The sequence below is a fragment of the Aegilops tauschii genome, chromosome 3 (assembly GCF_002575655.3).
Source record: "Aegilops tauschii subsp. strangulata cultivar AL8/78 chromosome 3, Aet v6.0, whole genome shotgun sequence".
In the NCBI taxonomy this organism is placed as follows: Eukaryota; Viridiplantae; Streptophyta; class Magnoliopsida; order Poales; family Poaceae; genus Aegilops; species Aegilops tauschii.
The window spans coordinates 322,888,377-322,950,498 of record NC_053037.3 but is presented as its reverse complement, the minus strand read 5'-3'; the positions used below and the strand labels follow the sequence as shown (position 1 = coordinate 322,950,498).

General features: G+C 50.2%; 1 long non-coding RNA gene across 3 annotated transcripts; it reads left to right on the top strand.

Annotated features, from left to right (window-relative positions):
* Positions 1-2,588: 2,588 nt before the first annotated feature.
* LOC109756389 (uncharacterized) lies at positions 2,589-7,248 on the top strand. Of its 3 annotated transcripts, XR_012204978.1 has the most exons (7): positions 2,589-3,152; positions 3,235-3,770; positions 3,840-4,087; positions 4,753-4,857; positions 5,516-5,597; positions 5,879-5,950; positions 6,615-7,248. It is a non-coding gene; the product is annotated as an uncharacterized lncRNA (long non-coding RNA). The 3 variants fall into 3 exon arrangements; XR_012204980.1 differs by lacking the exon at positions 5,879-5,950 and having other exon boundaries at positions 6,615-6,846; XR_012204979.1 differs by lacking the exon at positions 2,589-3,152 and having other exon boundaries at positions 3,483-3,770; positions 3,846-4,087.
* The last annotated feature ends 54,874 nt before the right edge of the window (positions 7,249-62,122 follow it).

Genomic DNA, 62,122 nt, shown 5'->3' with positions numbered 1-62,122 from the left:
ATCGCCTATTCCTTCTGTCTACTGCTTGCATTAGAGTAGTGTAGCATGTTACTGCTTTCGGTTAATCCTATTCTGCTGCATAGCCTGTCATTGTTGCTACAGTTGTTACCCTTACCTGCAATCCTAAATGCTTAGTATAGGATGCTAGTTTTCCATCAGTGGCCCTACATTCTTGTCCGTCTGCCATGCTGTACTATCACGGTTTTATACATACATACATACATACATACATACATACATACATACATACATACATACATACACTACTGCAGGATGCTGCTAACGCGACACTACGATCAGAGACCCTTTGAGAAACTGTGTGCGATGCCATAATCACAAACGGTGCTGTATGAAAACCGTCAGAAATGTCTAAAACGTTTGCGATGACGGATGCATCAAACACGGTTCAGGTTTTAGTTGCGTGTGCGATGAAGGGCATACGGTTCAGTTCAATGAACTGTTTGCGATGAGGAGGAACAAAAGAAACGGGCAGCCAGATGGAGGCGTGTGCGATACACAGCACACGGTTCACTGGGATGAACTGTTTGTGATTAGGCAACACAAAAGAAACGGTCAGCTAGATCAAAGGGTGTGCGATGTACAGCATACGGTTCACTCGGATAAACTATTTGTGATTAGGCAAGCGAACAGAAACAGTTTAATATAACAAGATGTGTGTGATACGCGGCAAACACGTCTGTAATCAGAAATGTGTGCGAAGACCGATAATAACGTAGACGATTGCTTCTAATAAGACGTATGTGATATGCTTGTCTACACAACATCTATTGGCCATTGTGGGACGGGCGGTCATTCGGATACGCCATAAGGATGCGAAGAGGCATTCCTACAAGCAAGGACTAGTTGTTCCACCAGTAGCTCATGTAAGAAAACTATCAAGTTAAGTGTGCTCAGGCTGGAGCAGCCATCGGATGGGTGACTGGATGGGAAGTTGTGTCGATGTTAAATTAGGTGATGGGATGGGTCATTTCGGTCAAATGACCGAAATGCCCCATCCCCTCAGCTAATTTAACCTCGAGGTCCTTATTTTTTATTTTATTTTTTATTTTTAACACTTGTTAAAGAAGGTCTACCGCAATACTTTTTGACAATGTACGATACGTGGCATACTGTTGATCCATCCGACCTATTTGTGATGGAATAAGCCGTGTGTGTTGTGGGCATACATTTGCTAGTATTCAACCGTTTGGGATTGATGAATTCATCACCGACAGGATCCCTAGTGTGGTCCGTGTTCATCTGATCATCATCTACTTCTTGTGCTAGCTCGATACTAAGTTTCCATTAATTGATGGCGTTTTATGACACACCACCGTTTCCCGCCATTTTCTCACCTGTTTTCCGCCACCCTGCTATATTGCGCACAGGGGCGCGCGACGCACGGAGGCGACAAGCGCAGCCTGTAGCACATCCACCTTTGCCAAGCATGCCAAACCACCAAAGCGCCGTCTCTGCCATCAATCTCGTCGACGAGGAAAACAAGCAGGCGCCACGGCCCGTCGAGGCCGAGGCGCTCCTCGGCAACGCGATGGACGACACTATGATGCGCGTCATCGCCAGGGTTGAGCAGACCTTTGGCGCATGGCGCTTGAGCGCCGCGGATCAAGATAGGCATGTCAGCACCGACAGGCTGCAGCTCGCCGCACAACATGATCGATGGCGCGCCACATAGCAAGCTAGGCGCGTCCGTGCCGATAGGCTGCGGCTCGCCGCACGGCGAGACCGTTGGAGCACCGCAGAGTGAGAGGCGCGGCGCGCCGCACAGCAAGAGAGGATCCATCGGCGCTTGCCTGCTGTCGACATGGCGTCGCAGCTCGGTACATGTCCGGTCAGTACCCCCATTCCTCGCCAGGAGTGGGCAGAGGCCCTCAGCGTCGTACTTGCACCAGATGTCGGCCACGCCGTACTTGCACCGGACGCCCGCCGCGCCGTTCGCATGGGTGCCGCCATTCGCCTTGTCCGCGGCCCGCTGGATGCCAACGCACTGGTCCGTAGGCTCGACCGCCTCCTTGGCCCAGGTGTCCACTTGTGCGCAGTAGAGGAACATGGCCGTCGCATCCTCGAGCTGGTGATCTCCGATGAAATAGCCAACTTGGAGCTTGAGATCGCGCTCCAGATGTACCGCGAGCGTGTCGACCACTTGGACGAACGCCTGCACGAGTTCAGGCAGAGTCAAGAGCTACCCTAGTCAAGGGCTGCTGGTCATGGTCTCATGGACGCGTTTTATTTTGAAAAGTTGTTTCGACGTGGATAGCTTTGTATTCACAGCGATCATAGTATTGCTTTGTTTATTGCTCTGTTTCAATGTGTGTACTTTGTTTTCCATTCTTGTATGTTCTGTTTCAATGTGTATATACGTTTTCCATTCTGTATATGTGAATGATAACAGCTAGATTCAAATTAGTATAAAAAACAGATAGAAAATGGAATTCGTATATAGAGCTGGATCATATACAGATAAAAAACAAATTAGTATATAGGGCTGGACTATTTTACCAGTAACAGAATAATAATATTCTGATACTCTCGCACCTATATAGAGCCACGATGCGATTTTGACGAAGGCCAACCCGGTAGAAACAAGCCCGCCCGTAGGAACCCCACGAAAAAAACATCCTTAACTGGCCACCTCGCCTCCCTCCCGAGCACCGCCCGCCGCCACCCTCCTGCGCGCCCGGCCACGGCCTCCCTCCTGCGCGTCGCCGGCCACCGCCTCCCTCCAGAGCGCCGCCCGCCGCGCCGCCTCCCTCCCCCGCGTCGCCGGCCACCGCCTCCCTCCCCGCACTGACGGCCGCGGCATCCCTCCCCGGCACCGACGGCCGCTGCATCCCTCCCCGCACCAATGACCGCCGCATCCCTCCCCCGCACCGACGGCCGCCGCATCCCTCCCCGCACCGACGGCCGCCGCATCCCTCCCCCGTGCAGATGACCGCTGCAAGCTGCTCCCGCTCATGGCCGCTGCAAGCTCCTCCCGTACGCCAACCTCCACCCCGCCTTCCCCCTCTGTTCTCCCTCACGCTCGGGCGCCAGCCATCCTTCTTCCACGCGCGCGGCACCTCGATCCACCGCCGGCCGACCTCCCTCGTCCCGCTTGCTGGCCGCCGTCCATGTTGTACCATTGTTTCTGGAAGGTCTGAACTTTTTTTTCCAAAGCAAACCAATTTTCTATTGATCTCTGTCTACCTTCCCTAATACCTGATTTTTTTGCCACAGAAAACCAACTTGGACTTCGTTAGACGGCCTTTGCACCATTTTGAGCGCCGACAGCTCCTTCCTTTGCCATTGATACAGCCATCGACATGTACTGGGTGTTCCTTTGCAAGTTCAATTAGTGTCATCGCACAAGTTCAGAAGTTTGATTTTGTGAAGAAGTATGAAAATTTTCAGTGCAAATGTGGAAAACCAGAAAGTTCTAATAATGGTGTACCAAAAGTTCAAGGATAGTAATCCGGGGACGTTGGAGCAACTGCTGATGGAGGCGGAGTCAAAATCTCGTGACTGTCTGCTGCAGATCTTCAGCATGGACTTCGATGAAGACACTCCTCTGATGTTAATGCGCTTCTGCATTTTAATAAAGAAGTTACAAAATTTCAGTTCCTCGGTACTTATAAGATCTTGAGAGGATGACAGAGGATGCCCATGTGTACTGTGTACAAGCCAGCCAGCCATGTATAAGGATCCAATGGAAGACTGGATTTGGTTGTTGTTAATTAGCAGCCACCTAAGCCTAGCAATTGACCGTGGAGCAGGTACTGGATCCCTGACACGATGCAATTACTCATCAGTGTCGACGACTGATTTATTTTGTTTTGTACAAGTTAAAGCATCAGTGGCCATAGGGAAGGAGACCTTCCCAAATCGTGCCCCTGGACAATGCAACAATGAATTGGAGCCGTTTCCGCCTCTCTTCCAGCAGCGCTGATGTCCCCTTCTAGTTCAGCACTGGTTTCCCCGCCTCGTGATACGGTCTGCAGTTGCTTGTGAGTTGTCTGCTAGGTGTTGTTTAAGTGTCACAGACGACGTGTTGTCTCCTGGCATCTGGATAACTGCCGACTGCAAATAAAAGGTTGGAACTTCCTGTCTATTTTGGTTGGTGAATACGTATCAACAAAATTTCTTTTCTACATGGTAGTTCAACTATTTCAAAAAAAAATTCTCTACAGGATAGTTCAGGTGTTGCTAGCAGATAAGTTCAAAGAACAAACCGCCACAAGTACTTAATTTCAAATCATTTTATTTTGTTTAAATACAATCAGCTCTACTACATAAGCTATTCAAGTTCAGAGCTAATGACATCATCAGTTCGGATATGAAACCAAATTTAAAATTAGAACCCCAAAAAGGTTGACTTCTATAAGTCCATGTTCCCAGACCGAGGCCATTCAAAAAATCTGATCATATAAGTCCACTTTCATTTTGCGAGTTCAGAAAGAAAAATTGATGTTGTTTTTGCCATTTTCAAAATTTCTCTTAACCAAAAAGTTCAATATTAAACGTTTTGTGCCTATCCTTACATTAGTTAGTCTTCACCATGTCCAGATAGTTCCTAGGAGAAGTGAAGATAAGGTTTATATTGATGTTTATGATAGTTGAAAGATTAGGTGTAAAAAATATTTTCTTGCAGGCTACTGAATGTTTCAATTCGTTGTGTGTGAATTTTATTGTAGCAAAATATTTTCTCTTCCTCTCTAAATCTCCTTTCTGTCACTAATTTATTCTCTCTGAATGCAGCACGAGGGAGGCTGGAGCGACTGCAGACCGGTGACGAGAACCACTCTTCAGTTCTGCTATTCGTGTATTGGAAGTACGTACCCTCTATCCAGGCAGGAGGTAGAGGTAATTTCTCCCCTAATGCACGTGTCATGCGTGCCTTTTTTTGGCCACACAAAGTCACTAACTGTCCTCGTTAGTAACTGCAAGTTGAACCAGTACGAAGTGGCATTTGCAGAAATATTGTGTTACTACTTTTCTTAGTTGTAATCCCGTGAACCATTTAATTAAATGGATTGCCACTCCCTTTCCTATATAAAGGATATGATTGATGTGATGCAGTAATTCTTTCATTTCCATTACTAGCAAGTAAACAATTACTAGTTCATACTGATGCGTAAATTTATGCATATGGCAATTAAAAAAGAAACCAGTTCATACCTTTTTTTGCGGGTGAGCAACCAGTTCATACCCACTGCGCTAGCCACCTGAAAAAGCACAACTTTATGTATTTTGGAATAGAAATAGTGTCCGTGTTTCTTTTTTATGCATTTCATAGTTCACCAATCTTATCTGATTTCAGTCACTTCCGTTACCATGTTATTTCTAGCATAGCATGTCTAAAATGCAGAAGTAGTGCTAAAAAAATGTCATTGTGTTATGCATATAAAAGCTTTATAAAAAATTCACAAACTGTTGTGTTTTTTGGTAACTCACGGCTGTGTGTAGCTATTGTATGTCTTCGGAATACTTATGCATACTGTTGTTTGGTACATATCTTCAGTACAAGTTTTGGAAGGCCGGGGAGTTCTACCGCTGGCGTACACCAAGTTCAGAGACGTTGCACGGAGTGAGCCGACGCCGCGGTAAAAATGGTTTATTAGCATAGCGGAGAGAATATTTTTATGCTCATTTGTTCATAGTATGAAGCTCGTTTATAGTTTCTTTTCTCATTCTTTTAATTAAGAAAAAAGTTTATTGAGCTTGAAGCATAAACCTCTCGGCAATGTAACATTCTGCTGATATTTAATAATCGGTAAGCTGTTGTAGTGGGACAAGGTCATCATCTTGAGGTCAGTGATACCATGCACGCTGAAACGATGGCCTTACACTAGGCTGTATGTATAACTTGGTCTATGGGATGCAGGCTTGTGCTGCTTGAAACGGATGCGACTAACCTGTAGAAAGCATTACAGGAAGTGATTTAAGAGATGAATGTGTATGTTGCTGCACTACTTTTGCTTGTTGTTTTTATAAAGTTGGTTGCTGTCAAATTTTTGTTGCTTAAAAATGTTGCTATTTGTTTTTACAATGTCCATTTTGAAGTTCAAATTGCTGATGATTTTTATTGTGTTCATGTGGGTGCTTGAACATGATTCAAATGCTTTTGTGAACAATTTATCATGTATGTCTTGCCTGTGTAGCTTGTAAAACATATGCTCTGTATAAAAGAAAAACTCACTAGGTCTACCAGTTCACTGCGTATTTATATTATCAGTTCATAAATAAGCACATAAAGAAGTTTGATTTGTGTTATTGAACCAGTTCAGTTCATCGGTTTTATATTGTATGCCAATTTGCTACATGGGGGATTTTTGCATCAGTTCGACAAAAAAGTGTACAATAGTTCAAACTCTGAGAGCTATTAAGTTTGACTTTTTTAGAATGGGAGTTGTATGTTTACTCTCTACCTGTACAGTGCATTTTGAAGTCCTGGTCGTTGCAGTTATTTTTTGTGTTAAGAAAAATGAATTTATGTATTTTGCTAATCATTCCTCCACTTCCACCAGAAGAAAAGTGATTTAGACTCTTTATTGCAATCAGTTAGTTGACTATCTTAGTTCAACTAATTAACCGACTCGATTCACTTTTCTTGCTTCCAGGGCCAACGACGGTCATCGCTCCTCGACTCTATTCCCGTTCGTCACCCAGCTCACCAGTCCACCTCGGTGCTCCACCACCGGTCCCTCGGAAGAGCTGGCTGCAGGCCATCCGTTGCTCCGCCCCTGGATGCTGTCGTGTGGTGGCCGGCCGTCTCACTCCAATGCACCTCCCTCTCTTTGTGTACTGGTCCCTCTGGCAGCCGTCCAAGTGGAGCGTTGACACCAGTACAAGTAGAATTGTGGGTCGCGGCCACCAACTTCACCAAGCGTTGCACATCCGTCCAAGTCGAGCACACACACCGGGAGAACACCAGCGCCTTTGCTTTGCACATTGCTTGGTCATGCATGATTGCTGATGGATGCAGCAAGCGTTTTATTAGTTTGATCTTCTGCATTTTGTCTCAGTTTTCATGGATGCTAGCGGGCAAGTGACATGATTTTGGTTGCCATTTCTCTCTGTAGCAGATTCCATCCGCACAAAAAATGCTACTGCAGTTTATTCTATGTAAAAAATGAATAAGGTTCAATTCACAAAATGTGGATGTTCGCTTGGGAAATTTTGCAGTACATTTGATTACACCAAGATGTACAGAATGACTAATTCTTTATTGTGTGCCTTCAGCACAATTTAAAATTACTGGTTGACGATATGTCTAATGGATTTTTCTTTGTCTATAGAAAAACTAATATGCGAGGATATCTCATGTTTCTTTGTGAACTTGTAGTGTGTTACTGTACTTGTACCTTAAGAATATACGCTCAAAGAAACCAAAGAAAAAACACAGCACATTTATTGTGGAAAAGGTTTTTATTTTAGTTCAGCTATATAAACCATGTAGGTTCGATGATGAAAGTTCGATTGCTCAACCCAAAACGTTTTCGGACTGTGAAAACTAGCTCAGTACAAATACACAGATATATTAGTACGAGTACTCTGTTTTTCGAACGGAAAAAATACACGGAAATTTTTCTTTTGAAAAAATATCATTCAGTTCAACGATATAACCTATGCAAGTTTGAGGACTATGATGCCGTAAACCGTTATAAAATTATGAGAACCATATAAAAAAGCAGAATAAACTCTAGTTTGTGAAAACATGCTCAGTACAAACCCATACAAACATCAGCTCAAGTACTCTTTTGTCGGAACCATTCAAAATCACTCTATGAAAAATACCTCAGTACAAATATGCACATAGATTAGTACAAATACTCGGTTTTTTCTGACGGGAAACAACACGACGTGTCTCACTGTATTCAAAATTACTCCTCAATGGTTGCGAATTTGAGAAAATGTTCAACATGACCAAGTTTCGCATTTTTGATATCTTTCCAACGGTATATTATTTGCCTCGTTTCGAAAACCTTTTTAAAAAAATCGCGTTTGAAATCAAATTTGACCGTATTCGAATTCATTTTTAAACCGTAAGGAATTAGAAAAACATTTTAATACGAAAAAGTTGCGCATTTTCCATAGCTTTCCAACGCCGTATCATTTGCATCAATCCGACAAACAGTTTGCAAAAAAACGCGAAAATACGTTTCACCCAGAATTTCACCATTTTTCAAATTACTTTTAAATTGTATAGAATTAAAAAAAACATATATATATATATATATATATATATATATATATATATATATATATATATATATGAAGATGCGGATTTTTACCAGCTTTCCAACGCGATCTTATTTGCTCAATTCCGACAAGCCGTTTGAAAATTGAGTCCAAAATATGATTCGCGTTTTCGGTTTTGAAAAAACAGTTTTTTTAAAATTGCTCTTAAACCATGTTGGTTTTGCAAAACGTTCAATATACTTGAAATATCAAGAGCTTTCCAACGAATATTACACGCCCTGTTCCGACAAAAAATTTGCAATTTTTTTTGAACTAAAGAAGACGATTTGTAAAATAGAATTGAAAGCATCAGTTCAACCGCTCGAATACATCAGTACAACCGCCTGAAACCATCAGTTCAAATAGGGTAACAGAATAATATTCTGTTACGCGAAACAGAATAGCCCATATATATAATATCATCACATATACGTGATGATACTTAACTACTAGGTACAATGCATAAAATTGAAAACGAACAATACTAAAACTAATAATCCCTCCTGCGGCTAGTATTTCGGCAGCCCCTCTCCAGCAGCTCCCTGGGGCGCGGCGTCTTCCCAGTGCGGAGGCAGTACTCCGACTCCTCCGCCTCGCAGCGCTTGACGTACCGATCTGCCTCTTGCTGGCGGACGCGCGCGGCCGATCTTGCCATTTCGTTGGGCGCCCACCAGAGCTCCTCGTCGGTGGCACGCTGGAGCTTATCGGCCCACCTCCGCGCAGCGATGAGGCACCCAACGCCCATGACCTTCCTCGCGAAGTACCCGTCTTCGTACACCTCCTCGGTACGATGACGTGCCCGCCCCCAAAGCTCCGCCGCCTCCTTTTTCCAGGCGGCATCACGGGCTTCACAAGCCGCCTGGTACCTAGCTTCCTCCTCCGCCATCTCCTTCTTGAACGCCACTTGCCTGGCTTTCTCAGCCGGCGGCAGCGACTTTCACAGACAAAGATTGTACTGGCCCCATAACCAATCCAAAGTTGGGGGGTCTGGCGCAACCTCGTCAGGCGGCGCGTAGGGGTCCTCGTCGCTGCTAATCGAGTGAGCGTCCTCGAGGGGCGGCGACTCCTCGTTGGCGCGTGGGCAGACCGGCGGCGCATGGTAGAGATTTGAGAGAGAGAGAGAGGGCAAGCGAGGGGAGGATGTAGATGAGAATGCAGGCGGGACGACGTGAGCAAGGTAATATTTATTGGCGGCCGGAATCTAGATTGACGGGGAATGTACACACGCCGGTCGCCGGAATTTACGAGTACTGTAGTTTGAATTACACATCATTCCCGCAGCAAATCCGTGTGTGAACATAATAGCTGACGGTTTCCAATACAGAACCGTGTCTAATTAATGACCCCCGCCAATCACCTACGAAACCTCGAGCCGCGAGATAGAGTGCCAATCGTGTGGGGGCCGGTTGTCTTGCCAGATCTTTACATTTTCTTTTTTAAACACCAGATATTTACATCGTCTGATGATTTTTTAACTCGCACACAAGTACACAAAAATATGATTTTTTAAACCGTTTTGGTTAGGCGTTGCATGTATATGTAGTTCAAATTCGAATTATGGTCATTAAATGGTTAGAAAATCACTTAAATGTCTTTAGAAGGTCAAATGACCCCTGAAATTTACCAATTTTTCACATGACAGTTGTATTAGTGCACGTTAAACGTAGGAAAAAAATTTGAAGGCCGTAAGAGAAAGCTATCTCCTGTTCGTCATCAAACATGCATTGTTACCTCTCGGAACCACGAACCTTCTAGCGAGTTGCTCCGGTTTGTGAGGGGCGTGTGTCCAAACATTCGTCAAACACGCCAATTTCTTTACCACATCATTTTGGTGGCATGACATTACATCAACCAAGGTTTCATGTGTTTCTGGTCATTTTTCTAATTTTTTTGAATTAAAATGCCATGTCACTCCATGCATAAGTATGCATGTGTCCATGTCGTGAGACCAATATGTTTGAAAATTCATTCTAATTTACTGCACATGGAATTAACTCGCACAGAAGTACACATACATGATTTTTCAAACCGTTTTGGTTAGGCGTTGCATGTAGATGTTGTTCAAATTTGAATTACGGTCATTAAATGGTTAGAAAATCACTTAAATACCTTTAAAAGGTCAAATGACCACTAATATTTTCCCAAATTTCACATTACAGTTGTAGTAGTGCACGTTAGACGTTGAAAAAATTTGAAGGCCGTAAGAGGAAGCTATCTCCCGTTCGTCATCAAACATGCATTGTTCCCTCTCGGAACCACGAACCTTCTAGCGACTTGCTCCGGTTTTGTGAGGGGTGTGTGTCCAAACTTTCGTCAAACATGCCAATTTCTTTACCACATCATCTTGGTGGCATGACATTAAATCAAGCAAGGTTTCATGTTTTTCTGATCATTTTTTAATTTTTGGGATTAAAATGCCATGGCATGCACTCCATGCATGTGCCCATGCCTTGACACCAATATGTTTGAAAATTTCTTCGAATTTAATGCACATGGAATTAACTCACACACAAGTACAAAAAATATGTTTTTTCAAACCGTTATGGTTAGGCGTTGCATGTAGATGTAGTTCAAACTTGAATTAAGCTCATTAAATGGTTAGAAAATCACTTAAATGTCTTTAAAAGGTCAATGACCCCTGAAATTTACCAAATTTTCACATGACTGTTGTATTAGTGCACGTTAAAAGTAGGAAAAAATTTGAAGGCCGGAAGAGGAAGCTATCTCCCGTTCGTCATCAAACATGCATTGTTCCATCTCAGAACCACGAACCTTCTAGCGAGTTGCTCCGGTTTGTGAGGGGTGCGTGTCCAAACGTTTGTCAAACATGCCAATTTCTTTACCACATCATCTTGGTGGCATGACATTACATCAACGAAGGTTTCATGTGTTTCTCATCATTTTTCTATTTTTTAAATTAAAATGCCATGTCACTCCATGCATACGTATGCATGTGTCCATGTCGTGAGACCAATATGTTTGAAAAATCCTTCTAATTTACTGCACATGGAATTAACTCGCACACAAGTACACATATATGATTTTTCAAAACGTTTTGGTTAGGCGTTGCATGTAGATGTAGTTCAAATTTGAATTACGGTCATTAAATGGTTAGAAAATCACTTAAATGTCTTTAAAAGGCCAAATGACCCCTAGAATTTTCCAAAATTCACATTACAGTTGTAGTAGTGCATGTTAGACGTAGAAAAAATTTGAAGGCCGTAAGAGGAAGCTATCTCCCGTTCGTCATCAAACATGCATTGTTCCCTCTCGGAACCACGAGCCTTCTCGTGAGTTGCTCCGGTTTGTGGGGGGTGTGTGTCCAAACTTTGGTCAAACATGCCAATTTTTTTACCACATCATCTTGGTGGCATGACATTATATCAACCAAGGTTTCATGTGTTTCTGATTTTTTTTTGATTTTTTGGAATTAAAATGCCATGTCACTCCATGCTTAATTGTGTCATAGCCGTTAGACCAATATGTTTGAAAATTCCTTCCAATTTACTGCACATGAAATTAAATCGCACACAAGTACACGAAATATGAGTTTTCAAACCATTATGGTTAGCTGTTGCATGTACATGTAGTTCAAATTCCAATTACGGTCATTAAATGGCTAGAAAATCACTTAAATGTCTTAGAAGGTCAAATGACCCCTGAAATTTTCCAAAATTTGACATGACAGTTGTATTAGTACTACAAAATTTCTCGTTCATTTAAAACACCATCCGTTTACACTTTATTCCAAATTCGTCTTTCACAGCTAATAAAAAATATCTACAACATCACACACAGTAGTTTTCTAGGAACCGTTTGCGATGAAAATATCTGGGTCTATTTAAGTCTCCCTCCTTAAGCTTCGCCGGCTCGTCTGCTCCAGTGCCGGCAACCCCCGAATTCACGAATCCCGATCCCCATTCCCGTACCCCCTTATTGCAAAGATGAGGCCGTGGAAACGCTTCTTGAAGGCCCGTACGATGGCCGCGTCCCCCCGAGCGCCGCCGCCTGCGCCGAGAGCGCGACCGCCTACACCAAGAGTGCCGCCGCATCCGCATTGAGCGCGGCCGCTTCCGCCGAGAGGGCGTCCGCGGCAGCCGACAGGGCAGCTGCAGCAGCCGAGACGGCTGCAACTGCTGCTGTGACAACGGCTGCAAACGCCGAGAGCGCTCGAGTTGCCGTCCGTGCCGCTGATGTCGCCCTGGCCCGGGTCGAGGCCATCCACGCCAAGATCGAGGATGCACACGCCAAGATATTCCAGGCCACCTCGGACTCCAGCATGCAACCCACGTCTGAAAAGGCGGCGGTGGCCATGGAGCACCTGCTTCCTCATGAGGTCGCCGAGCGTGAGCTGGTGATGCAGGAGGCGGCGGAGATCGAGGAGCGCCGGGAGGAGGAGTTGCGCGTGGCCGAGGTCGAGGTAGAGAAGAGTCTGTCTGTCGAGGAATTGGCGGTGGAGTACTAACGCGAGCTCTGGCGCAGCCACTACTACAAGTACTACAACCTTGAGGGCGTCGCCGAGGACGAGGACGAGGACGAGGATGCGGTCGACTTTAGCAGGGGGACGCGGAGTCCACCAACGGCGGCATGTCGCCAGGACAAGTCATCGACGTCTCATCTCACACCGGCGATGCATAGGCCGGCGCGGCGGCGGATTTTTAATTTTGCGTACTTAGGCTTTGTTTTTAATGTTGGTCTTTTGTTAGAGCAATGTTTAGGTCAACTGGCTCTGTGCAATTACTAAAATTGCTCGATTCAGTAAGTGTGGTCTGTTTGCTGTATGCTCTTTTGTGTGCCCAATTTAGCAAGCGATGTTAAATTATGCAATGACATACCCGGGGAAATTTCCACCAAAATTTGAATTATCAAACTCATCCCATGCGCGTAAAGCAGAACAATCGTTTGTGATGCACATAATCGTTCAAAGTGAATGGTCCGGCGGCACCGCGCGCGTTCAAAGTGAATGTGCCCATGCCTTGAGACCAAAATTTGAATTATCAAACTCATCCCATGCGCGGAAAGCAGAAGAATCATTTGCGATGCACACAATCGTTCAAAGTGAATGGTCCGGCGGCACCGCGCGCAAAGTTTCCCTCCACATTTCCAAAATTTTGGCCTACCGCCAAAATATCTACCCCGCCCCCTTCCCCACCCCCTTTTCTCCCCGACCACAAGTCACATTTCCCTTGTTTCCTCCTTCCTTCCTTCCTTGCTAAGCTATAGCCGCTTCCTTGCTCTCGCCGTCTCGCATCCTACCGCGGGGGTCACCATGGTCTTCTTCAAAGACATCTCCAGCGGTTTCTCCTCCGGCGGCTACTACTTCACCACCTGGGTATGCCTCTCTTCTCTCTCTCGGGCTATGACTTGGAATGAAGGATTTTTACCCGGAGGTCGATTTGAGTCGTTTCTTCCTCTTGTAGCTCCCTAAGACCATCAGTGGCAACGAATGGAGCGGGGTGGCTGAAGATCTATCTGCTCGTTGTCACCATCAATCTCCATGCGTGAAGCTACTTGCGTTTGATTTTGTGGACACTGGGAGGAAGTTTCTGGCATGTGCAGAGCAGGTTAGACCCTCTTCCGTTGTTACAAATCATTTGTTAGATGTGATTCAGACACTGTCACGGTCCCAGTCCATTCATACCACACCTTCAACCAAACGCATCCTAAGACAGTGTCACAGTTTGTACCTAGTATCTTAAATTGTTGCCATCTCATCAGCGGTGCCATTAGAAAATTATTTGGCACCGCTTCAGCAGTTTGTGCAGCCAACTTTGGTCCACACATCTGAGCAGCCAAGCTGTAAAATACTAAATCTTGATGGCACGAAGGAACTGGGCATCGGAGCAACTACGTGCTCCGGAGTCCGGGACCCTGATTTTTTCCGCTGCATCGGCTCGCCAGTTTAGGGCACCGATGCGAGATGTAGCAACAGTTGTCTTTACACCAGTTTTCGCATACATAGTGGACGACCTTAGTGCTATTAGTTCTATGTTACCAAATTTGTGCATGTACACACGTGTTAGTATCAATTTGATGTCATCCAAACACTATCGCTATGCTGTTGCAGTTATATTTACCTTCCTCATAAAATGTTCAATTTGTTATTTATTGTACATGAGTAAGAACTTGTAGCGTCGTTGTAGTTAATTATAGCTTCTGATGTTCCAGAATTTGGTTGTTGTCTCAGTACCAATTATTTCATTTGCACATTTATCTTTTTGAGAAGATATGTCATAATTAACATGTTTCTTCAGTTTTTCAAAATAAGCATTGGTGATTTTCTATGTTGCTATAAACCCATTTCCCCTACAATTGTTACTGATCTAGTTTTAAATATTATAGAATGAACGGAAGTGTTCTTACTTGGAGTGGGTTGATCAAGAGCAGCCATAGTCTTTGAAGATGTGCCTAACGAAGCTCTGGAGCATGTATGAGGAAGTGAACAGAGCTAGGCTTAGAGAAAGTCTTGTCAACGTTGAAGCATATTTCAAGACGCGGGATAAAAAGTTGAAGGTGGAGAATGAGCTTAGATTAAAAAAAAGACTTTGCTAAGATGGTGTTGGCGAAGGAGGAGGCACTTTCCCAGTTGGTCCGTGCAAAATGGGTTCTTACTGAACTGAAAGCAGAGGTGGGTAAGACGAGCCTGGATGATCTCGATTAGGGAAATGAATATATTGTTCTTATGAAGTTGAACTAGCTATGTGTTGTACTGTGCTGTTTTCATGTAGCTACCACTGTGATGTTATAATATATTTATGTGCCTGATATGAAATTGGCAAACAACTGTTCGACATGAAATGTGAATTTGCGTAATACTGGAATTATTAATTGTAAACTAATAAACCTGCTAAATGTGTCATGGACCTTTGCAAACGGTTCTAGCAGTAAAAGTGGTTGCGATGGATAGCCCAATGCCACACAGTTTTCTTCATCAAATCGTGTGTGATATAGTTGATAAAAGCAAACAGTTAACCAAGGAAGACCGTGTGTGATAGTTACACCTTTCACACACGAGCCTACACATAAAACTATGTGGGATTTACGTCCGAACGGAAACGTATTCCCTGGATTGACCGTGTGGGATGTACATAAGAACGGAAACGTATTCCTTGGATTGACTGTGTGTGATATACATACGAACGGAAATGTTTTTCTGGGATTCACCGTGTGGGATGTACATACCTACGGAAATGATTTTCTCGGATTACCGTGTGGGATGTACATACCTACGGAAATGATTTCTGGGATTCACCGTGTGGGATGTACATACCTACGGAAATGATTTCTGGGATTCACCGTGTGGGATGTACATACCTACGGAAATGATTGGGTTTCGATGCCTCGCCCGATCGCACACGGCCTCAGCCTGGGTCCCAGGAGGGCCTATCCCCGACGATTTCTGGGTCGTGTGGGAAGGACACCATATCGCACACACTCACTTGGCGACGGTTCCAAATGCCGTCGCGGAAAGGGGTAAAAAACCGTTTGTTTAGGACCGACGCGCACCAGTGATACTATACAGGTTACATGATGTGACTAAAGTCGGGTCGGCTCGTAGAGTACCCACAAGTGATTTCGATGTGGGGGCTGAAAGGACAGGTGGTTCCACCCCGGTAGTGGTGGGCATGGGTTCCCGACGGCCCCTGACTGTTACTTTGTGGCGGAGCGACAGGGCAGGTGGTGACCACCTAGGAGATAGGTGGGCCTGGCCTTGGTCGGCGTCCACGGTTACTTCAAAATAACACGCTTAACGAGATCTGGATATTTGATCTGAGTCTGGCCACTGGCCTATACGCACTAACCAACTACGTGGGAACAGTTATGGGCACTCGACGTCATGGTATCAGCCGAAGCCTTCTTGACGTCAGCGACTGAGCGGCGCGCGCCGGGTTGGACCGTGTAACGCAACTTCATTTGTAATGTAGGTTGCTAGGTCTGCTCACCGGCCACCCTCGCAACATGCAAGTGTGCAATGGGCGATGGGCCCAGACCCCTGCTCGCTTAGGATTTAGACCGGCGTGCTGACCTCTCTGTTGTGCCTAGGTAGGGCTGCGACGTGTTGATCTTCCGAGGCCGGACATGACCCAGGAAAGTGTGCCCGGCCAGAGGGATCGAGCGTGTTGGGTAATGTGGTGCACCCCTACAGGGAATTTTATCTATTCGAATAGCCGTGTCCCTTGGTAAAAGGATGACCCGGAGTTGTATTCTGACCTTATGACAACTAGAACCGGATACTTAATAAAACACACCCTTTCAAGTGCCAGATACAACCCGGTGGTTGCTCTCTCACAGAGCGACGAGGAGGGGAGCGCCGAGTAGGATTATGCTGTACGATGATACTTGGTGAACTTACGTGCTACTCTCTTCTACATGCTTCAAGATGGAGGTTTCCAGAAGTGTAGTCTTCGATAGGACTAGCTACCCCCCTCTTATTCTAGCATTCTGCAGTTCAGTCCACAAATACTACCCATTTCATTAATACCAACGCATATGTAGTGTAGATCCTTGCTTGCGAGTACTTTGGATGAGTACTCACGGTTGCATTGCTCCCTCTTTCCCCCCTTTCCATTCTTCTCGGACGTCGCAACCAGAAGTTGGAGCCCAAGAGCCAGGCACCACCGACGACTTCTCCTACTACACCGGAGGTGCCTACTACTACGTGCAGTCCGCCGCCGACGACCAGGAGTAGTTTAGTAGGATCCCAGGCAGGAGGCCTGCGCCTCTTTCGATCTGTATCCCAGTTTGTGCTAGCCATCTTATGGAACCTTGTGTAACTTATGTCTGTACTCAGATATTGTTGCTTCCGCTGACTTGTCTATGATCGAGCACTTGTATTCGAGCCCTCTGGCTTGTATTATGATGCTTGTATGACTTATTTTATTTTTAGAGTTGTGTTTTGATATCTTCCCGTGAGTCCCTGATCTTGATCGTACACGTTTGCATGTATGATTAGTGTATGATTGAATCGGGGGCGTCACAAGTTGGTATCAGAGCCGACTGCCTGTAGGAATCCCCCTTCAAAACTCCTTGGCCGAAGTTGAGTCTAGTCAGTGAAAATTGTTTTACTAACATGGCTTTGTGGCTTACGGGCCCACATCGCCATTGGGTGGTATTAGGATCTTTTACTCCTCGTCTATACTCTGGGATTATGATCTCTCTTCTATTCGGGTTAAATGGTTTTGCTAACTCTAATTCTAGGTTCTCGTATATACTTTCTCCCAGAGAGCCCCTTCATTCCAGATGATGGCCTGCTTCACCAGAAGATTCGAAGATACTCTTCGATGTTCTCTCGAGACTTTGTGCCCACCACTTTTGCTATTCCCGAGCACCGATAAATCCTTATGGATAACTGCTTACAGTTGTCATTCATACCTTCATTCCCAGTTGCCCCTGTTATTACTTGATACCCTGAAAAAATTCTCCGATATTCCGAGAATCCTTTGTGCCCACCGCTTTGCAGCTCTTTTCCGCATTAATACCCCTACGGATAATTCCTCGCACATAACGAGTATCCACTCATCACTAGTTCGTGTGTTTCACAAGGATCTTCAAAAATACTATTCGATCTTCCAAAAATCCTCAGCACCTTATTGCTCTTGAAATTCTTGCTTGCTTGCATTATGGTTAATTCCATAAGTATAGCAATCTTATTGGCATCCTTTGTCACTATCATTTTGAGTCCATTGATTCAATAAGTTGCGAATGCTCGCAATCCTCAATCAGGTCCTATGATTCATCCTTCCTTCTCAGACGTCGTTTGAACAGGAGCTGGTTCTCGACCAATCAAATTGCTGTCGATTGTACCCCTAAGGCTATTCAACTTATCCATCCCTAATCATAGCGTTGCTTCTGATCCCTTGACTTGGAATTCATAATTCCTTTGCAATTGAGCTTTGAATTAGTCAGATGTTTCTATCATCTAATCTCCTTGCATTCTTCTTCTTCTCGTTGAGTACTGATGCTTACATTAGATCCCTTGTGGACCCCCAGATCCTTTCTTGGATTTCATCTGACAGTGTTCTTCATATTCAATAACCTTGTTTCCACGGATATATAATGACTTTGGTAAATTGTATCCTCTGCTTTGTCAACCATGCTCTACTTTCGATCCTGTGTTTATTACTCCCGAAGGTTGTGTTATATGTTCCTACGATACCCCGATGGGTTGAACCTATGCCTTCCTTAATATGTTTGAACTCAAAAGTTTTCACGAGTCATACTCTTCTGGTATTTTGCCAGATAAAATTTCAACACTGCAACTTCTTCGAAAATGAGAAGTGAGTGAAAGGTTATGCATTGGAGAAGTGGGAATTGACCTTGAACTTTGTGTTCATGCCCATGGACACGATGTAGATCGTATCATTAAAGCTTCTCTTCAATTAAATATAACCTTGGTATAAGTTTATCTTATATCTAGGATTTGGCCTTTTGCAATCGTGGTCCCAGCCATGTTCTCCTTTTAAATACCATTTCTCGGACAAGTTGAAGTACTTGTCTTCTGCAGATCAGTGCACCTGTCCAACCTTTACTTTGATCTACCATCGAGTATTACACTCTGGTATCTCAAGAATATCATGGAACTGCATAACTTCTTATGGGTTCTTCATCAACTGTTATTTCTCACTGATTCCAATTTTCCTGGGTCTTGGGTTGTCGTCAACCGAGAACACTGATAAGTGAATCAATCCCGCACTCCGATTCATTAACTCTAAGTAATCTTCATTGCTTATGAGTTTTATAATCCTTCAAGTCATTCCTAGCCTGATCGGTTATACCATTATCGTGCAACTTTTTAACTGTGCTACCTGGTCCTTCTTCCCGGAGCACAATTTTCGACGATGAGCTAAGCTTACGTCGAGTTTCCTCATCATATCATTTCGCCTTGAACAACAATCTTGATTTTGAGTATGTGCCGTACCCGTGGTTCCAATAACCTTTCGCTTCATCATTATTTTGACTTGATGTCAACCCCGATCGATTACACCTTCATGAAATCTCTCGACAATTGTGTCGTGACCATCATCAACATTTTGAGCTCTTCGAGGATATCAATCGAATTCATGATGGAAAATACCATCCTTGACCCTCGATGATTTGTGTGATCATCGATAACATTCTTGCCTTCCCCCAACACAAACTTGTTCATGTTTTGTCTTGTACCTTGATTTCCTTGCTATCTGGCTTAGGTTATGTTCTACCTTGTAGTATTATTGTCTTCTGTCTCAAGAATGTTGTGAGGATTTCTCCACCTCTTAAGAATTCTTGGTATAGTGATACTTCTCACAATCACCATTCTTTCTTGGTCCCCGTGTTGATTATAACCGGGATACCAACAAGTGAACGGCGCTATTTGGATTATGCACTTCTAGCAACCCTATTGCTTTGAAGTTAATGATCGATAGTTCATTCTTAGCCTATCGGTTATTGGATGACCATTCTAACAATTGATCAGGCTACCTTTGCCCATATTTCGGGCGTGCCTGTCAACCAATGTTTAATCGAGTATGTTTTCCCAGAGCATACCTCATTATATCATTTGATCTGACAAAAGTTATCTCCTTGTTCACATAATTGTGGAAATCCCATTGAATTGTCGCTGAGTTCATCAGCCACCTCCTCATTCTCTCCTTGATTTAATGATGAACTCTTGTTTCGGAACTCGCTTCCATAATTCAATTCCCGAGAATCTTACAATGTCATCTCGACAATTTGTGTTGCACCTTTCTTCTCAGGCATCCTGAGTCTGAGTTATCCTGACACCAATCAGATCTGAATCTTGGTCAGATATGATGGTTGGAACATATTTCCATGAGATATAACACTCGTCTTTATATGACCTAGTAAGGTGATGTCATGCCTAATACACCTGGCCGGAGGACCTATTGTTATAGTTCTTCCTTTTTAGCAAGGTTAACCATTCATCCATGAGGAAATTGTAAGACTTATTCTATAAGTTTTTCCTGATGAATCCTTTGAGTATCCAAAGTCCGACATTTGCTTGAAGACCATGGCAATGCTATCTCGAAGCATGTATGTGGTACTCCGATCATCAAAAAGAACATGTGAAGCACAATGCTAAATGTTTCTTGATCAACTATCCAAACACCATTGTATGGGTAATGCCATGAAATTCCTCTCCCCTTACCTAACTGGTCTTCTACTTCTATCATGTCATGGATATCATGCTCTGCTTGTCCTTGGGAAGGATATAACCCTGAAATATGTGTTTACACACATTTTCCTATGCATTGTTCTGTTTAATCTGATAAACGTGTTTTCATTTCCACTCTGTTCTTTAACATATCTTGTAATTTACTTAACTGAGCAATGATAATTCCTTGCTTAGGTAAGCACCTCGTTGTACCACTCTATGACTAAGACCCTGTTACTATTGTTGATGACATTCCGGTAACCACCGATGGACAAGAACTTTTCTTATTGGTCCGCCTCGTTCAACGAGCAGGAAAATGGTTCTCTTCGTCCCTCGCCCTTGGTATTGACGTTGTTGGCGACATAACAGACAAACTATTTTCTGACATGCCTTGATATCATGACCGTGCAAGATGTTAGCGTCCTTCCTACCTTTAACCCGCATGATGGGCCCATAACCCACATTTCCACAGGATCAAAACCTGACTCTCCTGTACATCCTTGTTCCCAAGGTTATTCCTCACGCTTGGCTTCGGGTGCAATTCACGAGCCACCTTCCTAGTGATCTATTCCATTATCAGATGCAATACTTAATATTGATGCTCTGAACCCCTTTCATACTCTATTTTTTGACATCGAACGATTGTGTATCCGCTTGGAACTCCTAGTTGTAACTTCTTACCTTGCTCTCGATGCGTTTCATTTGTTCAACTCGAGAGATACTCATTTGTTCGTTCATGAATCACCACCTGAAGTACGATGACGTTACTCCTAATAACATTCTACCATTGATGAGCCGCCCTTTGCCTATTCGTAACTACGATGGAACTCCCGAAGGAAGGATTATGACTTCATCATGATGACCTGGAGCAGAGGAATGCAGACGTCAATGGAAGGGATCAATTTCTTCGAGAAGATCAACCAAGACCCAGAAGGCTCGTTAGAATTTCGTAACCAGAACTTTCCCCCGTACTCCCCCTCTTAAATCTCGGGACGAGATTTCTTGTAGTGGAGGAGAATTGTAGCGCCTGGGTAATTAAGCTACAGTGAACCTCTGCTAATGATGTCACATCACCTCAGTTACTGTAGTTAAACTTGCGTTGATTTGAAACCGATTCAAATTCAAATTTAAAACAAAGGCTAACAACAAAAGTTTTCAAATATTAAAACTAAATTGTTTGGGTTGTGCCAAATATTGCATAGGTAATTATGATGGACAAACCACATTTTTATAAAAGATTTAAATGCACTTAAGTAATTAAAACAGTAGGTAAAACAATTAAATAAATGCCTTTTGATTTTATAAAATACTAAACTATTTTGTTCAGGGGTAAAACTTTTTGTGGCAGTAGTTGGAATTGTAACTCTACTTTAGTTATGGGGTTTTCTTTTGGTAAAACTATAAACTATTAAGAAATAAAAGAAAATTGAAAACAAAAAGTAAAAAATAAAACATAATAAATAAAAGGCCAAAAGGCCCCCCTCCCGTCGGGCCTCGGCCCAGCCACATGCCAGGCCGGCCCATCCCCACTCCCTTAACCCCCTGGTGCCGAAACCCTGGGCACCGACACCCCCACTCCCCCCACTCGCGCCCCCACTCTCCCTCTCCCCCGATCCAATCAGGATCGGCTTGAACACCGCCGTGGCCATGGAGCACCTCGCAGTCATGACCAACCTCGACCCCACGTTGACTTAGAACGTCTAGAAGAACCTAAGATGCTCGCTGCTTCGTTTACAAGGACCAGATCAAGCCCACCCCCGCCGCATCGCTGGATCGTCGTCGTCATCATCCTCGGGCACTGCAGCGCTCGTCTACTATTTGCCTGGCCGGAGCCCCCCCGAGCCCACCTTGTTCATCTATAGGCTCAAAGTGAGCTCCTCCTCCACCCCCAGCTTGCCCCCTTCGAAGTCGTGGCTGTACGCCGCTATTCCACCATGCGCCCGGAGCTCTGCTCCCGCTTGCGCTCGAGCGCACTAAAGAAATAGTAGGAATCCCCAAAATGGCACATTCCTGAAGAGCTATATACTCTTTAGCCCCTGATCTCTGCCCCGTACTTGCGCCAGCACCACACTCACTGCACCCTGGCCTCCTCTCCCTCCTGCGATGCCGTCCTCCGCTAGCCCCGCTGCCGCGTCGCGCCCTCCCCCACTGACGCCCATGCCACGTTTGCCCGCGCTCACTGTACCGTTGCTGCCTGCGTACTGCAGCTGCTGCACTACGGCCCATTGGCGTTCTTCCCAGCCGCGCCGCCCACGCGTTCCCTCCCCCCCGCCGGTTCCCGGCCGCACCTGCCGCGCCGCTGCCGTAGTCGCCCGCCGCCTTGCTGACGGCGCTCTGCCTCCACCCTCGCTCGCGTCCGCCATGGCCGCCGCTCGCTCCAGCGCGCCATCCCCGCTCGCCCCTGTCCGTTGCGCATGAAGCCCGCCTGCCACCGCTGCTTGCCGGCCAAGTGCCGCCGCGGCCGGCGCCCCTCTGCTCGAGCGTGCGTGCAAAATCCCCTGCTGGGGCCTGTGATACGTCTCCAACGTATCTATAATTTATGAAGTATTCATGGCATGTTTACAACAATTTTATATGGTTTTGGTATGAATTGCATGGAACTAACCCGGACTAACGCTGTTTTCAGCAGAACTACCGTGGTATTGTTTTTTGTGCAGAAATGAAAGTTCTCCAAATGTGCTATAACTTTTTGATGATTTTTTTGGAACAAAAGAGACCCCCGAAGCTTCATGGGAGGGCCAGAAGAGCCACGAGTAGGGCACAACCCACCAGAGCGCGCCTTGTGGGACTGGCTTGCCCCGGTGGGTTGTGCTCACCTCGAGGCCCATATTAACGTGAAACCAACGCCAAAAAATCCTATAAATAGAGAAACCATCAGAAGTTAACCTAGATCAGAAGTTCCGCCACTGCAAGGCTCTGTAGCCACCGAAAACCAATCTAGACCCCGTTCCGGCACCCTGCCGGAGGGGGAATCATCTCCGGTGGCCGTCTTCATCATCTCGGCGGCCACCACGATGAGGAGGGAGTAGTCCACCCTCAGGGCTGAGGGTTTGTACCAGTAGCTATGTGTTTAATCTCTCTCTCTCTCTCTCTCTCTCTCGTGTTCTTGAGATGTCACGATCTTGATGTATCGCGGGCTTTGTTACTATAGTCGGATCATATGGTGTTTTCCCCTCTCTATCTTGTTGTGATGAATTGAGTTTTTCCCTTTGAGATCTCGTTGTTATCGGATTGAATACTTTTATGGATTTGAGAACACTTGATATATGGCTTGCAATTGAATACTCGTGGTGACAATGGGGTATCGTATTGATTCACTTGATATATGTTTGGCACTCAGCTCGCGGATTCCCGAGGTGACATTGGGGTAATCTATGCATAGGGGTTGATGCACGTTCTTGTCTTTGTTTCTCAGGTAGAAATCTTGGAGCACTCTTTTGAAGTTCTTTGTGTTGGATTGAGTATTATGAATATGAATATTGCTTTGGTGTTATTTTAGTACGAATTCTAGGATAGATCGAACGAAAAGAATAGCTTTGTGTTATTTTAGTATGGACTCTTGAATAGATCGAACGGAAAGAATAGCTTTGAGGTGGTTTCGTACCCTACAAACAATTTATTCTTATGTTCTCCGCTAGATAGGAACTTTGGTGTTATTCTTCATCGCACTTTGAGGGATGGTTATATGATCCAATTATATTAGCATTGTTGAGAGATTGCACTAGCGAAAGTACGGACCCTAGGCCTCATTTTCAAGCATTGCAATACCGTTTTTGTGCCCGTTTACTATTTGCTACCTTGCTGTTTTTATTTATTCAGATTATAAAAATATATTTCTACCATCCATACTACACTTTTATCACCATCTCTTCGCCGAACTAGTGCACCTATACAATTTGCCATTGTATTGGGTGTGTTGGGGACACAAGAGATTTCTTGTATTTGGTTGCAGGATCGTTTGAGAGAGACCATCTTCATCCTACGCCTCCCACGGATTGATAAACCTTAGGTCATCCACTTGAGGGAAAATTGCTACTGTCCTACAAAACTCTATGCTTCGAGGCCCAACACGTGTCTACAAGAATAAACTTGCGTAATAGACATCAAGCTCTTTTCTGGCGCCGTTGCCGGGGAGGTGAGTGTATGAAGGTATATCTTTAGATCTTGCAATTGAATCTTTTAGTTTCTTGTTTTATCACTAGTTCTGTTTATAAAAGAAAACTACATAAAAATCGAATTGAGGTTGCATCATATTATTGATCATCTTTATAATATCTTTCTTGAAAATGATGGATCGGAAAATTGTGCTCAGTTGTTAGAAGAAGAAGTCAATAAAATTTTTGGCACAAAATATTTGAACGATGAGCATGATTGCAATGTTGTTAGTATGAATTCTTTGAATATCCATGATGCTAATGATATGCAAAGCCATAAGCTTGGGGATGCTTGTCGGTGTCAAAACCGGCGGATGTCGGGTAGGGGGTCCCGAACTGTGCGTCTAAGGTCGATGGTAACAGGAGACAGGGGACACAATGTTTACCCAGGTCCGGGCCCTCTCTATGGCGGTAATACCCTACTTCCTGCTTGATTGATCTTGATGAATATGAGTATTACAAGAGTTGATCTACCATGAGATCGTGATGGCTAAACCCTAGAAGTCTAGCCTGTATGACTATGGTAATGAGTATATCCTTCCGGACTAAGTCCTCCGGTTTATAGACACCGGGAGGATCTAGGGTTATACAAGGTTGGTTACAAAGGAAAGAATCTACATATTCGGTCGCCAAGATTGCCTTCCACGCCAAGGAGAGTCCTATCCGGACACGGGTGCAGTCTTCGGTCTTCGTATCTTCACAGCCCATCAGTCCGGCCCATGGCTAACAGGCCGGACACCCGAGGACCCCCTAATCCAGGACTCCCTCAGTAGCCCCTGAACCTGGCTTCAATGACGAGGAGTCCGGCGCACAGATTTGTCTTCGGCATTGCAAGGCGGGTTTCCTTACTTCCGGATACTTCACAATGGTCTTCGAACAATCGAGTTCGGCTCGGTAGTATGAGCAGCATTTACTTCCATAGAGGGCATAATAATTTATAAGTCCAATCTTCTGGCAACTTTTAGAATATGACATCATGTCGGCCCGGTCATTATTTCGAACCGTTGTTTCGCCCATGTTCCGAAACGCGGTTGTCATTGACACGTCTTATCCCAGCAGAGATCGTGTCCCCTTATTAAGGGATTCTTTTATCGACACAGACATGGGTAACCCAACCGTCCTTAGGGCACAACTCCTTGGTAATAGGCAAAATTTTAAGGCCCGGGAGGAGGCGTTCGATATTCTCAGCCTTTATAAAGGGGCACAGACCCGCCTTTCCTCTCCACGCTTGCTTCTTCCTCGACTCTTACTACCTCGAGTTTCAACACCCAGGTTTCGCCCTCCGTAAGCCTCAGTCATGTCCGGATCCGGCCGTCAAGGCCGGTGGGTGGCTTCTTCTGTCATAGAGGAGGATATCGCGAAGCTTCGGGCGGCAAGATACCTGACCGCAGAAATCCTCCATCGGCTTCCCGCGGAGGGGCAGGTTATCCCTACCCCCAGATCCGGCGAGAGGGTCGTGCTCGTTTCTCACTTCCTCCAAGGGTTAGGGTTCGCCCTCAATCCCTTCGTCGGGGGGCCCATGTTCTATTATGGATTAGATTTTCACGATCTCGCCCCGAACTCTGTTCTTCTCATCTCGGCGTCTATAGTCACGTGTGAAGCCTTCCTCCAAACTCCTCCTCACTTCGGCTTGTGGCTCAAGAACTTCAATGTGAAACCGCAAATGATAGAGGGAGAGCAGGCGGAGTGCGGTGGTGCTTCCGTGAGCAAGCTTACCAGCGCTATCTGGCTAAAAGGATCTTTCAAAGAATCTCCCGACTTATGGCAGCAGGAGTGGTTCTATATCACCGAGCCCCGTGGTTCCAAGTGGGCAGCTGCGCCTGCGTTTTGATCCAGCCCCCCAATTCAGCTTGCATCATGGATTAACAAGGGGTTGGACTGGGGATCAGTTGACGAGGTGCGGACTCTGCAAAGTCGCATCTGAAGCCTTATTGAGAAGGATATCGATATTGTCAATGTTATTCAGGTAATGCTAGTCCGCCGGACCCTGCCGTGCCAGCGACGGCCTCTCCGCCTGTGGGAGTTTAACCCAGAAGGGCCACAGACTCTTCAGCACTTCTTCGGCACTACGCACGAAGGAATGTGGAAATTATTCTTCGGGAAACGAAAACAATGGTCGGACACCACTGAAGATACCGGCCTAGACTGTAACCATCCGGACACCCCGGTAAGTACTCGTCCGCCGAACACCTTATAATCAGATATCCTGTGGTAAGACATTGAGCAAACCATCTTTTTCTAGGGCTGGATAAATAAAGCGGAACGGATTAGGTGTCCGGACCCTCTTCCCGAAGACTCAGCAGACCCTGTGTTAACAAGGATGCTGGCACCGGCCCCGTACCAGGCGCCGACAGGGGAGGGCAAGGTGGAGAGTGAGAAGACCCGGGATGACCTTCGTTCCGGAGGTAAGTTAGATACTGAGCCCGGAGAAATCGACATTTCCTCGCCTGAAGACAAAGGTGAAAAAGAAGCTAGTATTCCTTCTCCATTCAGGAGGAAAAGGGCCGCCTCCGAAGGTTGGGAGGGGCGGTCTCCTAAGAGGGGCAAGATGCCACCGTCGAGCGGCTCGGGATTGGAAGGCGACGCCGTGAAACAGCTCCAACATGAGGAAAAGCCCTCAACCAAACCGTAAGTGAATCCGGGGTGCTTTGATAGCGTCCCGCTCCTTTCCTGTTACCGGAGATACTTAACGTGCCTGTGTATTTTTACAGTGCGGCACAGAGTTTTTCTGGGCAATCCTCTTCTTTGGGAGATCTCCTCCCAGAGATGATGGAAAGCGAGATGCCTCCCCCGACCTCCTCGCCCAATAAGGCGGACGACTCCGAAGTGTCATCTCGGAGGGTTTTTCTTGATCAACAAGCCGTGCAGGGAATGAAAGAGGCAGTACCCGAAGGTGGACCTCCGATCGTCCGGGATTCGGGGGCCAATAACGAAGGCCCCGGATTGTCTGGTTTTCAGCCAGGGATGATTCTGGATACGAGCGAACGAGTTCCTTCAAAGGATGGTCGTGCTCCTAGAGCGGCTTCCGGAGACCCGGCGGCGCCGGATATATTGCGGGATATGCTGCGAAAAGCATCTGTCTTGGGGGAACGGGGTACCTTAATGGGTACGGTGGTTGAGAAGATTCTGTCCGCGAAGAGCGGATTGAATGAGGCCTTCATGAGCCTGCTAAAAGGCTTCGAGGTTTGTGATGTAATGTTTTCAACTATATTTTATTTGCAAAGATGCACCTATGTATAGGTAGTAGCCCCTGAGACTCGGGTTGGCTTCCCATGGGAGGCGAACGGAGGATCAAGAAGAAATATCCAAGGACTAATCTGATTAACTTGAACATAGGTTGCTTCCCCCTGGCTACTTCCCAAACTACGGATATTGCTGAGCTGCAGCGGAAGCTTGATGTGGCAGGGGATGATATTGCGTTAATCAATATGCGTCTTGACGAGTTGCAAGGTATGTATTCAGGGTAGTCCCTTCACATATATTTCTGTGATATAAGCATGACGCTGAAAGTTATATACTGGAATATGCATGGCTGCAGATGGTGCTGCCGCCGTTGAAATTCTTCGGGCGGAGCTGGCCCGGGCCAAGGAGCAGGCCCTGTTTAGTAATGCGGCTGCTGAAAAGGCATCAGCGGAGCTAAAAGCCGAACAAGCTCCTCGGCGCCAAGACGAGGAGAAGATATCCACGATGGCGCTCGAATTAAAAAACGCTGCTAGCCGCTGTGTATTTCTTGAGAAGGAGAATGAAGCCAAGACGGCTGAACTTGACAAGGCCTTACGAGAGGCGAGAGAAGCGCGGTCTGAATCCAGAGCAGCCCGTGAGGAGATCCGGCAAGCTGGGGAGATTGCGACCGGTAAGCCCTTTTTGCTACAGACTAAGTTCGGCGATCCGAACTATGCTCAGCTTAACCAAGTGTGGAGTTCTCCGGACGAGTTTTTAGACTTGCCGAAGAGTTCTTCCGATGTGGCGCAGTTTTACCAAGCGCGAGAGGGGTATGCGACGGAGAAGCTTTTCTGGTCACAATTTGGCGCATCAAAGCGCCCTCTGTTGCTGAATGAACAGATGTCCCAATGGGCCGAGCTTCATAGGATATCCGGCTCTGCCATGAAGAACGTCATAATCCGGTTGTGGCCAACTGAGCCTGTTTCGAATAGCTACTTCGGCTTGGTGCAGCGGCTTGTTGATGCGGTGCCACGTATCGACGCTGTGAAGCGGTCGGTGTGCATTGAGGGTGCACGGATGGCCTTTGCCCGAGTCAAGACATTCTGGGGGAAGATGAAGGACATTGATATTGCGGCGAAGAGTCCACCCAAGGGTGAGGACCGTTACGCACCGGAGCATTACTTTGAAGACGTCTTGGAGGCCGCCCGCTTAATAGAGGGTCAATGCTCGAAAGACATAATGTTCGAGTGAGATGTATGGGAATTGTAGAAGACAATTTTATAGTTAATCTATTTTTATTTTTTGCTCGAAAGCTTGTGTTCCTCCTATGCGGCCGTTTTAATATAATCTAAAAGTTTTCCAGTCGTCGGCTTCAGCCCCCTCGTAGGAGGTACGGGGGTGTTCGGAAAAGCATTTAATCACTCTTGATCCAACGTCTTGGTCCATGAAGGAGGTGATAATGCGGCGAACTAGGCAATTAGACTATAGGGCGTTAACACTTTCACTTAGCCATAGGAGTTTTATAGGGGGACTACGATATAGCCCCTGGTATGTGTACGACTTATTCCAATATGGTGCGTTACATATATGACCTGAAGAAAAAAGAGGTCCTTCGTGTGATACAGAGGGAATCGCGACAGATTCCGATAAGTCATCGAGTGGTTGACCAGCTCTTGCAGCATCATGACAGTCAGTTTTGGCTTTCTCTACTGAGGTGCTTGACCAGATGAACCAGAAGCACAATCACAGTAGTTCTCCCTTACTACCCTAGCCGATAGAGCGGAACGTAAGGTAGCAAGCACAGGAGCCGGGCAACCCAACCATTGACCCAAGACATGATTCGGAGCTGATGCATATAAGGCCAAACTCGCGACGCCGAAGTATGCTGTAAAGCTGTTCGGACTTTGTTGGCAACTCATTTGTTCCCATACCGAGCCCCTGGCAGGTTGAGCTGGGGTATATCTATGAAATAACCATAGGAGGCATATTCATTTGCGAAAATACACGGATGATTAATTCGGATAATGTTTACTGGGACCTGAGCGATATGCCAATGATTACTTGATATATATAAAGGCCACAACCCTGGCTATTTGACATGCCCGGGGTCGAAGGCGGAGGAAAAAGGCATGTTATAGGCTCGAAATAAAGAGTGCGGTCTACAAAAAGTTATTTTGGACCTCCTGTCGCACGTCTGCGCCGCCTATCCTTGGCGAGGGGAATCCTTGACGGAAGTAGCCCCGTAGGTGAGTGTACGGATCCGAACTCCAACAGAGTCAGTTTTAGATGCTTGTCCTTTGCGCCACCTGTTTTTAAGAGATAATGAAGAAAGGGAAAGGAATGTAGATAAAAATGTTACGGGAGTGCTTGCAGGCTTGTCCGTATTGTGCTTCCGCCAATGCCCATGGTATCTTAAGTGCGTAGTGATGTATGCGCGGTACAAATTTTGCGGGTATATGAGGTGGGCGGCAGAAGCCGAACTGTTATTTCCGCTCCAGGATTGATCGATCCTCGGGGGGAAATTTCTTCTGACCCCGGTATTTTTCTAGTGAACCACTCCGTCGTCCCTATCGCCTGACGGCCTCCTCCCCTTGTGTTCGGCGTTGAGCTTGCCGGCCTGCTTGAAGACCCAACAGCTTCTGTTGGTATGATTAGCTGGTTTATCGGGGTGGCCGTGAATCTAGCAGGGTCGGTCCAGTATCCTGTCTAGGTTGGATGGTCCGTCTCGGTTCGCCTTGAATGGCTTTTTCCGTTGACCGGATTTTGGATTGCTGAATCCGGCGTTGACCGTTGTGTCGCGTGATCTTTCATTATCATTGCGTCTGTTGTGTTTGCTTCGTCGTGGCTTGCCATTGCCGTCTCAGATTTCGGAAGTGCCCGAGTCGCTGGCGTTGTTGCTTCTACGAGCGAGCCAGCTGTCTTCTCCCGCGCAAAAGCGAGTCATTAGAGCGGTAAGGGCTGTCATGGATTTAGGTCCTTCTTGACCGAGGTGGCGCGCAAGCCATTCATCCCGGACACTGTGTTTGAAGGCCGCAAGGGCTTCCACGCCCGGACAGTCGACGATTTGGTTCTTTTTAACTAAGAACCTAGTCTAGAGCTTCCTGGCTGACTCTCCGGGCTGCTGGACAATGTGACTGAAGTCATCGGCGTCCGGTAGCCGGACATATGTTCCTTGGAAGTTGTCGCGAAAGGCGTCTTCCAAATCTTCCCAGCTGCCAATAGAATTTTCCGGCAGACTGTTTAACCAGTACCGAGCTGGTCCTTTGAGTTTTAGTGGTAGGTATTTGATGGCATGAAGTTCATCTTCGCGGGCCATGTGGATATGGAGGAGGAAGTCCTCGATCCATACCGCGGGATCCGTTGTTCCGTCGTATGATTCGATATTCATGGGTTTGAACCCGTCTGGGAATTTATGCTCCATTACTTTGTCTGTGAAGCAAAGAGGGTGTGCGGCGCCTCTATGTTGGGCCACACTGCGACGTACCTCCGATGGAGTCCGTTTGCAGTTTTCAGCCCGGGCGTGGCTAGGTTTGTCACGTCCGAATAGGTAGCCGTCGTCGCGTGTCGAGGCATGTCCTCGCGATCCGTAGATCGATCTTGCGTGTCCTGCTCTACTATCCAAGTCCTGTCGAAGGTCATACGTGCCACCCCAAGCTGTTTTATTCTTGCCTTTACGGTGAGGTAGGGCGATCTGGTGTTTGGCTTGAGTTGTCTCTTTATCCGGACCAAATTGTGGTTGGCTTGCCGCATTGTGTGATGGTGGTACGGGCTCCAGTGCCTCGTCATCGAACTGAGGTAGCAATCTACGCTTCGGGTAGCTTTTGGCTGGGCCACTAAGGCCGTATTCTTCGGCGGCCAGGACTTTGGTCCATCTATCATTGAGCATATCTTGGTCCGCTTGAAGCTGCAGCTGCTTCTTTTTCAGGCTCCTTGCAGTGGCTATTAGCCGGTGTTTGAAGCGCTCCTGCTCAAGAGGTTCCTCAGGCACGATGAAATCCTCGTTGCCGAGGCTCTCCTCTTCCTCGGAGAGCGGAAGATAATTATTGTCCTCCGAGTCTCCGTGTATGGCCTGTTCATCAGGGCTAACTTGCTCATTTTCCCGTTCCCCTGTTCGGAGGTTACCTTGACGGGGTCTTCATTGTTTTCGGCATCGTCCGGAGTATTATTTTTTCCGGTGCCCGTACTGCAGTCTTTGGAACGACGTGACTTAGAGCGGCGTCGAGGAAGCTGGCGCTTGGGCTGTCTCTCAGGAGGTTTATCCTCAACTGGATCCTCTTTGTCATCGCTGTTAATTTTTCCAGGCGTGTCCACCATGTATACGTCGTAGGAAGAAGTGGCCGTCCGTCTTCCAGTGAATGGCGGGTTTTGGCCTTGCTCCTTGTCGGCATCGTCGTCCATATTGGCGATGTCTTCGGAGCCATAGTCAAGCATGTAGGTTAAATCCTCGACAGTGGCTATGAAGTGGGTGGCGGGTGGGAAGAAAAATTCTCGATCATCAGCCCCTAGTCCAAACCGGACAGAGTTCGGCTGTGAGTCCCCCGCCAAGGACAGGCTCTTTAATGAGTTTACCATATCGCCCAAAGGCGAGTGCTGGAAGATGTCTGCGGTGCTGAATTCGAAGATCGATGAGCGATCAAGTTCGGCGTCCGCGGGCTCACATGGTTTGGAACTTATAACCATAGACGAGTCCGGAATTCCGGTGACACAGATATTGTCTGAGGTTAAGTCCATGTGCAGCTCCAACGCCGGGGAATCTGTGGCCTCCGTGGTGGGGTCGAGCCTCCACTCCTTGGATGCCGCAGTGTGCTCTGGATCTAAGGCCAGAGTGGTCGCAGGAGCTATCTCCTGGATGCGGTCTGATGACAGATTTAGGTCATGTTCGTCAAGGTGACCAGGGGCGGTCGCCGCGGTCTTGAATCCGGCGAAGATCAAATCTCCATGGATGTCCGCAACGTAATTCAAGCTCCCAAATCTGACCTGATGGCCAGGGGCGTAGCTATCGATCTGCTCCAGGTGGCCAAACGAGTTGGCCCGCGGTGTGAAGCCACCGAACACGAAGATCTGTCCGGGGAGGAAGGTTTCTCCTTGGACAGCGTCATTGTTGACGATTAAAGGGGCCATCGAACCTTTTGAGGACGGCACAGTGGAACTCTCAATGAAAGCACCAATGTCGGTGTCAAAACCGGTGGATCTCGGGTAGGGGGTCCCGAACTGTGCGTCTAAGGTCGATGGTAACAGGAGACAGGGGACACGATGTTTACCCAGGTTCGGGCCCTCTCTATGGAGGTAATACCCTACTTCCTGCTTGATTGATCTTGATGGATATGAGTATTACAAGATTTGATCTACCACGAGATCATGATGGCTATACCCTAGAAGTCTAGCCTGTATGACTATGGTAATGAGTATATCCTTCCGGACTAAGTCCTCCGGTTTATATAGACACTGGGAGGATCTAGGGTTACACAAGGTCGGTTACAAAGGAAAGAATCTACATATTCGGTCGCCAAGCTTGCCTTCCACGCCAAGGAGAGTCCTATCCGGACACGGGTGCAGTCTTCAGTCTTCGTCACAGCCCATCAGTCCGGCCCATGGCTAATAGGCCGGACGCCCGAGGACCCCCTAATCCAGGACTCCCTCAATGTTACGTTTGATGAAGATGATATTTTTAGCCCCCAAGTTTTTATGAGAAAATTTATTATGAAGAAAGCATGCTTCCTATCTATGATGATTATGGTGATGACATGTATGCTATATTGAATAATGATAACCATGAAACTTGTCATCATGATTTTAATTTTCAATCACATGATAGTTATTTTGTTGAGTTTGCCCCACTACTATTGATGAGAATAAATTTGCTTGTGTGGAGAGTAATAAATTTTCTCTGCTTATGGATCATGAAAAGAATGCTTTATGTGATAGTTATATTGTTGAATTCATTCATGATGCCACTGAAAAATATTACGAGGGAGGAGCATATGCTTGTAGGAATTGCAATAATATCAAAATTCCTCTCTTTATGTTGAAAGTTTTGAAGTTGTGCTTGTTTTGCCTTCCTATGCTAGTTGATTCTTGCTCCCATAAATTATTTGCTCACAAAATCCCTATGCATAGGAAGTGGGTTAGTCTTAAATGTCCTAGTCATATGCTTCATGATGCTTTCTTTATGTTTCAATTCTTATCTTTTATGCGAGCATCATTGAAATCATCTTGCCTAGCTAAAAGGCATTAAAGAAAAGCGCTTGTTGGGAGACAACCCAACACTTTTACCTACTGTTTTTTGGTGTGTTTGCATGATTGTGCTACTGTATTGATCATGTTTTATTGCTTTTATTTCAATAAAGTTCCAAGTAAAACCTTGGATCATGTTGGGTGATAGTTGATTTGATCTTTCTGAAGAACAGAAACTTTTGCGCTCACGAAAATAATTATTATTTTTACCATAGGAGTGATTTTGAGTTGATTCTTTTTGAAGAAGATTAATATACAAATTTCTCACGTGGTCCGAATTTTTTCATAATTTTTGGAGTAGCAGAAGTATGGTTTTAGTACAGATTACTACAGACTGTTCTGTTTTTGACAGATTCTGTTTTCAATGCATAGTTTGCTTGTTTTCTAGTTTCCATGGATTATATTGCTCAATATAAATTGTGGAAATGATATGCTACAGTAGGAATTCTGTGATAACAATTATGAGTCTTGTCTTTGACAGTACCAAAACTGAAATGGTTTGCTCTTTATCATACTAGTCTATCTCACAAAGTTCCGTTAAGTTTTGTGTGATTAAAGTTTTCAAGTTTTGGGTGAGATGTCGATATGTGGAGAATAAGGAGTGACCAGAGCCTAAGATTGGGGATGCCCAAGGCACACCAAGTTAATATTCAAGGAAGATCCAGGCAACTAAGCTTGGGGATGCCCGGGAAGGCATCCCCTCTTTCGTCTCCAACATTATCGGTAACCTCACTCGAAGCTATGTTTGCATTCGTCACATGATATGTGTTTTGCTTGGAGCATCAATTTATTTTGTTAGGATTTTCTTGCTGTTATTTAGAATAATGTTTTGCATCTTTTATTTCAATAAAAGTGGCATTGATAGCCTTTACTATGCTTATTTTGCAAGTCTACATGTTGCTGTTTCAAAACAGAAAGTTTAGAAAAGTCAGAATGTGATAAAAATGCTGAAACTTTTTGCAAAATAATCTCTGATAAATTTTCTACGGTGTGGTAATTTTTTTCAGAATTTTTGGAGTTAGGGAAGTATGATAAATATTGCATTCTTTACAAATTGTACCGTTTTGGCAGATTGCTGTTTTGTTTGCATTGTTTGCATATGTTTGCTTGTTTAATGATTCTATTTGAGGATGAGAGTATTAAATATGCAGAGGCATTTAATATGCAATGTTGAATAATAATTTTAGTGATTTTCTACAGTAGAGAATGATAAGTTTTTTGCATTGGTTTATACTAACTTATCTCACGAGTTCTTGTTGAGTTTTGTGTGGGTGAAGTTTTTAAGATTTAGGGAAACCGTGAAATAAAAGGAATTAAGAAGACACAAAAGCTCAAGCTTGGGGATGCCCAAGCCATCCCAAGATAATATTTCAAGAAGTCTCAAGCATCTAAGCTTGGGGATGCCCGGTAGGCATCCCACCTTTCTTCTTCAACAATTATTGGTAAGTATCGATTGAGCCTAAGTTTTTGCTTCTTCACATGAGTTGTGCTATTCTTAGAATGTCGTTCTATTTTTGTTTTACTTGCTGTTTTAATAAAATACTTATATCTGAAAGTTTTTAAATAAAATAGAGTCCTCAAATAGTTGACAGGGAGGCTAGGTAAGCGGCACTCACATCCCGTCAACGAATCTCTTTTCTATGGAATTGCTCTAGTGATTCACTTATATCTTTTTGAGCCTGGTGTGCTTTAGTATTTTTGAAGAAATTCTCTCTTGCTTCACTTAAATTAATTTGAGAGAAAGAAATATTATGCTCTTGATCGTCACTTATATTTGTTTGAGCTTATCAAAAGCAACACATGAAAATTGGTCCCAAAGTGATATATATCCCAGAAGGATATAATAAAAAGTTTCATGAAGATCATTGGACAAAATAAACTTGATTACTCGTAATAGTTCTGAGATATGATGATGTGATATGTGAGTCATGTTGATGAGTAATTATGCCTTAGTAAGAATATTGGTGTTAAGGTTTGTGATTCCCTATGCAAGCACGAAAGTCAATAGTTGTGCAATCAAATTATATCCTACTTGTAGTGCATTATTCATGTTAATTATGCTCAATGTTCGCTTATGAGATTATTCGTTTCTTGGTTGTTCGCTTCTCAATATTTTGCTAGCCTTCATTTTCACTAAGTATGATCACTACTTGTGCATCCAAAATCCTTTAAACCAGTTTTGCCACATGAGTCCACTATATCTACCTATATGCGGTATTATTTTGCCGTTCTAAGCAAATTTGTATGTGCATCTCTAATTTTCAAAATAAATTTCTCTTTTGTGTGCTCGTACCGCTCGCGAAGCGGTGAGCGGTGGCTAATATTTTCCATGCTAGATGTGTTATTCTCATGATGAGTCTTTATTTACTTGTCATTGCACGAGAGTAAGGCAAAGGTATTAAGGATGCCCAGTCCCGAAATGAAAAATGAATTTACTTTATGTTGTCAAATAATAAATTCCTTGGAAAGTGTTGGTATGGAGGGCACCCATGGATACGGTTAGCCATGGAAAGCGAAAGTATGGTGGAAAAAGGAATAAGGTTTATTTTCTGTTTGGGAACCGCTTATGATATATCTAGCACAGAAAGTGTTGGGAGCTCTAAGTCGTTTTCGTTGGTGGGATAAGTATGCCTCTCAAAATGTCTTTTATCTCTCAATTTTCGCTTTGAGGTCTGGTACCTCTACAAATCCCTACTTCCCTCTGCAAAGGGACTTTCTTTTAATTTATGCAATTTTTATTTTTAATTTGAGTCTCCATCTTCTCTTATAAAGCACCAACTAGGAGGCACTATGATCGTACTTGAGCATTGGGTGTAGCTAATATGCGAGTATGTTTCATGAATGGATCAATGATTGAGCATGATGGGCCAGGGATAACTTATTTTAGCGTTGATATTTTGAAAGACATGGTTGCTTGTTGGTATGCTTGAGTATTAAAGTCCTCATGTCAAAACTAGACTATTGCTTTGAACCATATAAAAGTCCAAATATCCATGCTACAGAAGAAAGGAGTTTATGATAGCTAGCATTCCACAACAAAAATTCCATTTTCAATTGCTACTTTATCATGATAAGTTTTATGAGAAAGAGTTGCTGTTATGATGCTTGGAAAAGTGATTGAAATTATCATTGATCAAACTTATGCACTTTGCTAGCATTCACACTTCATAAATTATTTCTTTTATCATTTACCTACTCGGGGACGAGTAGGAATTAAGCTTGGGGATGCTGATACGTCTCCAACGTATCTATAATTTATGAAGTATTCATGCCATGTTTACAACAATTTTATATGGTTTTGAACCCGGACTGACGTTGTTTTCAGCAGAACTACCGTGGTGTTGTTTTTGTGCAGAAATGAAAGTTCTCCAAATGAGCTGAAACTTTTTGACAATTTTTTTTGTAACAAAAGAGACCCCCGAAGCTTCATGGGAGGGCCAGAAGAGCCACGAGGAGGGCACACCCCACCAGGGCGCGCCTGGCTTGTCCCGGTGGGTTGTGCTCACCTCGAGGCCCATATTAGCGTGAAACCAACGCCAAAAAATCCTATAAATAGAGAAACCATCAGAAGTTAACCTAGATCAGAAGTTCCGCCGCCGCAAGGCTCTGTAGCCACCGAAAACCAATCTAGACCCCGTTCCGGCACCCTGTCGGAGGGGGGAATCATCTCCGGTGGCCATCTTCATCATCATCTCTCTCGCTCTCTCTCGTTTTCTTGAGATGTCACGATCTTGATGTATCGCGGGCTTTGTTAATATAGTCGGATCATATCGTGTTTTGCCCTCTCTATCTTGTTGTGATGAATTGAGTTTTTCCCTTTGAGATTTTGTTGTTATCGGATTGAATACTTTTATGGATTTGAGAACACTTGATATATGTCTTGCAATTGAATACTCGTGGTGACAATGGGGTATCTTATTGATTCACTTGATATATGTTTTGGCACTCAACTCGCGGATTCCCGAGGTGACATTGGGGTAATCTATGCATTGGGTCGATGCACGTTCTTGTCTTTATTTCTCCGGTAGAAATCTTGGGGCACTCTTTAAAGTTCTTTGTGTTGGATTGAGTATTATGAATATGAATATTTCTTTGGTGTTATTTTAATACGAACTCTAGGATAGATTGAATGGAAAGAATAGCTTTGTGTTATTTTAGTACGGACTCTTGAATAGATCGAACGGAAAGAATAGCTTTGAGGTGGTTTCGTACCCTACAAACAATTTATTCTTATGGTCTCCGCTTGATAGGAAGTTTGGTGTGATTCTTCATCGCACTTTGAGGGATGGTTATATGATCCAATTATATTAGCATTGTTGAGAGATTGCACTAGCGAAAGTACGGACCCTAGGCCTCATTTTCAAGCATTGCAATACCGTTTTTGTGCCCGTTTACTATTTGCTACCTTGCTGTTTTTATTTATTCAGATTATAAAAATATATTTCTACCATCCATATTACACTTTTATCACCATCTCTTCGCCGAACTAGTGCACCTATACAATTTGCCATTGTATTGGGTGTGTTGGGGACACAAGAGATTTCTTGTATTTGGTTGCAGGATCGTTTAAGAGAGACCATCTTAATCCTACGCCTCCCGCGGATTGATAAACCTTAGGTCATCCACTTGAGGGAAAATTGCTACTGTCCTACAAAACTCTGCACTTGGAGGCCCAACACGTGTCTACAAGAATAAAGTTGCGTAGTAGACATGAGCGTGCCTTTTAGTTAGCAGCTAACCCCCCCCCCCCCCAAGCCACCGACTGTGGGACCCCCACGCACTAATTAGGAATTTGGGTCAAACTAAAATTAGTTAACTAAAATATCTCACTGACCTCTGGGTACCACCCCACCTAAATAACCTATTTAAACAATCTGTTAAATAACTGGTTAATGACATGTGGGACCTACTGGTCAGGTTGACCAGTCAACGGTCAAACTTTGACTGCTGACTGGGCTGCTGACTCAGCCCCCTGTCCCCACCAGTCAGCCCCATGTGTACACCTCTGGGTACACTTATGTGTACCCATAGCATCTAACTATTTAATTTTCGAATTAAAATAATTTAGAAAATGAATTAAAACTTTGAAAATTAATATAAAATAATCCGTAACTCGGATGAAAATACTTTGTACATGAAAGTTGCTCAGAACGACGAGGCGAATCCGAATACGCAGTCCGTTTGTCCGCCACACGTCCCTAGCATAGCGAACCTGCAACCGTCCCCTCCGCTCCATCTGTCCGAAAACGCCGAACACCGGGGATACTTTCCCGGATGTTTTCCCCATTCGCCAGCAGCACCTAGTACCGTGTTAGGTCACCCCTAGCACCGCGTATTGCCTTGATATGCTTTGTGATGCTTTCATTACTCTATTATTTATTGTGTTCCCCCTCCGTTACTTCTTTCCGATAGACCCCGAGACACTGCCGATACCCCCGTGATCGACTACATCGACGACGACCCCTCCTTGCCAGAGCAACCAGGCAAGCCCCCCTTGATCAACCCGATATCTCCTATTCCTTCTCTCTACTGCTTGCATTAGAGTAGTGTAGCATGTTACTGCTTTCGGTTAATCCTATTCTGCTGCATAGCCTGTCATTGTTGCTACAGTTATTACCCTTACCTGCAATCCTAAATGCTTAGTATAGGATGCTAGTTTCCATCAGTGGCCCTACATTCTTGTCCGTCTCCCATGCTATACTATTGAGCCGTGATCACTGGTTTATACATATATACATACATACTATATAGGTTACATGATGTGACTAAAGTCGAGTCGGCTCGTAGAGTACCCGCAAGTGATTTCGATGTGGGGGCTGAAAGGATAGGTGGTTCCATCCATGTAGTGGTGGGCCTGGGTTCCTGTCGTGGTGGGCGCACGTCAGATGCCAAGGGATGGCTAAAGATAGGAGGAGGCTCGAGGGCACTGGTGGGCTCCAGAGTTGAGGTCGGCATGAGCGAGCGCAGGACGCAAGACATACCCAGGTTCGGGGCTCTCCGGGGAGATAACACCCCAAGTCCTTTCGAGTGTAGTTGATGTGTATTAGTACAGAGTCGCTCCTCAAGCAGTATGAGGAAGAAGGAAGACATGCCAGGGCTTAGGCTGCTTCTCCTTGTGGTGTGTGTGCGCTACTAATGATCTGATCGCTGGTTTCTCTCTGTGTTCGCCCGTATGCATGAGGGCTCTTGGGGGGGTTTTATAGGTCAACCCCCCAGGGGTACAAGGGTAATGTTACAAGGCCGTGGGGCCGGGTTGTAATCGTCCGGGAAGCCAGTGCTGGGACCCGGCGGGGGTCAGGGCTCGCCGGGTTCACCGGGCGTGGGGCCCGCTGGGTACAGGGGAACTGTTGGCCGTCTCGTCGATCGTCAGGGAGCGGCCGGGTTGAGTCGGCTACAATGGCACTCCGTCAGGTCGCCGCTTGGTGGCGTCATTGGTGACGACTGTTGCACTTTTGCCATGCCGCCCTGGTCAACGGGTAGGTGGGGCACTGTTGCCACGCCCCGGCTGACCTGAGGCATGGGCGGGGTACTGTTGCCTCTGTCATCGGTAAGTGGAGACTCGTCCCACCGTACGGCTGGGATGGGACGGGAGCTGACCCGCGGCCGGGTTGGAGAACACGCCAAGGGTGCAGCTGGCTTGTTGGGGAAGTCTTGGTGCGTCGGGCTTGGTTGTCTTGAGCTGGTTGTTGGGGCCGAGTTGAGGAGTCCGGCCAGTTGGAGAATTTGGCCGGGTCGAGCGACCCGACCAAGCCTGGGCCGGCTTGAGGGGCATTGCTAGCCCCGTTGTTTTTGAAAAGGATCTGGGTTCCATTGCCTGCCTGGGGTTCATCCCCCCCGACAGTAGTCCCCGAAGCTATGAAGGTACGCCGTCTTCGGATGGGAGGGCCTTCGCAGTTTCCCTTCCCCGAGGAGGCGAATTTTATGGCCGCCGGGTCCGGCAACACCCATTGTGTGCCGGCTTCCTTAAGCCGGATCGCGGCACCCCGTTAGAGGTGGGAAACCGAGGAGTCCGTCAAAGCTTTGGGTAATCTATTGGACTTCGCGCGGGCGCCACGTGGCGCCTGGAAGCCGGAGGGGCCTAACAGGCCACGCGCGCGACGGGACAGGGTGACGCGCTGGGGCCTGCGGCCGCGCGCCCTTGGCCCACGCGCGCAAATTTATTACGGCATCCGCAAGTCGGTTGCCATTCTTGAGGCAGTTATTGCGCACGTAAGTGCGCAGTTATTGCGGGGAAGTGGGAAAGGTGGGAGAAAACGATCCCACTCCCCCACGTTTCAAACTGTGGCTTATAAATTGGGGCGAGGAGGGGGCGGCGGAAATCATTCTCGCTTGCGCCCCCTGCCTTCTTCTTCCTTCCTCTACTTCTCGCGACCGTCGCACGCTGCAACGCCCGTTGCTTTGATCAGAGCTTCCTCGCCATCTTCTTCTTCCTTCTCCCACATCTTTGTGGATGGCGCTGCCGTCGGGCTCGTGGATGGGTTCGACCGTCACTCTCGACGACATCGCTTATCTCCGCACAACCAGACGCCTGCTGGGGGAGACGGAGGTCGCCGCGCGCCTGCCGCGGGGAGAGCGGGAGCCGCGGCCCGAGGGCAGGGAGCGCGTGGTCTTCTTCCCGCACTTCAAGCGCGGGTTCGGGCTTCCCGCGAGCGGCTTCTTCCGCGACTTCCTGGAGTTCTTCGGGCTCCAGCCCCATCATCTTGGTGCCGGCGCCATCGTGCAGCTACCGGGGGTCCCCAGACTTGCCTGCCTGCGGCCATGGCGTGGCTAAGCAAGCAGGCCGTACGGCCCATCTTCATCAACAAGGCATCCAAGACCCTCGCGAGGGTCCAAGCCTCGCGAGGCGGACGACGCAAGACCTCCTCTGGAGTGGCCTAGCCAGGCAGGCTCACGAGGAGCGGAGATATCAAGGCAGGGCAAAAACTCACGAGGCCATCGTGACGTGAGCCATGACGAACGACACCAGGCGGGCGCCAGCGCATGCAGCGTCCTTGTTTCCTCTTTGGTGCTAAGGAGGCCAGCGCAGGCGAGGAGTACCGAGGCATCAGGCAAAGGTTGCTATATTGGTGCAACGAGACCAAGACCAGGAGGACGGCAAGGCGGAGGTCATTGTGGAGCCCAAGACGGCGTCACCACCAGAGCTTTCTGCAGGCGAAGACCACTTTTTTCAGGATAGCTTGTACTAGCTGCCCCCCTTCAAATTTGCCCGCCGTTGTTGCCTCCCTTCCCGCTCGATATTTGGGAAGAGGACCAGGGCCTATATAAGTAGAGCTAGCCACCATAGTAGGGGCATCTCATCTTAGCTTGATCCAACCCGATCGAGAGCCTACCCTAGCCACAAGAGCACCTCTACCTCAGGAGACTGTTCTTCCCTTGTACTGTTCATCATCAGCCCTAGAGGCAATCCACCACCACCACACTGGAGTAGGGTATTACACCACAACGGTGGCCCGAACCAGTATAAACCCCGTGTCTCTCTGTGTTGCGAGTTCGTCGAGTTCGTCTGCGAGATCTTAGCGAGCTAGGGAGTAGATCGGTAATAGGGAAAGACTTCGCGCGCACCCTAGTGTTCGAACCTTAAGGGTTTGCCGGAACCCCACATCCGACATTTGGCGCGCCAGGTAGGGGTGCACCATAGCTTCTCTTCCATCAGTTCGTCGCTCTGTCGCTCTGTCGTCTCCATGGCGGACGCTCGCCATGCTCGGGCTGAGCGTCGGGCTGCCCTCACCGCTCGCGTCGCTCAGACGGCTCCCGTCGGCGGGCCACCTCGTCGTTCTCCGTCTCCCGCCGCCAACGCTGCCACCGGCCCGGCGGGGAACGAGCAGCGGGCGTCCTCGCTGCATCCTTCGGTGCGGCAGGATGGCTGCACCGCCACTCCATCACTCACCCCTGCCGGTTCTTTGTCTCACGCGCGCCGCGCTCCCATGGAGGTGCGGGCTGCGCTCCTCGCGGCAAACGAACTCCTCCGCTACCGCCCCGTCAACGACCTCTATGAGGAGTGGCTCGACCACGTCGCCGAGCTCGTCCGCGCCGGAGGGGGCTCTCCGGCGCCGTCCCTCTCTCTGCCTCCCCCTCAACCAGCCATGGGCGACGAGGCTCATGGCGTGCCTCCACCACCTCTGCCCCAAGACGGCGCCTTGGCACCAAGGCGCGCGGCTCCGCGGCGTGATCTGCCGCACCCGGTGCCCGCGCGCGAAGAGAGAAGCTGCCAAGAAATCCCTCGGCCGCAAGAAGCCGCACCTGCGCTTCCCGCGCCACCTCGTCAAGACCGCGCACCGCCCGCAGCGACGCAGCGCGGGCCTCGTCACGACCAAGCTCCACCTCCAAAGCGGGCCCCGGCAACCACGGCCAGCTGCCGCGCCTTCACTCCCGAGCTGCGTAGCGTCGCTTGGCCAGGCAAGTTCAAGCCGGATCTGCCTCCTCGCTACGACGGCACCGCCAACCCCGCGGAGTTCCTGCAGCTTTACGAGCTGAGCATCGAAGCAGCCAACGGCGATGAAAAGGTCACGGCGAACTGGTTTCCCATGGCTCTCAAGGATGGAGCTCGCTCCTGGCTCCTGAACCTGCAGCACGGCTCGATCTCCTCCTGGGACGAGATGCGCGACCGCTTCGTTGCCAACTTCCAGGGCACTCGCGACCGCCCGCCGGCCGCAGGTGACCTGCGCCGCATCAGGCAACAACCGGGAGAGACCCTCCAGAAGTACATCCAGTGCTTCAACAACACCCGCCTCAAGATCCCCAAGGTCATGGATGAGGCCATCATCTCCGCGTTCTCAGACGGCGTCCGTGATGTCAAGATGAAGGAAGTGCTCACCATCCACAAGGAGCTCTGCACCTCTCAGGAGCTGTTCAACCTGGCGACCAAGTGCGCAAGAGCTGAGGAGGGGCGCCTCTCTCTCCTTGAGCTGCCAGCCGCGGGCGCAGAGGAGAAGAAAGCCAAGGCCAAGGACGTGAAGCCCAAGGAGGAACCTGTGCTCGCAGCGGAGCCCGACACCAAGCGGGGCAGAGATCAACCCGAGTCTTCCAAGAATAGCTGACCGTTCTGCGCCTTCCACAACCTGAACACCCACAACACCAGCGACTGTCAAGAGCTCAGAGCCATACGAGAAGGACGCTTCGGTCGACGCCCCGAGCGCAGCGACCGGGGCTACGGCCGCGGAGGAGGACGAGGAGGCGGACGCTGGGACGACCGTGGCCCGCGCCAGGAATGGTGCGACAGGCCTCGCGAGGACCGCTGGCAGGACCAACCTCGCGAGGGCGCCTGGAGGGATTAGCCTTGTGAGGATCGTCCCCAAGGCAACGCCGGTCTTCCCCCGCTGCCGCCACCAAGAAGGAACGACGACCACCATCAGGACGAGGGGGCTGGGGGCTTCCAGGAGCTGCGTGCAATCGCCTGCATCTTGGGCGGTGCTCAGGCCCCAGCCTCTCAGCGCATCTTCAAACAGTTCGCTCGCGAGGATACCGCAGTGCTCCCCAAGCTCGAGGCCATGCGCCCGCTCAAGTGGTCCCAATGCGCCATCACTTTCAACTCGGCAGATCAGCTCAAGTGCGCGGCCACCGCCGGTGCCCTCCAGATGTTGTGTTCCCCAGTCATCAGCAATGTGCAGGTTACCAAGACCCTTATCGACAGCGGCGCGGGGCTCAACGTCCTGTCCGTCGACACGTTCGACAATCTCCAAGTGCCATCTGAACAGCTCCAGCCCACCAAGCCCTTCTCAGGAGTGACCGATGGTTCCACCACACCGATAGGGCAGGTCCGCCTGCCTGTCACCTTCGGGGAGCGCAAGAACTACCGCACCGAGCTTATCGACTTTGACGTCGCGCACATCCGCCTGCCGTACAATGCCATCCTCGGGTATCCAGCCCTGGCCAAGTTCATGGCGGTCACCCATCACGGCTACAACGTCCTCAAGATGCCAGGAAGCGGAGGAATCATCACGGTCCCATGTGAAGAGAGGGATGTGGTGTGCTCCCTCGAGCGCGCCTTCCAAGCTGCAGCAATCGATGACCCCGACAGCAGAAGTGAAGGCCCTCCGGAGGCCATCCCCAAGAAGAAGCAGCCGCGCCGCGCAGGACCTCAGGAGGATGGCATCGCGGCAGGGGCCTCATCAGGATCAACGTCCGTCCCAGGGGCGCCTCCCTCCATCCCATAGGAAGGCGCGCCCGGCACCCTTCTCAGGCAGGGCTCGGGGGCTCTCTTCTGGAGGGCCTCAGACCGTGCCAACCTCACGAGGGAGGCGCTTGGGCACCACTTGGAAGCGTGCTTCGCGGCACATGTTCCTCAGGAGAGCACAGGGCAGGGAGTGCCCACCACTCAGGAGTTCATCACCAAGACCACCCAGGAACTGCAAGACGTAAGAGCCATGCGCGGCGACCGCCGTTCACGAGGCGCAGCTCCCCATCCTGGCGAGGATGCTGGACTGCGTGTCTGCATCGACTTCCCAGGGCTCAATAGGGCCGCATCTCAGGAGCGCTTCTGGCCTTCACGTGTGGGCCGCTGCGAGGGCCCGCCACATAGCTACGTTCGCATGCCCTTCGGCTTGCCGAGCGTGGCGTCAGCCTATCAGCGCGACCTGCGGCGTGTCCTGGCGGCTCAGGAGGCCAGGTACCACGCCGTCCTGGAGGAGATGGAGATGGTCTTCAGGGAACCTCCCAAGCCCCCAGAGCCTCCCGAGGCTCAGGGCCCCGGTGGCTCATGAGGAGTCATTTCTTCGACGCACGCCTTCAGCTGCACCAACTCTACTTCATCTACAGAACCAGGTGACATCTTCCAAGCTTGTTTAGCTGGGAGCGCCCCTCGGGCTGCATTATTCCCAGGCCACATGGGTCCATCCCTATGGCATGTATCCCTTTTGCTTATGTCTTTAGCTTACCTTACTAGGGGCGCCCCTCGGGCTGCATCATCCCTAAGCCGCTCGGGCCGGACCTAGTGGCATGTATCTTCCTGCATTTACCTAAGCTGATGTGCTTTCCATATTTAACCTGCCCACGGCTATCGCCTGCTCGATCGCCGCCCACCACGGGTCTGCTCATCTTATGCAATTCGCTTGCGCGTTAAAAGGGGGGCTCCTGAGCATCACGACTTAGGAGCTCGTACTGGCTCTCCAGCCCTCACCCCCTGGCCTTGACCACGGCATCGCGACCTGGCATACCAGCGGCGGCTGAGCTCGCTCGAGGGCCGGGACCTGAGGACGTAGAGTGCTTGCATCTAACCGCCTTGCAGGAACATACAGTCACCAAGACTCAAGACCAGGCGCAACCCGCCTTGAGGTAGGGCCTCGTGAGTCCCGTGCTTGCTCACGAGTGCCCAGATACACCTCGCAGCCCTGCCGCGCGAGCCACGTGTCAGGGCGGGGCTGTACACGCCCCGGGGGCTCCTCCCGGAGGGGGGCCCCCGTCCCACGCCCAAGTGGAAGCACCATGCTCTGCGCTGGCTGTCGACACTACCGAGGAGCGGCTATGCCCGTGCACAAGCGGAAGCACTATGCTCCGTGCTGGTGATAAACAACTGAGGGCGGCCCCACGGTCGTACCAACCTCAGGGAGCCTAGAGCACAGCGCCCAGCCTCACCACAACGCCTCCCCTCGGGAGAGCCGCACGAGGGGGCTGGGCACGGGGGCTGCGCTCGGTCACGTCCAAGTGCACGCCACCCAACCAGGTCCCCCGGACCTGGGCGTCGCGCGCCCCTCCCGAGGCCTCGGCGAGGGCAGGTATGGAAATTGTTTGCACGTCAAGGGGGACTCCTGAGCATCGCGACTTAGGAGCCTAACTGGTCACGTAGCCCCTCACTCCATGGTCCGTCCTGCTCTCCGGTCAGCTCAATGGCGGTTGAGGTATGCGCGGGGCCGGGCTCTGCCGACGTAGAACATTAATCTATCCTCACGAACTCTCCCTATATGCTGTTTGCGCGTCAAGGGGGACTCCTGAGCATCGCGACTCAGGAGCCTAACTGGTCACGTAGCCCCTCACTCCTTGGTCCGTCCTAGTCTCCGGTCGGCCCAATGGCGGTTGAGGTATGCGCGGGGCCGGGCTCTGCCGACGCAGAACGCAAAGCAAATAGGAAGGAAATCGCAAAATCTCGAAGCAAATATTACAAACACATTGTCCTCACGACATCAAATGAAAAGTCTAAACGCCTCCACGAGGCCTGATACATGTTGCAGGAACGAAACGGGAGAAATAGCTGCAGGTCACCCCTGGACGTCGCCATCGCCTGCGGAAGGCGCTTCCCCGTGGGCAACGATGTTCTCGCCTTCACCACCCGCCGCGGGATTGGCGGCGTCGCCGGACAGAGGAGCGGAGACGAAGCCGCGGAACTTCTTCAGCAAGGCCTCCACCTGACCTTGCACGGCTGCGGCGGCGGCCTCGCATTGATCTTCAGCAACAGGCTCCAGCAGCTCGTCAAGGCACGCGCTGGGGTCGCGAAGGTGCAGATGGCTGAAGACGTGAGTCAGTGCAGCCGAAGACAGGACACGAGCTTCTGCCTCCGCCATGGGACCGAGGCCATCAACGACCTCCTCAAGCGCCTTCACCAAGAGAGGAAGCAGCCGGGCGGGGCCGTTCTCATCAGTGGCCAGCGACTTCTCCAGGCCGTGCTCGTAGAGCGTCTTTAGCGCCTTGCGAGACCTCTCCTCGAGGTCGGCGAAGGCCGCGCGATTTTCAGCCAGGACACACGCCTTGGCGTCGAGATCGGCCTCCCTCGCCTTCGCCTTCCGCTCCAGCCCTTCCAAGCGGCTCCGCTCGGCAGCTTGTGTCTTCTCCAACTCCGCCAGCTCGGCATCACGGTTCTTCACGGCATCCTCCCGGGCCTTCACCTCTTCCTCCTTCGCCTGGCGGCAGCGTGCTTCTTCGGCGTGCTTGTCGCGCAGGCTCTGCAACTCGTCCTCCAGCGCCTGGCAGCGGTCACGGGTGGCCCTGGCGTCTTTCAGCGCTACCTCACGATTGGCTGCGGCGAAGGCGGCACTCTGCTTCTCCTTCTTAGAAGCCACAGCGGCCTGGCCCAGCGCCGCGCGAACAGCCAAGTCGGAGTGGAGCCAGCCTGAGGCCAGCTCCAGGCGCCCGGACACAAGGCATGGGTCCATGCTCAGGAGATCCGCCTGCAGCTGGGTCATCTTCGAAAGAGCGCGTTCCAGAACAGCAGCAGGAGCAGAAGAACCTGGGAGTGGAGGCGCAGCAGTGGGAGGAGGCGACTTCGTCACCAGGACCTGGGAGATCACGGGTTCCGGAGCAGCTGGGACCTCATCAGCCGCGCCAAGTGCCGGCACCTCCGGAGCCAGCGGGGCCATGGGGGCTGGTTCCATGCGGTGATGCTCCTCTTGGCCTCGCGAGGACGATCAGGCTGGGGAGATGCGGGCGCTGCTGCTTCCTTTCTCCGCGGAGGGAGGCACGGCCGCCGTATCCTCTTTCCTCTTCTTTGCCGAAGACGTCGGCCTGACCAACCAAGGGCGAGCTTCTGGAAATGACGAGTACGAACAGGGACAAGGCTAAGCTTAAGACACTTACTGATCCACCGCAACATACTTCCGCTTGGGAAGCTTGAAGCCTGACAGCTTCGGGACCTGAGGTGCAGGCGTTCGGGCTCCGGCGGCGCCAGGCGGTGCGGAGGCAGAATGGGAGCCGGCCCCAGAAAGCGTCAGGACGGAGGCGGCGTCATGAGCCACGAGCGATGACCTACCCCTCATCGGGATGAGGGGCTGCCCCCTCTCCCCTTGGCGGGCGTCGACCTCGGCATCATCAGGAAGGGCGCGGAGGATCTCGGCCTTGTTCAGAGGGGAAGTCTCCCCCATCTCTTCCAGAGTCTTCTCCGAGTCCACCTCCTCTTCCCCTTCCCCACGGGACTCGTCAGAAGACACCTCCACCGGTTTCTGTATCGCAGGGGCTCCTGGGAGCACCGGCGGCACCAGCCCACGCGCGTCAAAGGTCGGCCTGGAGGCGACGAATTCCTCCCGGTCCCTGAGTTGGAACAAGGGAACGAAGGCGCTAGGCGGGTACTCCTGGTTGTCCCCGACTATGAGGCGCAGGACGGCATCCAATTCATTGCCAGGAAGGTCCCCCAGCCTCAGGCGGGTCTTGTTGCCCTCTTCTTCAAGCTCCCACAGGGGGCGCGCGCGCCTGGAGTGGGGCAACCCGCAGCATCAGGAACTCCCTCAGGAGCATCGCCCCCGTTACCTTGGCCGCCCTCGCATTGCCCGGCTTCAGGTCGGTCACCATCTGCCCCAACACTAGCGATGCCTGCTCATCGGCAAGCTCCGCCTTGGGCCATTCCCCGTTGGAGGAGGGCGCCGCTGTTGGCAACGCCAGACGCGGGCCGGCGCGCTTGGTATCCATCATGACCCATTTGGACTGAATGTTGTCGGCCCTCTTCCCGGTGCTCGAGATCGAGTTGGCCTTGCCGGCTGTGACGAAGTTAGCACATCCGGAGATGTGACCCTCGCTGACACGGAGGAAGAAGAAATGGCGCAGTAACGCCACGGACGGCATCACGCCCAGGTACGCCTCACAGTAGTAGGCGAAGATGGACAGGAGGAGGACATAATTGGGATGGAGATGCAACGCCTGCAGACCGTAGTGGTCGAGGACTTCATAAAAGAAATCGGAGAAAAGGAGGGACCAACCCAACGCGATGCTGCTCGAGAAGAAAGGGAAGAAGGTGCTCCCCTCAGGCTCTGACTCGTCGGAAGTGAGCCGGAGTTCCGTCTTCCCCCACTCATTGCTCTCCCCCGCCGTCAGTAGACGCACGGAGGCGAGGCTCTTCTCCCTGATGATGGGCGCTTCAAGAGCGGGCTCGTACCAAGCCAGTGCCGAGGAGGTCTTGACCTTGCGTGGCGCCATGGGTTGTAGATGCAGAACAAGGTTGGAGTAGATCTGGAGGTAGCGGCAGCAAGGAGCGAGAAAGGGGATCTGAGGCGAGACAATGGAGAAGCAGTGAAGGCAAGGGCAGCCCGCGCCAGCCTTTTTTCAGGGCAAGCAGTTGCCGAGGCAGCGTGGGGAAGCGGAGACACCCACGTCCAATCAACCGCCACGCGTCAACCAAGGCCGCAGGCTTTTGGGGCCCGCGGTGCTCCAAACTTGACCCTTGGCTTCGCCGCGAAGCCAAGCCCGAGCGCACCTTGGGCCCCGGGGCTACTGTCAGCGTTCTGGGAACGGGGGTCCCCAGACTTGCTTGCATGCGGCCACGGCGTGGGTAAGCAAGCAGGCCGTACGACCCATCTTCATCAACAAGGCATCCAAGACCCTCGCGAGGGTCCAAGCCCCGCGAGGCGGACGATGCAAGACCTCCTCTGGAGTGGCCTAGCCAGGCAGGCTCACGAGGAGCGGAGATATCAAGGCGGGGAAAAACCTCACGAGGCCCTCATGACGTGAGCCATGACGAACGACACCAGGCGGGCGCCAGCGCGTGCAGCGTCCTTGTTTCCTCTTTTGCTAAGGAGGCCAGCGCAGGCGAGGAGTACCGAGGCATCAGGCAAAGGTTGCTATATTGGTGCAACGAGACCAAGACCAGGAGGACGGCAAGGCAGAGGTCATCGTGGAGCCCAAGACGGCGTCACCACCAGAGCTTTCCGCAGGCGAAGACCACTTTTGTCAGGATAGCTTGTACTAGCTGTCGCCCTTCAAATTTGCCCGCCGTTGTTGGATCCCTTCCCGCTCGATATTTGGGAAGAGGACCAGGGCCTATATAAGTAGAGCTAGCCACCATAGTAGGGGCATCTCATCTTAGCTTGATCCAACCCGATCGAGAGCCTACCCTAGCCACAAGAGCACCTCAACCTCGGGAGGCTGTTCTTCCCTTGTACTGTTCATCATCAGCCCTAGAGGAAATCCAGCACCACCACAGTGGAGTAGGGTATTACACCACAACGATGGCCCGAACCAGTATAAACCCCGTGTCTCTCTGTGTTGCGAGTTCGTCGAGTTCGTCTGCGAGATCTTAGCGAGCTAGGGCGTAGATCGGTAGGAGGGAAAGACTTCGCGCGCACCCCAGTGTTCGAACCTTAAGGGTTTGCCGGAACCCCACATCCGACAGATGCCGTCTGTGGCGCTCCTGTGCCATTTCTTCTTCCTCCATGTCAGCGAGGCGCACGTCTCTGGATGCACTAATTTCGTCGCATGCGGCAAGGCCAACTCGATCTCGAGCACCGGGAAGAGGGCCGACAATATCCTATCCAAATGGGTCATGATGAATGCCAAGCGTGCCGATCCGCGCTTGGTGTTGCCAACGGCGGCACCCTCTTCCAACGGGGAGTGGCCCAATGCGGAGCTTGCCGATGAGCGGGCATCGCTAGTGTTGGGGCAGATGATGACCGACTTGAGGCCAGGCAACGCGAGGGCGGCCAAGGTGACGGGGGTCATGCTCCTGAGGGAGGTCTTGACGCTTCGAGTTGCCCCGCTCCAGGCGCGCGCACGCCCCCTGTGGGAGCTTGAAGAAGAGGGAAACAAGACCCGCCTGAGGCCGGGGGCCCTGCCTGACGATGAATTGGCCACTGTTCTGCGCCTCATAGTTGGGGACAACCAGGAGTACCCACCAAGCGCCTTCACCACCCCGTTCCAATGTAGGGATCGGGAAGAATTCGTCGCCTCCAGGCCATCCTTTGACGTGCGTGGGCTGGTGCCGCCGGCGCTCCCGGGAGCCCCTGCGGCACCGAAACCGGTGGAGGTGTCTTCTGACGAGACCCGCAGGGAAGGGGAAGAGGAGGTGGACTCGGAGAAGACTCTGGAAGAGGTGGGGGAGACTTCCCCTCTGAGCAAGGCCGAGATCCTCCGCGCCCTTCCTGACGATGCCGAGGCCGACGCCTGCCAAGGGGAGAGGGAGCAGCCCCTCATCCCGACGAGGGGTAGGTCGTCGCTGGTGGCTCGCGATGCCGCATCCGTCCTGACACCTCCTGGGGCTGGCTCCGGCTCTGCCTCCTCACCGCCTAGCGCTGCCGGAGCCCGAACACCTGCTCCTCAGGTCCCGATGTGTCAGGCTTCAAGCTCCCCAAGCGGAAGTATGTTGTGGTGGATCAGTAAGTGTCTTAAGCTTCGCCTTGTCTCTGTTTGTACTCGTCATTTCCTGATGCTCTCCCTTGGTTGATCAGGCCGACATCTTCGGCGAAGAAGAGGAAGGAGGATACGGCGGCCGTGCCTCCCTCCGCAGAGAAAGGAGGCAGCAGCGCCCGCATCTCCCCAGCCCAGTCGTCCTCATGGGGCCAAGAGGAACATCGCCGCGTGAAATCAGCCCCATGGCCCCGCTGGCTCCGGAGGTGCCGGCGCTTGGCGCGGCTGATGAGGTCCCAGCTGCTCCAGAACCCGCGATCTCCTAGGCCCTGGTGACGATGTCGCCTCCTCCCACTGCTGCACCCCCACTCCTAGGTTCTTCTGCTCCTGATGCTGTTCTGGAACATGCTCTTTCGGAGATGACCCAGCTGCAGGCGGATCTCTTGGGCGCGGACCCACGCCTTGTGGCCGGGCGCCTGGAGCTAGCCTCAGGCTGGCTCCACTCCGACTTGGCGGTTCGCGCAGCGCTGGGCCAGGCCGCTGCGGCTTCTGAGAAGGAGAAGCAGAGTGCCGCCAACGCCGCAGCCGATCGTGAGACGGTGCTGAAAGACGCCAAGGCCGCCCGTGACCGCTGTAGGGTGCTGGAGGATGAGTTGCAGAGCCTGCACGACAAGCACGCCGAAGAAGCACGCTGCCACCAAGTGAAGGAAGAGGAGATGAAGGCCCGGGAGGACGCCGTCAAGAACCGTGATGCTGAGCTGGCGGAGTTGGGGAGGACGCAGGCCGCTGAGCTCAACCGGTTGGAAGAGCTGGAGCGGAAGGCGAGGACGAGGGAGGCCGATCTCGACGCCAAGGCACGAGTCCTGACCAAAGACCGCGCGGATTTTGCCGATCTCGAGAAGAGATCTCGCAAGGCACTGAAGGCGCTCTACGAGCACGGCCTGGAGAAGTCGCTGGCCACTGATGAGGACGGCCCCGCCCGGCTGCTTCCTCTCTTGGTGAAGGCGCTCGAGGAAGTCGTTGATGGCGTTAGTCCCATGGAGGAGGCGGAAGCTCACGTCCTGTCTTCAGCTGCATTGACCCGCATCTTCAGCCACCTGCACCTTCGCGACCCCAACGCTTGTCTTGACGAGCTGCTGGAGCCTGTGGCTGAAGATCAAAACGAGGCCGCCGCCACAGCCGTGCAAGGTCAAGTGGAGGCCTTGCTGAAGAAGTTCCGCGGCTTTGTCTCCGCTCCTCTGTTCAGCGATGACGCCGATCCTGCAGCTGGTGGTGAAGGTGAAGACAACGTCGCTCAAGAAGTAGCACCTTCCGCAGGTGATGGCGGTGCCCGGGAGTGACCTGCGGCTATTCTCCCGTTTTCTTCCTGCAACATGCATTAGGCCTCGTGGAGGCGTTTAGACTTTTCGTTTGATATCGTGAGGACAATGTGTTTGTAATATTTGCTTCGAGATTTTGCGATTTCCTTCCTATTTGCTTTGCGTTCTGCGTCGGTAGAGCCCGGCCCCGCGCATACCTCAACCGCCATTGGGCCGACCGGAGACCAGGACGGACCAAGGAGTGAGGGGCTACATGACCAGTTAGGCTCCTGAGTTGCGATGCTCAGGAGTCCCCCTTGACGCGCAAACAGCTTATAGGGAGAGTTCGCGAGGATAGATTAATGTTCTACGTCGACAGAGCCCGGCCCCGCGCATACCTCAATCGCCATTGGGCCGACCGGAGAACAGGACGGACCAAGGAGTGAGGGGCTACGTGACCAGTTAGGCTCCTGAGTCGCGATGCTCAGGAGTCCCCCTTGACGTGCAAACAATTTCCATACCTTCCCTCGCCGAGGCCTCGGGAGGGGCGCGTGACGCCCAGGTCCGGGAGACCTGGTTGGGTGGCGTGCGCTTGGGTGTGACCCGAGCGCAGCCCCCGTGCCCAGCCCCCTCGCGTGGCTCTCCCGAGGGGAGGCGTTGCGGTGAGGCTGGACGCTGAGCTCTGGGCTCCCTGAGGTTGGTACGACCGTGGGGCCGCCCTCAGTTGTTTATCACCAACGCGGAGCATAGTGCTTCCGCTTTTGCACGGGCATAGCCGCTCCTCGGCAGTGTCGACGGCCAGCGCGGACCATGGTGCTTCCACTTGTGCGTGGGATGGGGGGCCCCCTCCGGGAGGAGCCCCCGGGGTGTGTACAGCCCCGCCCTGACACGTGGCTTGCACGGCAGGGCTGCGAGGTGTATCCGGGCACTCGTGAGCCTGCGCGGGACTCACGAGGCCCTACCTCAAGGCAGGTTGCGCCTGGTCTTGAGTCTTGGTGACTGTGTGTTCCTGCAAGGCGGTTAGATGCAAGCACTCTACGTCCTCAGGTCCCGGCCCTCGAGCGAGCTCAGCCGCCGCTGGTATGCCAGGTCGCGATGCCGTGGTCAAGGCCGGGGGTGAGGGCTGGAGAGCCAGTAAGAGCTCCTGATTTGCGATGCTAGGGAGCCCCCCTATTAACGCGCAAGCGAATTGCATAGGATGAACATACCCGTGGCGGGCGGCGATCGAGCAAGCGATAGCCGTGGGCAGGTTAAGCATGGAAAGCAGATCAGCTTAGGTAGATGCAGGAAGATACATGCCACTGGGTCCGACCCGAGCGGCTTGGAGATGATGCATCCCGAGGGGCGCCCCCAGCAAGGTAAGCTGAAGACATAAACAAAGGGATACATGCCACAGGGACGGACCCATGTGGCCTGGGAATGATGCAGCCCGAGGGGCGCTCCCAGCTAAACGAGCTTGGAAGATGTCACCTGGTTCTGTAGACGAAGTAGAGTTGGTGCAGCAGAAGGTGTGCGTCGAAGGAGTGAATCTTCACGAGCCACCGGATCCCTGAGCCTCGGGAGGCTCTGGGGGCTCGGGAGGTTCCCTGAAGACCGTCTCCATTTCCTCTAGGACGGCGTGGTACCTGGCCTCCTGAGCCGCCAGGACACGCCGCATGTTGTGGTGATAGGCTGACGCCACGCTCGGCAAGCCGAACGGCATGCGAACGTAGTTGTGTGGCGGGCCCTCGTAGTGGCCCACACGCGAAGGCCCTGTTGAGCCCGGGGGCGTTGATGCAGACACGCAGCCCAGCATCCTCGCCAGGATGGGGAGGTGCGCCTCGTGAGTGGCTATCGCCGCGCATGGCTCTTTTTGTCTTGCAGTTCCTGAGTGGTCTTAGTGATGAACTCCTGAGTGTTGGGCACTCCTTGCCCTGTGCTCTCCTGAGGGACATGTGCCGCGAAGCACTCCTCCAAGTGGTGCCCAAACGCCTCCCTCGCGAGGTTGGCAAGGTCTGAGGCCCTCCAGAAGAGAGCCCCCGAGCCCTGTCTGAGGAGGGCGCCGGGCGCGCCTTCCTATGCAATGGGGGAGGCGCCCCTGGGACGGACGCTGATCCTGATGAGGCTCCTGCTGCGTCGCCATCCTCCTAAGGTCCTGCGCGGCGCAACTGCTTCTTCTTGGGGATGGCCTCTGGAGGGCCCTCACTTCTGCTGTCGGGGTCGTCGATTGCTGCAGCTTGGAAGGCGCGCTCAAGGGAGCACACCGCATTTCTCTCTTCACATGGGACCGTGATGATTCCTCCGCTTCCCGGCATCTTGAGGACGTTGTAGCCGTGATGGTGACTGCCATGAACTTGGCGAGGGCCGGATACCCGAGGATGGCGTTGTACGGCAGGCGGATGTGCGCGACGTCGAAGTCGATGAGCTCGATGTGGTAATTCTTGCGCTCTCCGAAGGTGACAGGCAGGCGGACCTGCCCTATCGGTGTGGTGGAACCGTCGGTCACTCCTGAGAAAGGTTTGGTAGGCTGGAGCTGCTCATACGACACTTGGAGGTTGTCGAACGTGTCGACGGACAGGACGTTGAGCCCTGCGCCACCGTCGATGAGCGTCTTGGTAACCTGCACATTGCTGATGACTGGGGAACACAACATCGGGAGGGCGCCGGCGGTGGCCGCACACTTGAGCTCATCTGCCGAGTTGAAAGTGATGGCGCATTGGGACCACTTGAGCGGGCGCGTGGCCTCGAGCTTGGGGAGCACCGCATTCACCTCATGAGCGAACTGTTTGAAGATGCGCTGAGAGACTGGGGCCTGGGCGCTGCCCAATATGCACGCGATTGCGCGCGGCTCCAGGAAGCCCCCAGCCCCCTCGTCCTGATGGTGGTCGTCATTCCTTCTTGGTGGCGGTAGCGGGGGAAGACCGGCGTTGCCTTGGGGGCGATCCTCACGAGGCTGGTCCCTCCAGGCGCCCTCGCGAGGATGGTCCTGCCAGCGGTCCTCACGAGGCCTGTCGCGCCATTCCTGGCGCGGGCCACGGTCGTCCCAGCGTCCGCCTCCACGTCCTCCTCCACGTCCTCCTCCACGGCCGTAGCCTCGGTCGCTGCGCTCGGGGCGTCGACCGAAGCGTCCTTCTCGTATGGCTCTGAGCTCTTCACAGTCGCTGGTGTTGTGGGTGTTCAGGTTGTGGAAGGAGCAGAACGGTCGGCTGTTCTTGGATGACTCGGGCTGATCTCTGCCCCGCTTGGTGTCGGGCTCCGCTGCTAGCACTGTTGCTTCCTTGCGCTTCACGTCCTTGGCCTTGGCCTTCTTCTCCTCCGCTCCTGTAGCTGGCAGCTCGAGGAGGGAGAGGCGCCCCTCCTCAGCTCTTGCGCACTTGGTCGCCAGGTTGAACAGCTCCTGAGATGTGCAGAGCTCCTCGTGGATAGCGAGCTCTTCCTTCATCTTGACGTCACGGACACCGTCTGAGAACGCGGAGATGATGGCCTCGTCCGTGACCTTGGAGATCTTGAGGCGGGTGTTGTTGAAGCGCTGGATGTACTTCTGGAGGGTCTCTCCTGGCTGTTGCTTGATGCGGCGCAGGTCACCCGCGGCCGGAGGGCGGTCGCGAGTGCCCTGGAAGTTGGCGACGAAGCGGTCGCACATCTCGTCCCAGGAGGAGATCGAGCCGTGCTGCAGGTTCAGGAGCCAGGAGCGGGCTCCATCCTTGAGAGCCATGGGAAACCAGTTCGCCATGACTTTCTCATCGCCGTTGGCCGCTTCGATGCTCAGCTCATAGAGCTGCAGGAACTCCGCGGGGTGGGCGGTGCCGTCGTAGCGAGGAGGCAGATCCGGCTTGAACTTGCCTGGCCAGGCGACGCTGCGCAGCTTGGGGGTGAAGGCGCGGCAGCCGACCGTGGTTGCTGGGGCCCGCTTCGGAGGTGGAGCTTGGTCTTGATGAGGTCCGCGTGGCGCCGCCGCAGGCGGTGCGCGGTCTTGACGAGGCGGCGCGGGAAGCGCGGGTGTAGCTTCTCGCGGCCGAGGGATTTCTTGGCAGCTTCTCTCCTCGCGCGCGGGCACCGGGCGTGGCGGATCACGCCGTGGGGCCGCGCGCCTTGGTGCCAAGGCACCGTCTTGGGGCAGAGGTGGTGGAGGCGCGCCATGAGCCTCATCGCCCGTGGCTTGTTGAGGGTGAGGTAGAGAGAGGGACGGCGCCGGGGAGCCCCCTGCGGCGCGGACGAGCTCGGCGACGCGGCCAAGCCACTCCTCGTAGAGGTCGTCGACTGGGTGGTAGCACATGAGTTCGTTTGCGGCGAGGAGTGCGGCCCGCGCCTCCATGGGAGCGCGGCGTGCGTGAGACGAGGAACCGGCTGGGGTCAGCGATGGAGTGGCGGTGCGGCCGTCCTGCTGTACCGAAGGATGCAGCGAGGACGCCTGCTACTCGTTCCCCGCCTGACCGGTGGCAGCGTTGGCGGCAGGAGACGGAGAACGTCGAGGTGGCCCGCTGACGGGAGCCGTCTGAGCAACCCGGGCGGTGAGGGCAGCCCGACGCTCAGCTCGAGCACGGCGAGCGTCCGCCATGGAGACGACGGAGCGACGGAGCGACGAACTGATGGAAGGGAAGCTACGGCGCACCCCTACCTGGCGCGCCAAATGTCTCGTGTGGGGTTCCGGGAAACCCTTAAGGTTCGAACACTGGGGTGCATGCGAAGTCTTTCCCTCCTACCGATCTACGCCCTAGCTCGCTAAGATCTCGCGGACGAACTCGATGAACTCACAACACAAAGGGACACGAGATTTATACTGGTTCGGGCCATCATTGTGGTGTAATACCCTACTCCAGTGTGGTGGTGGATTGCCTCTTGGGCTGATGATGAACAGTACAGAGGGAAGAACAGCCTCCTGAGGTTGAGGTGTTCTTGTGCTTGGTGACTCGGCGGGTGAGAGCTGGGTGAACTGCTCGATGCCCCATTGTGGTGGCTAGCTCTAATTATATAGGCCCTGGTCCTCTTCCCAAATATTGAGCGGGAAGGAAGCAAACAACGGCGGGCAAATTTGAAGGGGACAGCTAGTACAAGCTATCCTAACAAAAGTGGTCTTCGCCTGCAAAAGGCTCTGGTGGTGACGCCGTCTTGGGCTCCACGATGACCTGCGTCTCGCCGTCCTTTTGGTCTTGGTCTCGTTGCACCGATATAGCAACCTTTGCCTGATGCTTCGGTACTCCTCGCCTGTGCCTGCTTCGTTAGCACCAAAGAGGAAACAAGGACGCTGCGCACACTGGCGCCCGCCTGGTGTCGATCGTCATGGCTCATGTCACGAGACCCTCGTGAGGTTTGCCCCGCCTTGATATCTCTGCTCCTCGTGAGCCTGCCTGTCTAGGCCACTCCTGAGGGGGTCTTGTGTTGTCCGCCTCGCGAGGCTTGGCCCCTCGTGAGGGTCTTGGATGCCTTGTTGATGAAGATGGGCCGTACGGCCTGCTGGCTTAGCCACGCCGTGGGCCGCAGGCAGGCAAGTCTGGGGACCCCCGTTCCCAGAACGCCGACAACCTCCTGCTTATTTCGATTATGAGGCTATGGTTTGTCATCATTTTGTTGAGAGGAACGATCAGTTCCTCTAGTACCGACTAATCTTTGACAGACGACGCACCTATCACGTCGCTCTCCCTGCTTCTACTTTCTTTGACTTTCAGGCAAAAGGGAGATATTTTATAACTAGAGAGGAGGCGGAAGAGTATAAGAGGAGGACTGAGATAGCTCGCCTCCAAGCCGCAGCCCACGATCCAATGACTGCTGCATCTCAGTACGACCCCAGTTATAACTTTGGATATCCGGCAGGCCATCCGTGGCAATTAACCAACTTAGGCCAAAAGCCTAAGCTTGGGGGAGTACATATGTCTCACCGACATTATATTCATGTTCACACACTCATTGCTAGTTGTCGGTGCTCATACTCTTTCATTGTAATATCCATGCTAGTTTATTTTTTCCTTTTTATGCTTTCTTCTTGTGTGTTTGATAAACCTTAAGAAAAACAAAAAAAATTAGTTGTAGCTTTTAATTAGTTTACTTTTCTTGCTATAGTAGTAATAAGTAAAAAATAAAACCCAAAAAGATTTCCTGTTCTTCTTTTGCTTGTTGGGAGCTTTCCCGTGTAAATAGTTTTTATTTCTTTTCTTTTCTTTGAGGGTCGGTAGGAGAAGACCATGATTAAATTGTTGAAGTGGCTCTTATGTGCATTATTGTTGATTTAACCAAGAGCCCATATTACCTTGTCTTCTCCTGTTTATTGAATGCTCGCAGATTCCAGCTTAGTCCAATGCACGTGCACTATTATTATTATTATTATTCACATCGTTCGGTTGTGCAAGTGAAAGGCAATTATGACGATATATGATGGACTGATTGAGATGAGAGAAGCTGGTATGAACTCGACCTCTCTTGTTTTTGTAAATATGATTAGTTCATCGTTCCTGATTCAGCCTATTATGAATAAACATGTTTGCAATGACAATTAGAGATTATAGTTGCTTGTGCCATGCTTAATTAGCTAGGAGTTTATAATGGTTTACCTTGCGTGCCAACATGCTATTAAAATGGTTGTGATGTGGTATGATAGAGTGGTATCCTCCTTTGAATGATTCAAGTGACTTGACTTGGCACATGTTCATGCATGTAGTTGAAACAAAATCAACATAGCCTTCACGATATTTATGTTCATGGTGGATTATATCCTACTCATGCTTGCACTCAATGTTCATTAATTTTAATGCATGTTCATGACTGTTGTCGCTCTCTAGTTGGTCGCTTCCTAGTCTTTTGCTAGCCTTCACTTGTACTAAGCGGGAATACTGCCTGTGCATCCAATCCCTTAAACCCCAAAGTTATGCCATATGAGTCCACTATACCTTCCTATATGCGGTATCTACCTGCCGTTCCAAGTAAATTTGTATGTGCCAAACTCTAAACCTTCAAATGAAATTCTATTTTGTATGCTCGAATAGCTCATGTATCAACTAGGGCTGTCCGTATCTTCCATGTTAGGCGGGTTATTCTCAAGAGGAGTGGACCGCTCCTCACTCACGAGAAAATGGATGATCACCGGGATGCCCAGTCCCATGCTTTAAGCAAATCAAATCAAAATAATTGCAAACAAAACTCCCCCGGGACTGTTGTTAGTTGGAGGCACTCATTGTTTCGAGCAAGCCATGGATTGATGCTTGTTGGTGGAGGGGGAGTATAAACTTTACCATTCTGTTTGGGAACCGCCTATAATGTGTGTAGCATGGAAGATATCGCCATCTCTTGGTTGTTATGTTGACAATGAAAGTATGCCGCTCAAAATATTATTTATCTCTATTTCAAAACCGAGCTCTGGCACCTCTACAAATCCCTGCTTCCCTCTGCGAAGGGCCTATCTATTTACTTTTATGTTGAGTCATCACCCTCTTATTAAAAAGCACCAGCTGGAGAGCACCGCTGTCATTTGCATCCATTACTATTAATTTATATTGGGTATGACTGGATCTCTTTTACCATGAATTACAATGTTTAGTCAGTCCTTGATCTTTAAAGGTGCTCTGCATTTATGTTTTGCGGTCTCAGAAAGGGCTAGCGAGATACCATCTTGTTATATCATATTATGATTGTTTTGAGAAAGTGTTGTCATCCGAGATTTATTATTATTGCTCGCTAGTTGATTATGCCATTGACATGAGTAAACATGAGACCTAAGAATTATTGTGAATATGGTTAGTTCATAATCTGTGCTGAAAACTTGAATGCTGGCTTTACATATTTACAACAACAAGAGCAAACAGAGTTTGTAAAAGTTTTTCTTTATCACTTTCAGTTTGTCAACTGAATTGCTTGAGGACAAGCAAAGGTTTAAGCTTGTGGGAGTTGATACGCCTCCGTTGTATCTACTTTTCCAAACACCTTTTCCCTTGTTTTGGCCTCTAACTTGCATGATTTGAATGGAACTAACCCGGACTGACGCTGTTTTCAGCAGAATTGCCATGGTGTTATTTATGTGCAGAAACAAAAGTTCTAGGAATGACCTGAAACTCCACGGAGATTATTTTTGGAAATAATAAAAAATACTGGCGAAAGAATCAAGGCCAGGGGGCCCACACCCTTGCCACGAGGGTGGGGGGCGCCCCCTGCCTCGTGGGCCCCCTGGTGCTCCACCGACCTCAACTCCAACTCCATATATTCGTGTTCGGGAGAAAAAAATCAGAGAGAAAGATTCATCGCGTTTTACAATACAGAGCCGCCGCCAAGCCCTAAACTCTCTCGGGAGGGCTGATCTGGAGTCCGTTCGGGGCTTCGGAGAGGGGAATCCATCGCCATCGTCATCATCAACCATTCTCCATCACCAATTTCATGATGCTCACCCCCGTGCGTGAGTAATTCCATCGTAGGCTTGCTAGACGGTGATGGGTTGGATGAGATCTATCATGTAATCGAGTTAGTTTTGTTAGGGTTTGATCCCTAGTATCCACTATGTTCTGAGATTGATGTTGCTATGACTTTGCTATGCTTAATGCTTGTCACTAGGGCCCGAGTGCCATGATTTCAGATCTGAACCTATTATGTTTTCATGAATATATGTGAGTTCTTGATCCTATCTTGCAAGTCTATAGTCACCTACTATGTGTTATGATCCGGCAACCCCGAAGTGACAATAATCGGGACCACTCCCGGTGATGACCGTAGTTTGAGGAGTTCATGTATTCACTATGTGTTAATGCTTTGGTCCGGTACTCTATTAAAAGGAGGCCTTAATATCGCTTAGTTTCCATTAGGACCCCGCTGCCACGGGAGGGTAGGATAAAAGATGTCATGCAAGTTCTTTTCCATAAGCATGTATGACTATATTCGGAATACATGCCTACATTACATTGATGAATTGGAGCTAGTTCTGTGTCACCCTATGTTATGATTGTTACATGATGAACCAC